General features: G+C 39.4%; 1 protein-coding gene, 1 long non-coding RNA gene and 1 pseudogene across 4 annotated transcripts; 1 reads left to right on the top strand and 2 right to left on the bottom strand.

Moving 5' to 3' along the window:
- Positions 1-20,593: 20,593 nt before the first annotated feature.
- LOC137206092 (RNA/RNP complex-1-interacting phosphatase-like) lies at positions 20,594-40,532 on the bottom strand. Of its 3 annotated transcripts, XM_067704692.1 has the most exons (9): positions 37,469-40,532; positions 35,992-36,067; positions 34,871-34,930; positions 33,144-33,267; positions 29,502-29,562; positions 24,215-24,261; positions 23,546-23,621; positions 23,140-23,318; positions 20,594-21,084 (listed from the first exon to the last, which is right to left on the bottom strand). In XM_067704692.1, the coding sequence occupies exons 1-9, from the start codon at positions 37,567-37,569 to the stop codon at positions 20,984-20,986; spliced, it is 825 nt and encodes a 274-aa protein (XP_067560793.1). In that variant the 5' UTR covers positions 37,570-40,532; the 3' UTR covers positions 20,594-20,983. The 3 variants fall into 3 exon arrangements, with proteins under 3 accessions (XP_067560793.1, XP_067560794.1, XP_067560795.1); XM_067704693.1 differs by lacking the exon at positions 34,871-34,930; XM_067704694.1 differs by lacking the exon at positions 20,594-21,084 and having other exon boundaries at positions 23,146-23,352.
- LOC137206094 (RING finger protein 11-like) lies at positions 27,085-28,345 on the top strand (annotated as a pseudogene).
- Positions 40,533-59,636: 19,104 nt separating the features above from the next.
- On the bottom strand, positions 59,637-62,821 carry LOC137206095 (uncharacterized). The gene is made up of 2 exons (XR_010934427.1): positions 62,772-62,821; positions 59,637-61,124 (listed from the first exon to the last, which is right to left on the bottom strand). It is a non-coding gene; the product is annotated as an uncharacterized lncRNA (long non-coding RNA).
- Between the last annotated feature and the right edge of the window lie 9,268 nt (positions 62,822-72,089).

Below are 72,089 nucleotides of genomic sequence, written 5' to 3'. Positions count from 1 at the left end.
ATATAGCACCAAGCTATAAAGGTTATAAAACAGTATGTTTTCATTCGTTTTTGGAAAAATATAACAAAAATAATTTATACACACAAGCATGCAGAGAGAAAAGTCTGAACGGTTACACCAAACATTGGCAGCATTTGTCTCTGGATAGAGGAATTATGGGTAATTCTCTGTGTAAGAAATGAAGTCTGGAAGTCTCAGCACATTCCAGACTCTTGGCCCTGCATGCAGATGATGAAACTGAGGCTTGGGAATCTACCTGTCTCTGCCTCAGCCAACTTCTTCTTTTAATTTATTTTATTGAACTATACTTGATTTACAATGTGTTAAGTTCTGCTGTGCAGCAAAGTGATTCAGTTATACATATATGTACATTCTTTTCCAGATTTTTTTCCATTATGGTTTATCACAATATTGTATATAGTTCCCTGTGCTATACATTAGGACCTTGTTGTTTATCCATCCTATATATAACAGTTTGCATCTGACCATCCCAAACTCCCAATCCATCCCTCCCCCACGCCCCCTCCCCCTTAGCAACCACAAGTCTGTTCTCTACGTCTGTGAGTCTGTTTCTGTTTTGTAGATGAGTTCATTTGTGTCATATTTTAGATTCCACATATAAGTGATATCATATGGTGTTTGTCATTCTCTTTCTGACTTCACTTAGCATGATAATCTCTAGGTCCATCCATGTTGATGCAAATGTGCCTCAGCCAACTCTTTTTTTTTTTTTAATATTTATTTATTTTTGGCTGCATCGGGTCTTAGTTGCGGCACGTGGAATCTTTTGTTGCAGCGCACTGGCTTCTCTCCAGCTGTGGTGCACAGGCTCAGTAGTTGTGGCGCAGACTTAGTTGCCCCACGGCATGTGGGATCTTAGTTCCCTGACCAGGGATCGAACCCTTGTCCCCTGCATTGGAAGGTGGATTCTTAACCACTGGACCACCAGGGAAGTTCCCTCAGCCAACTCTTAAGAGTCTAAAGAGACCCAGCTAAGATTGTGAACTCCTAAAGGTAAGGCAGGTGTGTTATTTTATTCTATTATTTTATTTTTAATTAACCATTTAAATGTGTATAATTCAGTGGCATTTAGTACATTCACAATGTTGTGTAACTACCACCTCTATCTAGTTCCAAAGCATTTTCTTTACCCAAAAGGAGAACTGTTAGTCAGTAGGTAGTCACTCCCTATTTCCACCGCTCCCGAGCCCCTGGCAACCACTAACCTGCTTTCTGTCTCTATGGATTTACCTATTCTTGATGTTTCATTTAAATGGAAACACGTAATATGTGAACTTTTACGTTCAGCCTCTTTCACTTTTGTTCTCAAAGTTGACCCATGTCCTAGCATGTATCAGTTCTTCATTGCTTTTCATGGCTGAATAATGTTGCATGGTATGGATAGACCACATTTGTTCATCCAGTCATCCATTGATGGACGACCGAATTGTTTCCACCTTTTGGCTGTTGTGAATAGTGCTGCTATGAACATTCTGTACAAGTGGTTGTTTCAACACCTGTTTTCAATTCCTTTGGTATATACCTAGGAGTGGAATTGCTGGGTCATATGGTAACTCTATTTTAACATTTTGAGGAGCTGCCAAACTGTTGTCCAGAGTTTTACTTTGCCACCAGCAGTGAGTCTTATTTGGTTTTACTATCTACCTCGGCACTATGCAGGTACATACAAGGAAGGAGAGACAGCCGTTATTCACTGAGATGTTAGATGCCTGGTACTGTGAGAAAGCACTTTTCCTATGCTGTACTATTTGATATTGGCAGCAACCTAAGAGCTAAGGTTGATATTGTTTCCATTTTACAAATGGGAAACCGAAGCCCACAAGTCTGCAATATCCTTCCCACAACCCCATAGAACATGGCAGGGTGGGACCCAAGCCTTGGCAGCTCTGACTTGAAGGCCTGAACATTTTGCTTTTTCAGTACCACATGCTGACCCCAACAGGCAGCTGTCTGACAAGTGAATTATTAAGTAGTGTAAAGCACTGTATTCCAGGAGAACCAGCTCTGTCTGCTGGGATGCAAGAGTCACCTACAAGCCTCATTACGCCCCTATCACCAGTGGTCAGACCATACTTGACCAAATTCCAATACGTGACTAAGGCTCTGTTCTTTCGTCAAGATCCAGTTTAGTGCTACCTTCTCCATCAAGACTTCTGACCCCTCCCAACCAGATGGATCTTGTATCTGCTCCCTCTTTGAAGCCTTTGCACTTCTCATTAAGCACTTATATCACTGTTAATTTGTTACCTACTTAACAAGTAACTGTTAACTTATTACAGTTAATTAAACAGTTACAAGTAACTGGATAAATTATTTTATTTTTCTATTGCCTATAGGAGCCTGATTATAATATAATATAATATATTATTATTAATATATATAATATTTATATATATAATATAATATATTGTTATATATATTATATATTATTATTATATAATATATAATATAATAGATAATTATATTTTTGGAATCACTGTTATTCCCAGAGTTGTGGGACTTGAGAGCAGCATGTCAGTGAAATCCCATGCTTGCATTTATGAAGAACACTTGCCTAATAGACCAGCTCAGTCCAGAAATGGGCCAATGAAATGGAAGGTACATGACTCTACCTTCCATTTCATTGGCCCATTTCTGGACTGAGCTGGTCTATTAGGCAAGTGTTCTTCAAGAGTCATGTACCAAAATGTTCATTGCAGCTCTATCTACAATAGCCAAGAGATGGAAGCAACCTAAGTGTCCATCATCGGATGAATGGATAAAGAAGATGTGGCACATATATACAATGGAATATTACTCAGCCATAAAAAGAAACGAAATTGAGTTATTTGTAGTGAGGTGGATGGACCTAGAGTCCGTCATACAGAGTGAAGTAAGTCAGAAAGAGAAAAACAAATACCGTATGCTAACACATATATATGGAATCTAAGGGGGGGAAAAAGGTCATGAAGAACCTAGGGGTAAGATGGGAATAAAGACACAGACCTACTAGAGAATGCACTTGAGGGTATGGGGAGGGGGAAGGGTAAGCTGTGACAAAGTGAGAGAGTGGCATGGACATATATACACTACCAAACGTAAAATAGATAGCTAGTGGGAAGCAGCCGCATAGCACAGGGAGATCAGCTCTGTGCTTTGTGACCACCTAGAGGGGTGGGGTAGGGAGGGTGGGAGGGAGGGAGATGCAAGAGGGAAGAGATACGGGAACATATGTATATGTATAACTGATTCACTTTGTTATAAAGCAGAAGCTAACACACCATTGTAAAGCAATTATACTCCAATAAAGATGTTTAAAAAAATAAAGAAATGGAAGGTAGACAATCAAGACTCATAGTGTTTTAGAAGCCTCCGAAAGAGAAGGAAAATGTCCTGGAAAGAACATCATCTCCCCTGATCTCTCATCGGGGCTCCCAATAACCTAGCCTCAGGTCAGTGCCCTGGTCTCCCACTGAGAACTCATAACTTAGACGAATGAGAGGAAATAACAGCAAATTATTTCAAGGGGAAAGAAAGTGGACTAATAGGTCCTTGGCAGGATGTTCAGAAATCCTAGAACAATGATTCAGCTCTATAGAAATGTTTCTAATCTAACCTAACTTAACCTTTTAAGAAATTTAGCAAAAGGGAGATGGTATCAGCACTCAAATTAGGATAACTCGAGCTGATTTTACAGATATAGATCACCAGAGGGCCTAATTATGAAGGTGTGGATGGGTAGAGGGGAAACGAGGTGTGTTATTGCTCAGAGGCCTGAAGCGAGGTGGAGGGAGAGGTGACAAGAGCCTGACCCAGGAGTTGAGTAGCGCAGACCGCCCTGAGAGGTTCAGGGCCAAAGCCAGCCTAGGGGTCCTGCAGGGAAGGGCCAGAAGAATAAATACCCTCGCCTCGTTCTCCTGCTAGCCTCCCCCCTTCACACACACTGGCCAAACCCAAGTAGAAGCCAAGGGGAAGGGAGGACCTCTTGCTGGGTACATGGTAAGTCAGCCTCCAGGGCAGAGAGAAGAGTGGAGAGAGATGAAGGGTGACCTGGAGGGAACGATGGGAGACTACTGGCACAGAGGATATGAAAACAAGAACAGGCAAATTTGATGAATACAAACTTTGCTCATTGCACCCAATCAACCTAGAGAGCTGTGCTTTACTCAATATTGTAACATGGAGTACAGATGGCACGTCAGTCTGCAAAACAAAGCCAGGAGCAGAGAAGCAGCTGCAACCCCAGCACAGGTTCCAGAGCAGAGGAATTGACTACTGCAGTTTGCAGACAAGTGGAAAGGTCATCAAGGGAAAAGCAGAATGAGAATGGCAGCAGGAGGCCTGAAATATCCTGTGAGCCATGAGGCTCCTTCTAAAAAGAAGGTGCAGGGCTTGGGAGCAGTTCTCGTAGTTCTTCTGAGTGTGTGGTGGGGAGGGGAATAGGGGATTAAAGACCATTTCACTGTAGTTACAGCCTTAGTTGTTCCCAAGACTGGGGAGATGGCAACAATGATTGCCTGGGTAACAGAGCCCCCTTCCCTCACCTTATCCCAGAGACAGCTGGCTTTTTACTTTAATATGTAACCCTTGACTAGGGAGCTAGATAAGGGTGTCCTACCAAACTGCATCCCTTCTCTGCCAGCACCAAAGTCCCTATAATTACAGCTTGCTTTTGCTGGGGAGCCTTTAGGCTCTGAAGCAACCTGGTTAATTTAGGAACAAAGAACATTGTTCCTAAATTGGATCAATTTTTTTTGAGAAAAAGCTTGTGGAGCTTACGTTAACTTCTTTCCCAGGAAATGGCATTACTTTTCTTCTTCACCCAAAGGCTCCCAAAGAGTTGAAAACATTATAAATAGTTACAGAAATAAACCCTTTCAAAACACTCTTCATAGCAAACTAATAAACAGTTCAACTTCACCAGTAGTCTGACAACTCAAAATGGTGAAAATGTTGAAAAGTTAAAAGGCATTGTTGGCGAGTTTGCTGAGACTGGCACACTTGTGCCAATTACCAGTGCAAAATGGCACCTTTCTGGTATTAAAAAATTCATATCCTCTTCCCTAATAACTCCACTTCAGGGAAGCTATCCTAAAGAAAGAGACATGGGGCTTCCCTGGTGGTATAGCGGTTGAGAGTCTGCCTGCCGATGCAGGGGACACGGGTTTGTGCCCCGGTCCGGGAAGATCCCACATGCCGCGGAGCGGCTGGGCCTGTGAGCCATGGCCGCTGAGCCTGTGCATCCGGAGCCTGTGCTCCGCAACGGGAGAGGCCACAACAGTGAGAGGCCAGCGTACCGCAAAAAAAAAAAAACCTTCCTTTGGGCTTCCCTGGTGGCGCAGTAGTTAAGAGTCCGCCTGCCAAGGACGAGGGGAAGAGGGGAAGATGGTGGAAGAGTAAGACGCGGAGATCACCTTCCTCCCCACAGATACACCAGAAATACATCTACATGTGGAATAACTCCTATAGAACACCTACTGAACGCTGGCAGAAGACCTCAGACCTCCCACAAGGCAAGAAACTCACCACGTACCTGGGTAGGGCAAAAGAAAATAAAGAAAAAACAGAGACAAAAGGATAGGGACGGGCCCTGCACCAGTGGGAGGGAGCTGTGAAGGCGGAAAGGTTTCCACACACTAGGAAGCCCCTTCGCGGGCGGAGACTGCGGGTGGCGGAGGGGGAGCTTCGACGCCGTGGAGGAGAGCGCAGCAACAGCGGTGCGGAGGGCAAAGGGGGGGATTCCCGCACAGAGGATCGGTGCCGACCGGCACTCAACCAGCCCGAGAGGCTTGTCTGCTCACCCGCCGGGGTGGGCGGGGCTGCGAGCTGAGGCTCGGGCTTTGGTCGGAACGCAGGGAGAGGACTGGGGTTGGCGGCGTGAACACAGCCTTAAGGGGTAAGTGCACCACGGCTAGCCGGGAGGGAGTCCGGGAAAAGGGCTGGAGCTGCCGAAGAGGCAAGAGACTTTTTCTTCCCTCTTTGTTTCCTGGTGCGTGAGGAGAGAGGATTAAGAGCGCTGCTTAAAGGAGCTCCAGAGATGGGCGTGAGCCCATTTTTTCCCCTTTTCCTCTTTTTGTGAGTGTGTATGTGTATGCTTCTGTGTGAGATTTTGCCTGTATAGCTTTGCTTCCACCATTTGTCCTAGGGTTCTATCTGTCCGTTTTTAAAAAATTTTTTTTCTTTCTTAAAAATTTTAATTTTAATAACTCTATTTTATTTTACTTTATCTTCTTTCTTTCTTTTTCTTTCTTTCCTTCCTTCCCTCCTTTAGAAAACGAATCATCCCAAATTGAGGAGGTGGACTTTGAGAGCAAGATTTATGATTTTTTCCCCTTCTCCTCTTTTTGTGAGTGTGTATGTGTATGCTTCTGTATGAAATATTGTCTGTATAGCTCTGCTTCCACCATTTGTCCTAAGGTTCTATCCGTCCATTTTGTTTTTTAATTTTTTTCTTAATAATTATTTTTTAATTTAATAACTTTATTATATTTTACTCTATTTTATTTTATCTTCCTTCTTTCTTTTTTCCTTCCTTCCCTCCTTTCTTCCTTCCTTCCTTCCTCCCACTGTCTCTCCCTCCCTCCTTCCTTTCTTTCTTTCTTTCCTTCTTTTCTTCTTCCTTCCTTCCTTCCTTCCTTCCTTTCTTTCTCTCTTTCTTTCTTCCTACTTATACTAATTCTTTCTCTCTACTTTTACTCCCTTTTATTCTGAGCCGTGTGGAAGAAAGGCTCTTGTTGCTGCAGCCAGGAGTCAGTGCTGTGCCTCTAAGGTGGGAGAGCCAACTTCAGGACACTAGTCAACAAGAGACCTCCCAGCTCCACATATCAAATGGTGAAAATATCCCAGAGATCTCCATCTCAACACCAGCACCCAACTTCACTCAACGACCAGCAAGCTACAGGGCTGGACACCCTATGCCAAACAACTAGCAAAACAGGAACACAACCCCACCCATTAGCAGAGAGGCTGTCTAAAACCATAATAAGTCCACAGACACCCCAAAACACACCACCAGACGTGGACCTGCCCACCAGAGAGACAAGATCCAGCCTCATCCACCAGAACACAGGCACTAGTCCCCTCCACCAGGAAGCCTACACAACCTGAACCAACCTTAGCCACTGGGGACAGATACCAAAAACAACGGGAACTACGAACCTGCAGCCTTTAAAAAGGAGACCCCAAACACAGTAAGATAAGCAAAATGAGAAGACAGAAAAACACACAGCAGATGAAGGAGCAAGATAAAAACCCACCAGACCTAACAAATGAAGAGGAAATAGGCAGTCTACCTGAAAAAGAATTCAGAATAATGATAATAAAGATGATCCAAAAGCTTGGAAATAGAATAGACAAAATGAAAGAAACATTTAACAAGGACCTAGAAGAACTAAAGATGAAACAAACAACGATGAACAACACAATAAATGAAATGAAAAATACTCTAGATGGGATCAATAGCAGAATAACTGAGACAGAAGAATGGATAAGTGACCTGGAAGATAAAATAGGGGAAATAACTAATGCAGAGCAGAATAAAGAAAAAAGAATGAAAAGAACTGAGGACAGTCTCAGAGACCTCTGGGACAACATTAAACACACCAACATTCGAATTATAGGGGTTCCAGAAGAAGAAGAGAAAAAGAAAGGGACTGAGAAAATATTTGAAGAGATTATAGTTGAAAACTTCCCTACTATGGGAAAGGAAATAGTTAATCAAGTCCAGGAAGCACAGAGAGTCTCATACAGGATAAATCCAAGGAGAAATACGCCGAGACACATATTAATCAAACTGTCAAAAATTAAATACAAACAAAGCATATTAAAAGCAGCAAGGGAAATACAACAAATAACACACAAGGGAATCCCCATAAAGTTAACAGCTGATCTTTCAGCAGAAACTCTGCAAGCCAGAAGGGAGTGGCAGGACATATTTAAAGTGATGAAGGAGAGAAACCTGCAACCAAGATTACTCTACCCAGCAAGGATCTCATTCAGATTTGATGGAGAAATTAAAACCTTTACAGACAAGCAAAAGCTGAGAGAGTTCAGCACCACCAAACCAGCTTTACAACAAATGCTAAAGGAACTACTCTAGGCAAGAAACACAAGAGAAGGAAAAGACCTCCAATAACAAACCCAAAACAATTAAGAAAATGGGAATAGGAACATATATATTGATAATTACCTTAAATGTAAATGGACTAAATGCTCCCACCAAAAGACACAGATTGGCTGAATGGATACAAAAACAAGACCCATATATATGCTGTCTACAAGAGACCCGCTTCAAACCTAGAGCCACATACAGACTTAAGTAAGAGGATGGAAAAAGATATTCCATGCAAATGGAAACCAAAAGAAAGCTGGAGTAGCAATTCTCATATCAGACAAAATACACTTTAAAATAAAGACTATTGCAAGAGACAAAGAAGAACACTACATAATGATCAAGGGATCGATCCAAGAAGAAGATATAACAATTGTAAATATTTATGCACCCAACATAGGAGCACCTCAATACATAAGGCAAATACTAACAGCCATAAAAGGGGAAATCGACAGTAACACATTCGTACTAGGGGACTTTAACACCCCACTTTCACCAAAGGACAGATCATCCAAAATGAAAATAAATAAGGAAACACAAGCTTTAAATGATACATTAAACAAGATGGACTTAATTGATATTTATAGGACACTCCATCCAAAATCAACAGAATACACATTTTTCTCAATTGCTCATGGAACATTCTCCAGGATAGATCATATCTTGGGTCACAAATCAAGCCTTGGTAAATTTAAGAAACTTGCAATCATATCAAGTATCTTTTCTGACCACAAGGCTATGAGACTAGATATCAATTACAGGAAAAGATGTGTAAAAAAAACAAACACATGGAGGCTAAACAATACACTACTTAATAACGAAGTGATCACTGAAGAAATCAAAGAGGAAATCAAAAAATACCTAGAAACAAATGACAAGGGAGACACGACGACCAAAACCTATGGGATGCAGCAAAAGCAGTTCTAAGAGGGAAGTTTATCGCAATACAATCCTACCTTAAGAAACAGGAAACATCTCAAATAAACAACCTAACCTTGCACCGAAATTAATTAGAGAAAGAAGAACAAAAAAACCCCAAAGTTAGCAGAAGGAAAGAAATCATAAAGATCAGATCAGAAATGAATGAAAAAGAAATGAAGGAAACAATAGCAAAGATCAATAAAACTAATGGCTGGTTCTTTGAGAAGATAAACAAAATTGATAAAGCATTAGGAAGACTCTTCAAGAAAAAAAGGGAGAAGACTCAAATCAATAGAATTAGAAATGAAAAAGGAGAAGTAACAACTGACACTGCAGAAATACAAAGGATCATGAGTGATTACTACAAGCAACTGTATGCCAATAAAATGAACAACCTGGAAGAAATGGACAAATTCTTAGAAATGCACACCCTGCCGAGACTGAACCAGGAAGAAATAAAAACTATGAACAGACCAGTCACAAACACTGAAACTGAAACTGTGATTAAAATTCTTCCAACAAACAAAAGCTCAGGACCAGATGTCTTCACAGGCGAATTCTATCAAACACTTAGAGAAGAGTTAACACCTATCCTTCTCAAACTCTTCCAAAATATAGCAGAGGGAGGAACACTCCCAAACTCATTCTACGAGGCCACCATCACCCTGATATCAAAACCAGACAAAGATGTCACAAAGAAAGAAAACTACAGGCCAATATCACTGATGAACAAAGATGCAAAAATCCTCAACAAGATACTAGCAAAGACAATCCAACAGCACATTAAAAGGATCATACACCATGATCAGGTGGGGGTGATTCCAGGAATGCAAGGATTCTTCAATATACACAAATCAATCAACGTATACACCATATTAACAAATTGAAGGAGAAAAACCATATGATCATCTCAATAGATGCAGAGAAAGCTTTTGACTAAGTTCAACACACACTTATGATAAAAACCCTGCAGAAAGTAGGCATAGAGGGAACTTTCCTCAACATAACAAAGGCCATATATGACAAATCCACAGCCAACATCATCCACAATGGTGAAAAACTGAAACCATTCCCACTAAGATCAGGAACAAGACAAGGTTGCCCACTCTCACCATTGTTATTCAACATAGCTTTGGAAGTTTTAGCCACAGCAATCAGAGACGAAAAAGAAATAAATGGAATCCAAATCAGAAAAGAAGAAGTAAAGCTGTCACTCTTTGCAGATGACATGATACTATCCATAGAGAATCCTAAAGATGCTACCAGAAAACTACTAGAGCTAATCTATGAATTTGGTGAAGTAGCAGGATACAAAATTAATGCACAGAAATCTCTGGCATTGTTATACACTAATGATGAAAAATCTGAAAGTGAAATTAAGAAAACACTCCCATTTACCACTGCAACAAAAAGAATAAAATATCTAGGAATAAACCTACATAAGGAGCCAAAAGACCTGTATGCAGAAAATTATGATACTGATGAAAGAAATTAAAGATGATACAAATAGATGGAGAGATATACCATGTTCTTGGATTGGAAGAATCAACATTGTGAAAATGACTCTACTACCCAAAGCAATCTACAGATTCAATGCAATCCCTATTAAACTACCACTGGCATTTTTCACAGAACTAGAACAAAAAGTTTCACAATTTGTATGGAAACACAAAAGACCCCGAATAGCCAAAGCAATCTTGAGAACGAAAAATGGAGCTGGAGGAATCAGGCTCCCTGATTTCAGACTATACTACATAGCTACAGTTATTAAGACAGTATGGTACTGGCACAAAAACAGAAATATAGATCAGTGAAACAGGATAGAAAGCCCAGAGATAAACCCACGCACATATGGTCACCTTATCTTTGATAAAGGAGGCAAGAATATACAGTGGAGGGCTTCCCTGGTGGCACAGTGGTTGAAAGTCCGCCTGCCAATGCAGGCGACACGGGTTCGTGCCCCGGTCCAGTAAGATCCCACATGCCATGGAGCAGCTAGGCCCATGAGTCCTGGCTGCTGATCCTGTGCATCTGGAGCCTGTGCTCCACAACACGAGAGGCCACAACAGTGAGAGGCCCTCGTACCAAAAAAAAAAACAAAAAAACAGAATATGCAGTGGAGAGGAGACAGCCTCTTCAATAAGTGGTGCTGGGAAAACTGGACAGCTACATGTAAAAGTATGATATTAGAACACTCCCTAACACCATACAAAAAAATAAGCTCAAAATGGATTAAAGACCTAAATGTTAGGCCAGAAGCTATCAAAGTCTTAGAGGAAAACATAGGCAGAACACTCTATGACATAAATCACAGAAAGATCCTTTATCACCCATCTCCTAGAGAAATGGAAATAAAAATAAACAAATGGGACCTAATGAAACTTCAAAGCTTTTGCACAGCAAAGGAACCATAAACAAGACCAAAAGACAAACCTCAGAATGGCAGAAAATATTTGCAAATGAAGCAACTGACAAAGGATTAATCTCCAAAATTTTCAAGCAGCTCATGCATCTCAATAACAAAAAAAGAAACAACCCAATCCAAAAACGGGCAGAAGACCTAAATAGACACTTTTCCAAAGAAGATATACAGATTGCCAACACACACATGAAAGAATGCTCAACATCATAATCATTAGAGAAATGCAAAGCAAAACTACAATGAGATATCATCTCACACTGGCCATCATCAAAAAATCTAGAAACAATAAATGCTGGAGAGGGTGTGGAGAAAAGGGAACATTCTTGCACTATTGGTGGGAATGTAAATTGACACAAGCCACTATGGAGAACATATGGAGGTTCCTTAAAAAACTACAAATAGAACGACCATACGACCCAGCAATCCCACTACTGGGCATATACCCTGAGAAAACCATAATTCAAAAAGAGTTATGTACCAATATGTTCATTCCAGCTCTATTTACAATAGCCAGGACATGGAAGCAACCTAAGTGTCTATCGACACATGAATGCATAAAGAAGATGTCGCACATATATACAATGGAATATTACTCAGCCATAAAAAGAAATGAAATTGAGTTATTTGTAGTGAGGTGGATGGACCTAGAGTCTGTCATACAGAGTGAAGTAAGTCAGAAAGAGAAAAACAAATAACATATGCTGACACATATGTATGGAATCTAAGGGAAAAAAAGTCATGAAGAACCTAGGGGTAAGACAGGAATAAAGACACAGACCTACTAGAGAATGGACTTGAGGATATGGGGAGCGGGAAGGGTAAGCTGTGACAAAGTGAGAGAGTGGCATGGACATATATACACTACCAGACGTAAAATACATAGCTAGTGGGAAGTAGCCGCATAGCACAGGGAGATCAGCTTGGTGGTTTGTGACCACCTAGAAGGGTGGGATCGGGAGGGTGGGAGGGAGGGAGATGCAAGAGGGAAGAGATATGGGAACATATGTATATGTATATCTGATTCACTTTGTTATAAAGCAGAAACTAACACACCATTGTAAAGCAATTATACTCCAATAAAGATGTTTTTTAAAAAAAGTAAATTACAAATAGGGTGGTTATATGCTATGAAGACAAAACCAGAGGAAATGGGGTAATGTCAGGCCGTGGGTATTACTATTTTAAATAGGATGGTTAAGAAAGATCTCACCAAATAGGGCCATTTGAACAGTGACTGGAGGAGATCTGGAAGCAAGTTCTCTGTGTATTTGAAGAGCAGCATTCCAGGCAACAAAGAGTGTTCAAAGGCTGAGACAGATATGGCCTTAGCCTATTTAAGAAAGAGCAAAGAACCTTGTGTCTTGAGCACAGTGGGAATATATAAGAAAAAAAAATTGTTCTGACAGAAGACTGGTGTCCAGATTATGGAAAGAACTCCAACTCAAAAATTATGAGACAACCTAATTAAGAAAAGGAGATATTTTTGAACACACTTCACAAAAGATATATGAAAAGCCAATAGAAACTTGAAAACATGCTCAACATCATTAGTCATCAGGGAAATACAAATTAAAAACATAATGAGATACTACTACATATCCGTAAGATGACTAAAATTTAAAATACCTTAAAAATTTTAAATACCAAGTGTTGTCAGACATGCAGGACTGGAACACTCACATGTTGCTAGTCTGAGTATAAAATAGTATAACCACTTTGGAGAAGAGTTCGGCAGTTTCTTAAGAAATTAAATGTATTCTTACCATATGCAGCAGTTTCACTCCTTGGTATTTACTCAGAAGTGAAAACGTGTCCACACAAAGGCTTGAACGTGAATGTTCATAGCAACTTGACTCATAATAGTCCCAAACTGGAAACAACCCAGTGCCCAACAACACATCAATGGATAAACAAATTGTGGTAAATTCATGTCATGAAATACTATTCAGTAATAAAAGGAATGAATATACTTGCAACAATACTTGCAACATGGATGTATCTAAAAACATGCTCAGCAAAAAAGCAAGAAACTAAAATTATGTTACTGTATGATTCCATTTCTATAACTATAGGAATTGCAAATTTATTCTAGAGTGACTGAACGCAAATTAGTGGTTGCTAGGAATGGGCAAGTGGGAGACAGTGACTGAAAAGAACACCCAAGGGAACCTTTGCAGTGAAGCCAATGTTCTGTATCTTGATGTGGTGTTAGTTAAAAGGGAGTATGAATTTGTCAAAATTCATCAAATTATGTACTTTTAAAGAGTACATTTTATAAAATTATGCCTCAGTAAAGTCAATTAAAAAATAGACGTAGAGGGCTTCCCTGGTGGCGCAGTGGTTGAGAGTCCGCCTGCCGATGCAGGGGATGCGGGTTCGTGCCCCGGTCCGGGAAGATCCCACATGCCGCGGAGCGGCTGGGCCCGTGAGCCATGGCCGCTGAGCCTGCGCGTCCGGAGCCTGTGCTCCGCAACGGGAGAGGCCACAACAGTGAGAGGCCCACGTACCGCAAAAAAAAAAAAAAAAAAAATAGACGTAGAAAAAAAAGTTGTCCCAGTTCAGTGGCTTGTCTGTGACCACCAAAAGCTGGAAACAACCCAAATGTTCATCAAGTGAATTGACAAACTATATATCCATACAGTGGAATACAAGTTGGCAGTAAAAAGGAAATCAACTATTGCTACATAAAATAACATGGATAAATCTCAAAATAGTCATGCTGAAAAAAGCCAGACCTAAAAATAGTGTACACTGTATGACTCCATTTATATAAAACTAATTTATAGTGACAAAGCAAATCACCGGTGGCTTGGGTAGGGGGCCTGGGGTGGAAAAGGAGAATTACAAAGGGGCACTAGGAAACTTTGGGGTAATATCAATAGATGTATTCTATCTTAATTGTGGTAATGATCTCATGGATGTATACATGTCAAATTTATCAACCTGTTCACTTTAACAGTTGTACAGTGTAACAGATGTCAATTATATCTCTAAAGCTGTTTTAAAAATCATGAGACAACACTACATCTGTATTAGAACAGCTCAAAGAAATGAAAAAACTGACAATATAAGTGCTGGTGAGCAACTGGAACCATGTGAGCAACTGGAACCATTCCTGTGTCATGTGAAAATAACCCCCCAAATGAAATCTGTACTTCTTGATAAACTGTTACTTGACGTCTCTGTATTCCTAAAAGGTATAAATATTTGTAGGATCTCAATGTCAAGTCAGTGGAAGAGCTCTGGTACTTCTTGGTCTCATATGCGTGGTTGAAGAATTAACAGCTATGACTGCCAGATTTATTAACAAATAATAAATATATGAATTTTATTATTTTTAAATTTTAGTTATTTATTTTTGGCTGCATTGGGTCTTCATTGCTGTGCACAGGCTTTCTCTAGTTGTGGCGAGCAGGTGCTACTTTTTGTTGCAGTGTGCATGCTTCTCATTGCAGTGGCTTCTCTTGTTGTGGAGCAAGGGCTTTCGGTGCATGGGCTTCAGTAGTTGTGGCTCGCAGGCTCTAGAGTGCAGGCTCAGTAGTTGTGGTGCATGGGGTTAGTTGTCCATGGCACGTGGGATCTTCCTCAACCAGGAAGAACCCGTGTCCCCTGCATTGGCAGGCGGATTCTTAACCACTGTGCCACCAGGGAAGTCCCTACATTTATGAATTTTAAATGTGTTACATTTGTCTTGCTGATGTCCTCTAGAAAGCAGAGCCTGAGGCAAGGATTAAAATGCTGGTATTTTATTTGGGGTATGTAAGAACAGAGTTGTGAGGGTGAGGAACAGGCTTCACAATGAGACAAAAAGCCACACAGTTGTTTGGTATATGTGTTCACTCAGCAGGCTGGACTTTCTTTGGGAGGCTTGAAAGGAAAAACCATGCCTGAGAGTAATCCACAGAAGGGAGAGAGAAGCGGGAATTTGCCTGCCAGGCTTCCTCCTGTCTTACACGTCTCATTAATCAAGGCTCCTTCCATGGGAGCCAACTCCTCTACACTTCTGTTCATCATCTCACCCTTCTCTGGCAGCTCAGAAAGCCAGAGTTGTGGCCTGATATGTAGCATTTCCTCCAACTCTAACATGGAGGGATGGCTGAGAATGGAGAGGGCTTGGTATGGAGGCCCAGAGTTTAACTTGGGCTCTAGTGAGCTTAGAGAGTGCTAATTAGGTTTGCTGGCAAAGGCAAGACCAGGGAGTGTGGTCCAGGTGGCAGATGGCACCTTCAGGGAGGAGGAGGAGGTTGAGGGAATCTGAGACCATTCTTAGAACCTGTGTTTCACATAACAGGAGATATAAATGAAATAAATGCTAAATAGTGATACAAGGTACCTTGTAGAAAAAGGAGTAATTCAGTAGGGGGGTAGGGCTGGGAGAGAAGGCTTTACTGAGGAGAGGGGGCTTCAAGAATGATTTGTTCACAGAGGCTATATGAGAGCCATTATAGCCAAGGGAACAACCTGAAAGACAAAGATACCGTGGCATAAACATGTACAATGTTGTGGTCAAGAAACAGCTGGCACACTGAAGAATGGAGTGGAACACAGCAGAGGCTTTGAAAAGTCAGCTGGGAGTCAGATTACACAGGGCCCTGACAAGGAGTTGGAAATGGATTCTGAAGGCCATAAGCCATTAAAGATTTCCAAGAGTGGAATAACATTAATGAGCTTGTTTTAGGACATAATTCTGGGGCAGTTGTTAGAATTACATTAGAAATGTGGTTCAGACAGGATCTAGATAGGGCCTACCTCCATAGCAGGAGTGTTTGTAGTTGATTTTGTGGGTCCAAATCATGACTTAGGGCACTGAATGGCCTACAGTCCTGAGATACGAGGCATAAAAATCAAGCTTACCAGACTGAGGTTAAACCCAAAACCAATTTAATGGCAAAGTCTCATTACACTGGCTAGATTGAACTCATGCCTGTATCTCTACTCTTTACTCAAACCCTACGAAGAAGATAAGACTCCTAAAGATTAAGAACTCACAAGAGAATGGGAGGGATGATGAATGGTAGACAGAGAGAGAGAGAACAATAAAAATTTCATAGATATTAACTCTTAGAATGGAGAAAAATAAAACCTAATTGTGTGCAGCAAGGGGAAACTAAACAAAAAAGTCAAGGTGCCTGACCACCTTATTTCAAGTCTACCATACACTTCCATCAGCTCTGAGTGCCTCAATCTTAAGTACTAAATGACAGGCAAAGATCACCAGATATTTCAAGATCACATCTAACAGGAGAGAAAGGCATCAACAAACAGGAGAAAACAAAAATAGCTGACACAGGGAACAGAAGAAACTTAAAAACTGATAACTTTAGAGAGAGAAAAGATAATGCATTCATTTAAAAAAATAAAAGAATGAAGTGCCTGGGGGAAAAAACTATTCAGAAAAGAAGAGCTAGCTCTTGGAGATTAAAAACATATAGCAGGGGACTTCCCTGGTGGCGCAGTGGTTAAGAATCCACCTGCCAATTCAGGAGACATGGGTTCGAGCTGTGGTCCGGGAAGATCCCACATGCTGAGGAGCAACTAAGCCCGTGCACCACAACTACTGAGCCCACACGCCGCAACTACTGAAGCCCACGTGCCCTAAAGCCCATGCTCAGCAACAAGAGAGGCCACCATAATGAGAAGCCCGCGCACCACAACGAAGAAGAGCCCCCGCTCCCCGCAACTAGAGAAAGCCCGCGTGCAGCAACAAAGACCCAAGGCAGCCAAAAATAAATAAATTTATTAAGAAAAACACATATAGCAGAAAAATATGTATATAATATGTAGAAGAAAACCTAAACAATCAACAGAAGGGTGGAAATAAAGCTGAGAAAATTCTTATGATTTAAAAAAAAGAAGAAAGGAAAGGTTAAAAATGGAAAATAAAAGAAAAAATTTAATTAACTTAGAGGTACATTTCAGAAAATCCAATGGTCAACTAATAGAAGTTCCCCAAAAAGAAAATAGAGAAGATAAAGTGAAAAGAAAATTTCCCAGAACTGATGCACATAGCCTGCCAGACTGGAAGACCTCACTTAGTATCTAGCATTACGAATTTAAAAAATACCCACACTAAGTCATATCATGAACTTTCAGGACACCTGAAACAAAGATCCTAAAGCTTGCAGAAAGAAAAATTACAGTTCACAAATACAAGTTCTGGAATCAGAATAGTACAAGGCTTCAAACAGCAACAATGAACTATGGAAAACAATGAATAAATGCATTTTAAAGTGCTTACCTACAATTGTACATTCTATCAAACTATCAGTGCAGTGCAAGAATAAAATAAACCCATTTCAGACATGCAAAAGCCTCAAAAAATTTACATCCCATTAATCCTTGGGAAACCATGGAAGGATATGCTCCACCAAACAGGGAAGTAAACCATGAACGCAGCAGCTGTGGATCCAGGAAACAGAAGAGGGATATAAGAAAGGACCAGGGTGAAGGCAAAGAGAAATCTCAGGGCAAGAGCTATGCCCCAGGTGTAGAGAACAACCAACGTGCCTGTCATGTGTTGAGCTGTGCTCCCGCAAAAGTCATATGTTGAAGTTGTCCTAACCACCTGGACTTCAGAATATGACTGTACTTGGAGACGACATCTTTAAAGAGGTAAGTTTAAATGAGGTCATTAGGGTGGGCACTAATCCAATATGACTGGGTATCCTTATAAGAAAAGGAAATCTGGACGTAGACACAGAGGGAAGACCATGTGAAGACCAAGGGAGAGGATGGCCATTTACAAGTCAAGGAGAGAGGCCTCAGAAGAAACCAGCCCTGCCAACACCTTGATCTTGGACTTCTGGCCTCCTGTACTGTAAGAAAGTAAAACATCTGTTGTTTAAGCCACCCAGTCTGTGGTACATTTTTATGGCAGCTCTGGCAAACTAAAAGCAGTGCCCAACCTAGAACAGGTCAAGAACAAGTCCAATCAATCCAGGAAAGATTTCAAACAAAAAAGAATCTGATGTGTTTACCCTATCCACACTGAGAAATGTTACAGTGGTGTTAGAGATTTGGAGGATGAATTAGTGATAGGTTCATAGGAAAAGACACAAACAAAAATGAAGGGGACAAAATGGTGTAAGAATGGAAACATACCCGTGCACGATGGTTCAGAGGTGAATGATACTTACCTAGCAAATAACATAAACTTAGAATATTGATTAACCAAAAGTTGGGAAATAACTATCCTGAAAAGATGAGGGGAACAGAAGTGTGTATGTGGACAGATGATGTGAAAGAGCTAAATTCTCATTTTCCACAGTAGGAAGTCAATAGACAGTATCAGAAACTGAAAAATCAAGACGTGGTAATATAAGCCTAGTATTTAAATATGGAGGCAAATATTAGAAAATAATGCTAAAATACTTAAAGTGGTTGCCTTTGGGTAGAAAATAATGCAAAAATACTTAAAGTGATTGCCCTTGGGGAGTGACAATCAGGGGATAGGGCAGGGGTGCTGATGGGAAGACTACTCTCTTTCATAGACATCTCAGTAGAACTATTTGAATTTTAAACTATTGGGTTGGCCAAAAAGTTCGTTTGGGTTTTCCGTAACATCCTGCAGAAAAACCCAAATGAACTTTTTGGCCAACCCAATACTTACCTGTGTTTTTTTAATAAAAATAAAAAAATTAAAAGCTTAAACAGACCACTAAAGACCTTTAAAAAAATTTGCTTGTTCCTTTAGCCAGAGGACTTTCAGTGGTGTGATGTGAGCAGAAGCCGGGAAAACAGTGTGTTGAAGAATAAATGAGACACGAGATAGCAAAAGGAGACTGGTTTTCAATAAGCTGTGTTGATAAATGAAATGGGATGGGGACAGAGAGGACAACACGATCAAAGAAGGTTTTCAAAGGTGGCAGTGCTTAAGATGACACTTCTGCTGGCAATGTCCTCCTCAGAAACTGCTTGCCCAGGAACTCCTTAAAACTATTAGATTAGCTGGACTCACATGCCTGTCCCTGGTGGTTCTTTTTTTGCCTCACCAGTTGTCTTGCTGCGCCAGTATCTTTCCAAGGGAGAGTTCACGATGTATGCGAAGGAACAATTCCACAAAGCAGCCTTCTGGCAAGAAGAACTCTTGTATCTCTGTTAAATGTGGCTGGCAGAAAAAAACTTTCTGAGCCACCACCTAGATGAAAGGTAGTAACCTGACTGAGCTCATCAGACACAGACCAGGGAGTAGCTGAGTTAGAGAACTTCATTAGGGTCAGGTTCCACATGATGTTCATTTATAACACAGAACAGAGAAAACAACTATCATATGCAATATCAGACTTCCCATGATACAACACTTCAAAATCAGAGACTTAAACAATGCAGCCAATTTGCCCAAGTATTCATAAAATATTTACCAAGGCTTATGATGTCATGGCAGTTAGACCCTTTCTTGAGCAAACAAAGGTTTCTGGCTTCCTCTGCAACTAAAAATAATTAACACCTCCCACATGATCCAGCTGTGTGTTCCAGAGGTAAACTAGCAGAAGGGGCAACTTAGAAAAAGTCAAGGTCAAGGCACCATTCCACTGTGAGAGGCAAGTGGAGAAAGACTGCAGCAGGTTATGGTCAACAAAGAAGCAACAACACAAGGAGCCATGCAAGTCTCCCCAGATATTCCAGGCTTTAAATGTCACACCCTATTCTGTTCATCAAGCAACCTTTATAGTCTATAAAAGTTTTCAAGTTTTCTGAGTAGCTCCACCCAGTTGATAACAATTACCTCGTCAGGTAAATTACCCAGCATTTAGCATTTACATTTACCAATTGGTCTCTCCTGCTCAACTGACAATCAATCCCTAAAAGTTTATCCAGTGTTAGATGGTGTATCTGACAATTCAGTGAAAGGAAATTGGTCAAATCCAACAGTAGACTGCCAAAAGAAAGAAAGAAATGTCTAATCACAAAAATACTACAACTAATTACAAATAGTGATTAGGTTCTAAAGAGATTATCTCCTAGGTAGATTTTGATAGAAATCTTGAACAGTTTGGTGGGGGGGAGATATCCTGATGATTGGGTAATAACAGAACATGACAGAAACACTAAAAATTTTCTGCACACACACACACACACACACACACACACTCTAACATTACAAGTCTAGTCAGAAGGAAATACACCAGAAAAGGAAGATAGAATTTTTAAAAATAATTTACAAGCGATGTTCTTTATTACTTTTTATCAGTTCTAAAATATCATCCTCCTTTAAAAAAATTTAAGATTAGAATGACAGACTATTTCCTTCACTGTTGTAAATACTGCAAATTTATCAGCGGAGCTAAGTATCAATATAATTTTTCCTTAAGCTCAAACACATAAGGGAGCACTAAAATAGATTATAAACCTCATTTGACCTGATTTTATAAAACGTCACTCTGGCTGTCTTCAGTCCTGTTCTGTCTCCAGGTAGATTTCCAGGGTAGGCTTGTGTCACTTGGTTCATCTATAATAGGTCGGACAGGGTAGTCTGTAGTAATTGCCAGGATACCACCTTCTGTTCTGCGCTGCTTGACTGGCGTTTGGCTCTACATTCCAAGAGTACCTCCTTTGTAAACAGTCCTCTCCGTGGGGACCAGGAGTAGGAATATGGCCTCTCTGGTAAATGTTTTGATTCTGTGAAAATTTTCTTAAACAAAACAAAAGTAATACACCATTATTAGTTTTAATAAATATATATAATAAGCTTTATAAAATTATACATAGATACTCTGGTTCTACTGTTTTCTACCTGTGTGATTTTAGCAGATAAAATTGCTTAATCTGGGCTTCCCTGGTGGCACAGTGGTTGAGAGTCTGCCTGCCGATGCAGGGGACACGTGTTCATGCCCCGGTCCGGGAAGATCCCACATGCCGCGGAGCAGCTGGGCCCGTGAGGGCCGCTGAGCCTGCGCGTCCAGAGCCTGTGCTCCGCAACGGGAGAGGCCACGACAGTGAGAGGCCCGCGTACCGCAAAAAAAAAAAAAAAAAAAAAAAATTGCTTAATCTTTGGATTTCGTAGTTCTTTATAAAATAGAGCTAATAATACCTTCCATCTTCATGGATTGTTTTGAAGGTAAATTAAGATGATATACTTCAATTACCCACCACAATGCCTTGGCACACTGTAGGTTCCCAGAAGCCTTTCCACCTTTCCCTATAGAGATAAATGCCCATACTATTCTAATCAGATACATTCTCTCTAAGTGTGGCAGTGTTGACATGAAACAGAATAAGCTATTTATTTTTGAAACCAGGAACCTATTTTCACTTTATAAGTAAACACATATATAAATTAATTATAAAATGTAGAAATTCTAACCATGGCACATGCAGCAAATTTGGAAAATTAGAATTTAATTGTTTCAAAGGTAACATCAGTAAATCTAATATAATCATACAAAAGAAAATTTGGAGATCTGAGAAAAGTAAACACCTCCCAAAACCCCTCAATCCCACTTAATCTAAGTAAACTGGTTAATATTACTTTTGGTCTTTTTCCCCCTAGCATCTTTTTTTGACTGCTGAATCATAACCTATTATTTTCACTTATCGTAAGTAAGCTATCACTTTCAATGGTTTTATAAAATATCATAGTATGGATATAATAATTTACTTAGCTATTCTTCATCGTTAGAAATGCAAGCTGCTACCAATTTTTCCACTACTGTAAATAATGCTGGGATTAACATCCCAGAACATATACAACTGTATCCTAAGTACCTAGTCCAGAGTCTGATACATAGTAGGGAGTTTGAGGAATGTGCTGAGTGATTAAATGCACGTAGATTTTTCCATATTTTTAAGTATTTCTGTAACCTCATGGTGGAATTACCAGGTATGAACATTTTTATGGCTATTACAGTTATGTTTCAAAAGGGCTATACCATTTTTCAGTGCCCCTGGCAACACAAGCAACACCTTTTTGAAATGTTTACATCTGCTAAAAATGTCAAAACATCTTTTTGAAAACTGGAAGTTTACAATGTGCTAAAGTACTTTATTAACTCATGTAATAATCAATCCCAAGGTATATGTTATTAAAAATTTATTTATAATATTAGTAAAATTTCCATCTAATTGATAAGAAAATAGGAATTTAGAGATCTTACTCAAGATCACATACAGGGTGAACAGCAGAGCCAGGATGCAAACCCAGGTCCAGCCTTACAATCAATACCCTGGACTACCTTGTCAAAAACTTGCTAAATTAATAGCAAAATGGCAAAAACTGTTGTTGTTTTAATTGTACTGAGGTTTTTCCTGTTTCCCAAGTAAAAGTATGTTTGTGATTTATGTGTTCAACCCCTTTGCAAGTTTCTCTACAGGAATTTTACCATTTTCCCTATAATTTGTATTTACTCTTTAAATAGAGCAAACTTCCTTATTCTGAAAACTATACCACTATTAATGCAGCCTAAGAATGTAAGATCCTTTCTGACACTCACATCAAATTATTGGCTTAAACTAAGTTTAAGAATCAATGAAAATTTCTAAGTCCTCTTCCCAACTGCCTCTAAAAACTCACCTATTCCCCCTCCTATACTTGACTTTCCACCCCTAAATGCAAAATATGGAACAAACAATACCCCCTGGTTGACACTGATCAGCAAGAAAACACCAGTTCTTCACATTATAATGTGTTTGCACTAATTTACAATATTAATTTCTATTTCAATTCTAGAAAAAGGGAAAGCAGAGATACCTTTCTGATTGCTGCAAATCTTGGGTCTGGGTACGGAAATGCCGAGATGTTGGGTAACCTGGGGTCTAATGTAGGTTATACTTCCTTGGTTAACAGACTTATTAGCTGTGTGAACTGGTTCCATCATATGCGCTGAGTCATCAAAACCACTTGTTCTGGATACACTGGAATCCCGATTCCTCAAACAGAATGTTTCCACAAAATGTTACTGGTCTGCAAATTCAGTAGCCAATTTAGTGACTATATTTTGGCCTGTGAAAATAACAATTCCATCCTCCCCCCATTCCTATTTGTTTAGGTTTCCTCGAGCAAGTAAACAAGCTACAAGAAGAAGGGACATGTGCAACTTAAATGATATAAAATAGATCTTCCTAACCACAAATTTCATATATAAAATGCAACTTACTTTCTGATGAGACCATTCTGAAGGTTTTCAATGTAGTTTTGTCTTTCTAAGCAATGTCCACAGCTCCTATTAAATACTGAGGAGCGGATGAACTGTTAGAAATAACTGTACAAAAAGCAAATCTTTCCCAGAGAAAGCAGATCAAAGCTGAAATCCAGGGACTTCCCTGGTGGCGCAGTGGTTAAGAATCCGCCTGCCAATGCAGGGGACAGGGGTTCGAGCCCTGGTCCGGGAAGATCTCACATGCCGCGGAGCAACTAAGCCCATGCGCCACAACTACTGAAGCCTGAGTGCCTAGAGCCCGAGCTACACAACGAGAAGCCACCGCAATGAGAGGCCCACGTACCACAACAAAGAGTAGCCCCTGCTCGTGGCAACTAGAGAAAGCCCGCACAGCAACGAAGACCCAACGCAGCCAAAAATAAATAAATAAATAAAATAAATTTTAATAAGAAAAGAAAATGCTGAAATCCACTGACTAATTATTTAGGCTGTTATATCTCACTATTTCCAGATACATCCCTTTATAAACTTTTGGTAAAAGGTTATCTTATGTCAGAACAAATGAATTACAAACTCTTCTCTTTTTCCAAAATTTGAGAAATTCCCCTACACTTCTACCTTCAAATTTTATAAAAAGGGAAAAGTAGTGACAACCCTTATACTTACATCCAATTGCATCATCTGGCCACATGCCTTCTACATCAACCAAATATCTAAAAAACAACAAAATTCGAGTCATTTGTAAATAAAAAGAAAAGAAAATCAAGGTTTTGCAGAAAAGGTCCAATTTTGCTTTACAAATATAGATATAAAAATCCTAAGAAAATATCAGCACATCTAATCAATAATTATTAAAGAATGATATATACCATGAATACCAAAAGGCTTTATTCCAAGGATGCAAGGATAACGCAACTTTAGAAAATCTATTAATATTTTCTATTAATATTAATGTAGTTGTATTAATATTACACTAATACAACAATTTAATTAATAAATGAAAGAGAATAAAATACAGGACCAAACTGGCAGATGTTAAAAAGTTACCTGAGGGCTTCCCTGGTGGCACAGTGGTTGAGAGTCTGCCTGCCAATGCAGGGAACGCGGGTTCGTGCCCCGGTCCGGGAAGATCCCACATGCCACAGAGCGGCTGGGCCCGTGAGCCATGGCCGCTAGGCCTGCGCGTCCGGAGCCTGTGCTCCGCAACGGGAGAGGCCACAACAGTGAGAGGCCCGCGTACCAAAAAAAAAAAAAAAAAGTTATCTGATAACATACAACAGTCAGTTTTGGTCAAAATGCTTTGTACACTCAAAACAGGAGACTTAATATGACACAGTATTCATCAAGAACCAACAAATAACAAAAGACAAATTAGGATAAATATTAACATCATATCTAAAAACCCTATCTAACCAACCATAGGAGCCAGAAACTTAGGAATCACCATCACTGACAGCTATTTCTCCCTCACCCTCATCCTCAACCCACCACCAGTGCTAACAATGATACTGCCTACATACCTCTAGAATCTGTCCACATCTTTCCACCAAAATGACCACCATACCCTGGTCCAAGCCACCATTATGCCCAGTTTCTACAAAAGTCTCCTATCTTGTTTCCTCGCTTCCACTCTTTCTCCCTGCGGTGTATTCTCCACTCGGTAGCAAAATGATAGGTTGAAAATGCAATTGGGTATGTTCCACACACTCACCTCAAAAAAAAAGTTCAATGGTTTTCTATTACTCTTAAATTCTGAAACCTTAAACATAAGCCTGCACGATTGAGCTGCTGCCCACACTTGTAGCTCCGTTATAATCACATGCTCCCCCAACAGCCCCACCTTCCTGGCCAGTTCCTCCAGCACAGCATATGCTTTCCTCTTATAGGGTCTTCTGCTATTCCTTATGCTCAGAAATCTGTCCCCAATGTCCGTATCTGCTTAATACCTACTCAACCTTCAGATATCAGCTGAAACATCCCTAAATAAACCTTCTCTAATCTCCATGATGAGATCAAATCCTCCCTAAAATATGCTCTCATGGTACCGTGTTCCTCTCCTTGGCACTTGTCAGAGATGTAATCCTACATGCAGTGTATGATTCTTGAATATCTATTCCCTCTCTGGACTGTTAGAATTCACAAAGGGGAGGTCAAGTCTCTTCACTCACGAAATTTCACAAGTCTTTTTACTAGCACCCAGCACAGTGCTTAAATATAACAGATGCTCAATAAGTATTTCCTGCATGAACAACCATAAATTGGTACAGAGTAGCAACATCCACAAAAAGCAAAAGGACATAAACTCTTTGATGCAGAAGTCCCATTCTGAGTGAAGTTAACTGAGACAAAGCATATATATTCAAAGATGTTCACACAGGAATGTCCATTACTTTGATGTTTTATAATATCAAAAACTTCTGACTTTTATATGTTCATCAGTGAGCAAAGGTACAATGCAGCCTTAAAAAAAATAAACAAATGGGACCTAATGAAACTTAAAAGCTTTTGCACAGCAAAGGAAACTATAAACAAGATGAAAACACAACCCTCAGAATGGGAGAAAATGTTTGCAAACGAATCAACAAAGGATTAATCTCCAAAATATATAAATAGGTCATGCAGCTCACTATTAAAAAAACAAACAACCCAATCAAAAAATGGACAGAAGACCTAAATAGACATTTCTCCAAAAGGACATACAGATGGCCAAGAGGCACATGAAAAGCTGCTCAACATCACTAATTATTAAAGAAATGCAAATCAAAACTACAATGAGGCATCACCTCAGACAGGTTAGAGTAGGCATCATCAGAAAATCTACAAACAACAAATGCTGGATAGGGTGTGAGGAAAGGGAACCCTCTTGCACTGCTGGTGGGAATGTCAACTGATACAGCCACTATGGAGAACAGTATGGAGGTTCCTTAAAAAATAAAAATAGAATTACCATATGACCCAGCAATCCCACTACTGGGCATATACCCAGAGAAAAGCATAATTCAAAAAGACATATGCACCCCAATGTTCACTGCAGCAGTATTCACAATAGCTGGGTCATGGAAGCAACCCAAATGCCCATTGACAGATGAATGGACAAAGAAGATGTGGTAAATATATACAATGGAATATTACTCAGAGATAAAAAAGAACAAAATTGGGTCATTTGTAGAGACGTGGATAGACCTAGAGACTGTCATACAGAGTGAAGTAAGTCAGAAAGAGAAAAACAAATATTGTATATTAATGTATATATATGGAATCTAGAAAAATGGTACAGATGAACTGGTTTGCAAGGCAGAAATAGAGACACAGATGTAGAGAACAAACGTATGGACACCAAGAGGGGAGAGTGGGGCAGGGTGGGGGTCGGTAGTGGTGAGATCAATTGGAAGATTGGGATTGACATATATACACTAATATGTGTAAAATAGATAACTAATAACCTGCTGTATAAAAATAAATTTTTTAAATTCAAAAATAAATAAATTTTTAAAATTAATTAATTAATAATCATTTAAAAAAAAGAATGAGGTTGGAAGACTGTCAAAACAGCACACAGATCACACACTCAAGCCCCAGAAGATGGGGAAGTGCCTTAAGTACCCCACTTCGGATGACATCTCCCTGCCTCACAAGTCTCAGTCCGACTGGGCTAGCTTCGGCAAGGGGACGGAGCTGGATCAGGAGCCACTGCTGCCATATCTGGATCAAGTTCCAGTTTTGGTCTATCATACAACACCTAGCCAGACTCGCCTAGCAACTCAGCTGAGAGGAACAGAATAGGATAGCTCAAAAGAATAGGCCTCATACAGCATCAGCCTAAAGGAGTTTATGATCCTGGAAGAAATGGATCAGAAAAAAGGATCCGGGGGACTTCCCTGGTGGTGCACTGGCTAAAGACTCCGCACTCCCAATGCAGGGGGCCCGGGTTCGTTCCCTGGTCATGGAACTAGATCCCACACGCATGCTGCAACTAAGAGTTTGCATGCCTCAACTAAGGAGCCCACCGGCTGCAACTAAGACCCGGCGCAACCAAAAAAAAAAAAAAATCAATAAATAAAATAAAACAAATATTAAAAAAAAAGATCCAGGAGTGTGTGATCTGTGTGATGGACTTTGTTTATGACAACCCAATTTGATTTCTGCTGTGTATGCAGGTCACCTGGGCTGTACAGATGACTGGCTGATGAGATCCTTCACGTGCCCCTCCTGCAAGGAGACAGTTGATGCAGCACTGCTTTTGTCCTACGAGACTAACTGAGCCAGTGTCTCTCACCTGACTTCAAGAGAACCATTATTTTTGGTGGTTTTGATCTTTTGTCGTTGAGCCCAAAGAGCCGGGGATTAGGAATTAAGATAATGCATGAAAGTTTCCTAATAATTCCTGAACGGCTGCAGATGTTGGGGAAAAGTACGTGATATTTTAGAAATTTAGGGGGAAAAGTAAGATGCTATTTTTATGTAAAGCCTTCACCCAGTGTTTAAAAATATAATTGTATTTAGATCTTGTTATTGCTCCAGTACATAGGATTTGTGTAAAGTGTTACAGCAGCTATATATGTTTCAATTGTGTGTCGAAGATTAGGATAAAGATAGTGGTTGTTTTTCCTAAGTGAGATAACTTTCTTCTTCCCCCTACCCAAATTCTTTTCTGAAGTTGCTGGCATTTGGGTCAAGGTTTTATTTAAAGCTACATTTTATAACACTGGCACAAAAAAAAGTAGTTTTAAGCTTGTTTGCATAGTTATTTTTTTTTTTAGAATAAACATAGAGCATTTATTTTTTACTTTATAGGAACTCCACAAGTTAAGGTCCCATTGTTCTTTTGCTGTGATTGTTGTTACTATTGATGTTGCTGTTTTCTGTCTTTGCTGGTTCTTTCTAATCTACCATTTGTCGTTATTGGCATATAATCATCTCATGGTCACAAAATGGCTGCTGTAAAACCAAGTATCATATTCTCACAAAACAAGGAGGAAGCAGAAAAAGAGTCCAAATGGTCATTTTCCTAATGCATATTTATCTTTTTTCAGAGAAAAATATCATTCTCATAAGCACAGTAACAGCCTTCCCCTGTTTACTTATTTGCCAAAACAGACTGATATGACCATTCATAAGACAATTCATGGCAAAGAGGGATATGATAATGATTGCCTCAGCCTAACAAGGATATATCCACCAAAGCTGAATGCTTCACTCCTCAAATAAATCAACACTTTTCTACATACAACATACAAGTCTCTTGAAGGGTTCTTCATAAGTGCATTAGGGAAGAATTTAGTATGTCATAAGCACTTAAGAATTTGACATTCAACTGTAGTAGTATCCATGTTGGTTAATTTTCTTATAAGCCCCATGACGAGTTTGAAAAAAACTGAAAGAATTAGAATATCAGGTTCTATTAAACTCTTACATGTATCTTGCTTAAGTTTTTGTTCATTAATTTATATCCAACTACATAAAGCAAATTTGGAGGAAAAAATAATAATAAATAAATAAGACTGAGGTCTCCAAATATTTTCATAGGAAGATGTGTACCATATAGTAAATTATAAACCAGAATGTCTAAATACTATACCATTAAATCACATGTACAGTCAGTTCTGTATATCCAACGGTTCCATATCCTGCAGATATGGAAGGGCGACTATACTACACCATTTTACATACAGGACTTGAGCATCCGAGGATTTTGGTATCCATGGGGAGTCCTAAAACCAATCCCCTGCAGATACCAAGGGACAATTGTATATGCTTATATCTGCATTTTTAACGTCTGAAAAAGTATGTGCTAAATAATTACTGGTCTTAACCTCTGAGTAGGGGGCAAAATTGCCTTCCACTTCATACATTTCTCTGACTGCATGTTTTGCATTCAGCTTACATTAGCTTACGTTACTACTGTATACAGTACAATTTAAACAAGGTCTGCCTCCTGGGGTTGACAACTCACCTGCAGATGTGGTAGCCAGTCCTGTTTAAACCATGGGTACAGTGGACACCAATAAGCCTGTCTATAAAACAGTGAATATGGAATTAAGTAAGCAAAGTAGATACACTAAAAACAAGTTATACAATTTTCTGAAGAGTAGCCTTTATTAGTTACCACAACACTACCACTATCCTGAAAAGGAAAAACTCTGAAGAAAAGAGTGTTTTTGCAGGACCGTACTATAAAGTCAAAATTCATTGTCTCTGGGAAATTTTGCATAGCCTCCAATCAGATGCAATAGTGTGGACTGGAGAATGCCCCAAAGGAACTGATTTGACTATAGAAAAAGGGAGTGGAAAAAAACCAGGCTATCAGAAGAATACAATTTGATTTTGAGTGAAACAAATGGAATGCCTTCACTTTTAATGCTCCATATTAAAAAGAACAAACAGTTTCTGAAGGGCTCTTGGGGTCCCAAAGCACTTCCATTCCTTCTCTCATTCACTGCTGCTCACACGTCATGGGTCTATGTGCCTGTGCAGTTCTTGGGTAAGTAACACCGTGCTTATTTCACAATGAAAAAGTAAGGCTTGAGACGTAAGCCCAAGCTGCACAGCACGCAAACAGAAAAAAGACTAGAATCGAGTCTCAGATTTTTCCAAGTATGCCACAGTATTTCGTGGTCCAGCACTGGAAAAATTATATGAGAAAGTAAATAAAAAACAACAACATGTAGCTGATCTCTGCAAAAGGTATGTCTGTGACTAGGTGGTGTCTGGCATTCGTCATCTCCTGCCTGGATTACTGCCGCCCTACAATTCTAACGATCTCTTCTATTTCAACTGATCCAGGCTTCCCTGGTGGCGCAGTGGTTGAGAGTCTCCCTGTCGATGCAGGTGACACGGGTTCATGCCCCGGTCCAGGAGGATCCCACATGCCACTGAGCGGCTGGGGCCATGAGCCATGGCCGCTGAGCCTGTGCATCCAGGAGAGAACACGGCAATGAGAGGCCTGTGTGCCACAAAAAAAAAAAAAAAAAAAAAAGTCTATTTCAACTGCTCCTCCACATGGAAGATGGTATCTTTCTAAAATATAAACTTGGCTGGATTGCTCTGTTGCTTAAACATCTTCACTTAGAACAGAACAAAGCCCAAGTTTTTAGCATAGCATTGAGCACTCTATATAAACAAATATCACTCTGTCTCTCCAACTGAATTATAAGTTCAAACTATGACTTACAAGGACCTACATCATCCACCTCCCTCCTTTCCCCTGCCACCCTCCCTGATCTTATTCTCTACTGCTCTGCCCTCACTCACTTACCCCTGTCCAGCCACACTGGCCTCCTTACTATTCCTCAAACATGCCAAGCACAGTCATGCCTCAGGGACTTTGCACCTACTATTCCTTCTGCTTCAGAACACACCCTCCCACCCCATCTCCATTCTCCCAGAACACACCCTCCCACCCCATCTCCACTCTCCCAGAACACACTCTCCCACCCCATCTCCACTCTCCCAGATAGCCAATGGCTTGTTTCTCACTCCAAGGCTCTGCTCAATCGACATCTTAATAGAGGGGACTTCCCTGATCACCTACCACATTCCCTCACCTCTTCATCTTCTTTTGTTATTCTCCAAAGCATTTACCACCAATTGACACTCCATATATTTACTTATTTATTCATCTCTCTCTCCCACTAGAATGTAAATTACGTAAGAGCAAGAACTTTGTTCTGTTCCTACTTCCTAGAAGAGTGCCTTCAATGTAGAAGGTATTATACAAATATTTGCTGAAAATGAATGTATGAATTCTCTGCCCTTTCACACTACCCTCTAGTCACACCAGAGGCTGCCCCTCCAGAGCACAAGTTCAAGCCCTGTGCCTTCTGTACCTGTCCCCAATACCTGGGCTGTCCTTTCCTCATTCCGGAAAAATCCTCTTCCCCAAAGCCCAGCTCAAATGCTGTCTCCTCAGTCAGGCCTTCCTCAATTTCTCCTCTATATTCCTGCTGCATTTGATTCTTCTATTATAATTAACCCACTTATAGTCACTACATGTTTCTCTTCCTAGATAACTGTAAGTTGCTACTGAACAAAGACTTCTACTCACTTCTGTATCCCCGTGCCCTAACAACAAATCTATAAGGCTCTCAGTGTTTACTGAAACAATTTATTTTCTGAGTCTCTACCAATTCTAGGGAGTGGATAGTATAGTCTCCTCATTATCAGTGAGCCTGGCACCTGTGGGAGGGGCTTATACCACAGGAAGTCACCCATGGATCATAACTAAGGTTGTGAGACTGCAATGGCAGAGAGCATGGTGAAGTTAGCCCACTGCATGCAGAAGACCCACAGAGGAGTCAGCATATGCAATGGACTACACTTGGTATAACATGTGAACAATCAAGGTTTACAAACGTGTTCTCATGCACTTGTAAGGATCTACTAGCCCACGCGGAACAGACAGAACACACACAAAGGAGCCTGGAGGAAGTGAGTAGGCCGGCAGCTGCACCCTAACCTCTTAAGAGGTAATATTTCTGTGACTACAGTTTACACGAATCAGATAATTTGCCTCCTTTCTAGACACCCTGGTTATCACACGCAAGGTCAAGTCTCTCAAATTTTAAAGCTAAAGTACAGGGAAGATCTGTGAATAGGGCTGAAGATATTTAAGAGCTAGTACCTGCATTAAGCAACCAGGTTATAGAATGAAAAGTCATCTTGAAATTCCAGTCTCGCCCTCCTCTCTCACCTCCTATCCCCTATCTTCCCACCTCCATCTCTATTCCTTCTCCCCTACTCCCTGTTTTATGTATATATGTGCATCCTTTTATATATACACGGAATATTTACTGTCTGTTAGATTTATTTAATAAAGTGCACACTCCTCAGGCTAAATTTAGAAAGAGGACAAAATGAACACTTTCTCATGAGGGTCAGTGGCGTTCCAAAGACAAAAGATTCCTCAGTCTTAAAACATGACAAATACGATGTTCTTTCTGATAGCTAGATGCTAGAAATAGGCAAGTGGAACCTTAAATTCACACGCTATTAAGACCTACTATTAACAGAGTAGATCTTAAAGTGGAAACAAGAAAACATCAGCCTTTTAAGTTCTTCCTGTCTGAAGATAAGAATAAGAGGTGGGAGTGTTCTTCCTCACTTGCACCCGAAGTGTAAAAGCGGCAAAAATATCTTAAACACATATACGATAAGGAAGCCGCTCTTCTTGTCCACTCTGTTTTGTTTTGCTTCTACGGATGTGTCTCACTCCGAACCTTTGCTTTTTGTTTTCTCTTTTATATACGCTAAGACCCTGAGAGTCTTAACCTTTTCTTCCACCTCTCAACCAATAAATAGGACAGAAGAACATTTTTATGTTTTTATGTATTTTCCATTCAAATTTTTAAAAAAGAGGTAAGTAAGCTAGTTCAGTTGAGATTTCTCACAAAAATCACTTTCCAAACTAAACTAAATTGTTGTGACCATAAACAGGAAAAACACCGTACTCTATTAGCACCATCTGACATTTCCACCTTAATGTTACCAAACACAACAGGCCTAATATCAGAACTATTAAAAATGTTAAAAATCCCCAATCCCACTCAAAATGCATACCAAAGTTCAGGTAAAGGAAAAAAAAACAAAAACAACTCACCATTATCTTTATTTTCTTTCAGAAACCCTTTAACAGCACATTGGAATTTAAAAATGGTGTGATCATCTGGCACCAGATGCCCAATTGTACAAATTTTTAAATAAGGAATAATTTCTTGTAAGTCCTACAAGGCAAAACCATGAAAATATATATTATTTCCAAGCTGCTTCAAGATAATATGGAATGGGGTGAAACAGGTGGGGGTACAAATAAAACATGACAGCCATCAGTTGGTAAATAATAAAGCTGGATGATTTCATGGGTATACAAGGAACACTTACAGTATTTTAATACTTTTGTATATGCTTAAAATTTGTGATAATTGTTTAAAAACAAGACGACACTGTAGGAAACAGTTTGGCACTTTCTCAAAGTTTAAGTGTAGAGCTACCATATGATCCAACAACTCTGCTACTACCTACGCTGCACATCTAACAGAACTGAAAGCAGGGATTTGAACAAATATCTGTACACGAATGATCATAGCAGCATGATTCACAATACCTACAAGGTGGAAAAAACCCAAGTGTCAATCAACCGTTGAATAACAAACCATGGTATATACACACAATGGGATTTATCAAGCCAAAAAAGGAATGGCCTTTTGTTACATGCTATAACATGGATGAACCTTGAAAACATGATGTTTTGTGAAATAAGCCAGACATAGAAAGAAAAATGTTGTAGATTCCACTTACACGAGGTACCTAGAATAGGCAAATTCATAGAGACAGAAAATAGAATAGAGGTTTCTAAGGGCTGGTGGGAGGGAAAATGGGGTTGTTACTGTTTGATGGTTACAGAGTTTTTGTTGAGCATGATGAAAAAGTTTTGGTTATAGACAGTGGTGATGGTTACACAACACTGTGACTGTATTTAATGCCATTGAACTGCATATTTATAAATGGTTGAAATAAATATAATTTATCTATATTTTACCACAATAAAAAAAAGAGAAATAACTGAGCTGAAATTTCAATTCTTCCTTTTCCGAGAGTCAGTTTCATCGCCTGTAAAATTAGTAATTGTAGTTGTCTATCCTCTGAGCTTAGTGCAGGGTAAGCACTCAGTAGGAGATATCAGTACTACTTCCACTTCAACAGCAAAGGATTGCTGTGAAGATTAACTAAGTCAATGCATGTGAAAGAACTTTCTAAATGGCAAACTGCTATACAAATCTTAACGAACATGAGGTGTTACTGTCTCCCAAGGCCATGGAACAGGTCAGAAGAAGGATAATTCTTTTGCACTGGTATGTCCTACATGGGCCAAGAGGATACATGGGTTTTTGTATTATATCAGAAGATATTAGGGAAAGAAAGCATAAAACTTAGAGAACAATTGTCTTTTACTGTGATGCTTAAACATGCTCAGGCAACTGCTTAAAATAAGGGCTAAAGACATAATGGACATACCTTTCTTTCCTTTTAGGCTACTACTATTCTTAGTAAAAGTTTACTTCATTTTCAAAATATAGAACATGGAAGCTTATAGAATTTCTTAAGCATATCTAGAGACTACTGCCAAATATATAGTTCAATTCATATCTTTAATCTCATTTTGAAACAGCAATTACAAATGTGTATTTAAGGAAACCACTAGCTTCCCTTTTTGAACCCATGAAAGAAGGCCAGGATTCACCTTAGCATAAGATGATAACTACTGAATTACTATGAATTATTCCAGTATCAGAAAGAAGGTCATTTTCAATTATGGGTTCCATTTACCTCTGGCTTATAATAGCGGCGAGTATATGTTAAGTCAATAATCAGCCCAAGTTCTTCATTCTGCTCTTGCAGTTGTTAAAAAAGATCGAAGGGGGAAAATTATTCTTCTGGAGCAAGATTCTTTTCAAAACTCAGAAAAGAATCAGAAAGAATAAAATAAGAAAGCACATGTGTTTAAAATCCTTTACTGTATTATCCATTTATTCAAACCCTGTGATGCTAACATATGAGATTCAAAGTAAAGTTTCCTCCTCTGGAATTTACAAGCGATATTACAATCCTTTCTTCCAGAGAGATTAGATGGAAGAAAATAAGTTCACTTCTCTATATTTATTTCTATGTTTCTTTGTTTCATTTTGGTCTCCTAACCAGACTGTAAACTCCCAGAAGGCAGGGACCACATCAATTGTGCCTACCACTGTATTGCTGGCTCCAATCAGAGTGCCTGAAAATAGACACAAAAATAAATACTTCTTGAATATCTACATATAGGAAGGATGGCTTTCACTGCTAAATATTCTTTCATGTATTTGGCTTATACATGTACCCTGTTCCATTGATCTCTTTGGTTATTCAAGTGTCAGCAACACACACTTTTTTTTAAATTAGTAGACTAGTTTTAGAGCAGTTTGAGATTCACAGCAAAAGTGAGCAAAAAGTACACAGTTCCCACTTATACCCGCTCTCCTTCATCCCACACAGCCTTCCCCATGATCAACATGGCACACCAGTGTGCTTCATTTGTTAGAATTCATGAACCAACACTGACATATCATTATCATTCAAAGTCCATAGTTTATTGCATTCATGGTACAAGTAACTGACTATTCTATATTTCTAGTATGGTCATCTCTAAACATTTACATACTGAGATACATATTACTTTCTTATAAATTACTTTATTCTTTATTTATAGTTAAGGCATTATATTGTTGTTGTTTTTTTCAATTAAGTACAGAATTAGGTTGTATTTATCTATGAATTCCATTTCTGGAGAGTAAAGGAGGTATTAAAAAGTATTTGCTATAAAAAGGGAAAATGGAGTACGACAGGGTTGAGAGCCAGGGCTCTATATGGTGAATTCAGATTTCTGGAAGAATACGGTATTAACTTTTGCTTACCTTTCTGAAAGGAACTTTGAAAGCAATGAAACGAGTCCCAGGCATCCGCTGTCCAACTGGGAGATAGTCCTTCCACCTGTTAATATATTTTTTGTTAGGAAAATTTTATGTTAGGCTGTCTCCCTGCATAGGATGAATGCGCCTTGAAAATGGAAATCATATCCCTGTAGGGTAGGTCCCTCTTCTTTCTGCTTTGCATTTTGCTGCTCCACTTATCAACCCCACCTAGTAATAACCTATACTTCCCTTGTTCCTGTTGTCCCATCTTGATAACAGATAAAAGGCAACGAAACAATGCAAAGGTCTCAACAAATAAGGGATATCTAAAACCAGAGATGGCCAGAACTTCTGTATCCCTGATAAAACCTAGCCTGCTGTTGACTACTAAGGTATCATTAATACATGCGTGCTGACTGAAATAGCTCAAACTCAATTCTTCCACTTCACAGTTTATTTTCAGTCCTCATACAAAACCTGATGATAAAATTCCTTAATGCTAGGAATCACAGTGAAAAATAATATCTGAACTGACTTCTGTAAGATGAGTTAGAACTAAGGTTAATTCAGTGTAGCTGAAGCATAGAAAGTGAGGGCAAAAGTGGCGCAAGATTGGGCCAGAGCAGAAGAGAGGATTCTAGACCACGCAAAGTCTTAAAGGCCAACGGTTTGTTTTCTATTCTCAAAACAATGGTTTTGAGCTATGTTTATGGGCAATGTTCCAACTTGCTTTTAAGGTTTCTTGTGTGAAGAATGGATTGGAAGGAAACAAGATATATGGACACTAGTTAGGACCTAATTGCAACAGACAGGAAAGTTCAGTATTAGGATGTTGAGGAAGAGCTGACAGATTCAGAAGAAATTCAGGAGATAAACTGAAGCGGGCTTAATGGGGTATGAGATGGAGGAAAGGAAGGTCTTAGGGAACTAAAGCGTTTACTGCACATATGAGCAAAGTCTCAAAATTAATCATTTCATCGTACAGAGGTAGATCTCTCAAATGACATCAGTTAGGAAGCAACAGTATGCCCTTTATCATTCCAAGAGACAACACAAATCAATTGTTTCGATGGAAAATTCGGAGGTACCCGTGTGTTTTTTCACTCAAACTTAGTTCCAGTTCCTCTTACATTTTCTGTGCCAAATCAACACAGCTTGAGGAACTGAAGGGGATTCCATCCTGGTAATTAAGGAGGGTCCCCAACACTGACAGTCCCATCTTAAAAAGCAGTCACTCTGCATTTTACCCGAGGAGCAATGGCCAGAGCCTCCCTTTTAAAACGGTGGGGAGAAATCAGAACATCACACACTGTCCCTTTCAGCTACTGTGAACTGAGCTGCGAGACGACCAATACCCCCTAGCACAGCACGGATGGGCCAGCTCGCGGGAGCAACTGTGACAGGCGACAGCACAAGAGACGAAGCCAAGGCCCAGGGCTCTGAGCTCCACCGGCAACGCCCAGGGGCCAAGGCGTATTACCTTTCCAGGATGTGCTTTCCGCCCTTCCTCTTGGCCGACGAACGTCCGGAAAAGCCGCGACGCTGGCCCCAGCGCCCGCGGGCATGATGCCACTGGCTCATGTGACCCCCAAGATATCGTCCACCCAACGTCAAGAGTGCCAAAGTCGCCAACCCGGCGCCCGCGGTGCCAGCACAAGGCCACGAAACATAGGCGCCTAGGCACAAGCCCACGCAGCTCGCAGACCTCCTTCTACTGCGCAATCACCATCGCCCGTCGAGATGATGTCATCACGTCGGCCTACTGAGATTCTTCATTAGTAAAGAGGATTCTGATGCCTGCAATTTCCCTCCTTAGCAGGAGGCTGGTAGCAGAGGTCCATTAGTTCGTGTGTGTACCCTTCAGAATTCCAATCATACGGGACATGGAAAGTTGTCCCACTCTCCCACTTTCTTGTGTGGTTCTTTCACATATTTCCCAAGTGCTTACATACACACCTGTATCTTGTATGTAAGTATTTGTGCGTAAGGGATATCCTGTATTTTATAGAAGAGCAACATACTGTACATAGTCTACAATCTATCTTGGATAGTGATTTTCCCAGTCAATTTTTGCGTACATCCATTCTATTCTCTTCAATAGCTGCGTAACATTACATAATTTACATGACCAGCCCAATATTGATGGACTTTTAGTTGTTTTCAGTTTGCGGTTTTTTGTTTGTTTTCTGGTTTTGTCCTCTGTTTCAGATAGGCTGCAATGTGAACCTCTTTACACATGTATATAACTATATATAAATTTCTAGACATACAAATTCTGGAATGAAAGAGATGCAAACTTAAAATATTGAAAGATTTTCGATCAATCTAATCTGCCTAATCAACCTTCAAAATTATTCTATCAACTTATACTCCACTCACAGTGAAACATTTATTGGGTTTCTATTATGTGCCTGGTATCATGCTGGAGGTTGACAGTATGGATTTACATTTTAGACAATTCCAAAAAATGCCTGAGAGAGGTAAAAGTGGCGCTCAAGTATAACATTTCCGCACAGTATCAAGCATATGGATCTGTACCTGTTAGAAAAACTATGAATCATGCCACAAGTGGAACAGCAAAGAACAGCATGTTCTACAGTAGTTCTAAGGGTATAATAACATACTAATTTCCATTGTTATTTATAATAACAAATGTTTTTGTCAGTTTTACTTTTTAGTTTCTAATTTCATTTTTATTAACATCTGTATTGAAGTATAATTGCTTTACAATGGTATGTTGGTTTCTGCTTTGTAACAAAGTGAATCAGTTATACATACACATATGTTCCCATATCTCTTCCCTCTTGCGTCTCCCTACCTCCCACCCTCCCTATCCCACCCCTCCAGGTGGTCACAAAGCACTGAGCTGGTCTCCCTGTGCTATGTGGCTACTTCCCACTAGCTATTTTACGTTTGGTAGTGTATATATGTCCATGCCACTCTCTCACTTTGTCACAGTTTACCCTTCCCCCTCCCCATATCCTCAAGTCTATGCTCTAGTACGTCTGTGTCTTTATTCCCGTCTTACCCCTAGGTTCTTCATGACCTTTTTTTTCCCCCTTAGATTCCATGTATATTTTTTTTCCTTAGATTTGTGTTAGCAAATGGTGTTTGTTTTTCTCTTTCTGACTTACTTCACTCTGTATGACAGATTCTTGGTCCATCCACCTGACTACAAATAACTCAGTTTCGTTTCTTTTTATGGCTGAGGAATATTCCATTTTATACATGTGCCACATCTTCTTTATCCATTCATCTGTTAATGGACACTTAGGTTGCTTCCATGTCCTGGCTATTGTAAATAGAGCTGCAATGAACATTTTGGTACATGACCCGTTTTGAATTATTGGGTTTCTAAGGGTATACGCCCAGTAGTGGGATTGCTGGATCGTATGGGTGTTCTATTTGTAGTTTTTTAAGGAACCTCCATACTGTTCTCCATAGTGGCTGTAGCAATTTACATTCCCACCAAAAGTGCAAGAGTGTTCCCTTTTCTCCACACCCTCTACAGCATTTATTGTTTCTAGATTTTTTGATGATGGCCATTCTGACCGGTGTGAGTTGATTTCTCATTGTAGTGTTGATTTGCATTTCTCTAATGATTAATGATGTTGAGCATTCTTTCATGTGTTTGTTGGCAATCCGTGTATCTTCTTTGGAGAAATGACTATTTAGGTCTTCTGCCCATTTATGGATTGGTTTGTTTATTTGGTTTTTTTTTTACATCTTTATTAGAGTATAATTGCTTTACAATGGTGTGTTAGTTTCTGCTTTATAACAAAGGAATCAGTTATACTTATATATATGTTCCCATATCTCTTCCCTCTTGCGTCTCCATCCCTCCCACCCTCCATATCCCACCCCTCTAGGTGGCCACAAACCACTTAGCTGATCTCTCTGTGCGATGCGGCTACTTTCCACTAGCTATCTATTTTACGTTTGGTGGTGTATATATGTCCATGCCACTCTCTCACTTTGTCACAGCTTATACTTCCCCCTCCCCATATCCTCAAGTCTATGGTCCAGTACGTCTGTGTCTTTATTCCCGTCTTACCCCTAGGTTCTTCATGATCTTTTTTTTTTTTTTTAGATTCTATATATATGTGTTAGCATACAGTATTTGTTTTTCTGTTTCTGACTTACTTCACTCTGTATGACAGACTCTTGGTCCATCCACCTCACTACAAATAACTCAGTTTCGTTTCTTTTTATGGCTGAGGAATATTCCATTGTATACCTGTGCCACATCTTCTTTATCCATTCACCTGTTTATGGACACTTAGGTTCCTTCCATGTCCTGGCTATTGTAAATAAAACTGCATTGAACATTTTGGTACATGAGTCTTTTTGAATGATTGGTTTATCAGGGTATATGCCCAGTAGTGGGATTGCTGGGTCGTATGGTCGTTCTATTTGTAGTTGTTTTTTTTTTTAACATCTTTATTGGGGTATAATTGCTTTACAATGGTGTGTTAGTTTCTGCTTTATAACAAAGTGAATCAGTTATACATACACATATGTTCCCATATCTCTTCCCTCTTGCGTCTCCCTCCCTCCCACCCTCCTTATCCCACCCCTCCAGGCGGTCACAGAGCACTGAGCCGATACCCCTGTGCCATGCAGCTACTTCCCACTAGCTATCTACCTTACGTTTGTTAGTACGTATATGTCTATGACTCTCTCTCGCCCTGTCACAGCTCACCCTTCCCCCTCCCCATATTCTCAAGTCCGTTCTCCAGTAGGTCTGTGTCTTTATTCCTGATTTACCCCTGGGTTCTTCATGACATTTTTTTTTCTTCTTAAATTCCATATATATGTGTTAGCATACGGTATTTGTCTTTTTCTTTCTGACTTACTTCACTCTGTATGACAGACTCTAGGTCTATCCACCTCATTACAAATAGCTCAATTTCGTTTCTTTTTATGGCTGAGTAATATTCCATTGTATATATGTGCCACATCTTCTTTATCCATTCATCCAATGATGGGCACTTAGGTTGTTTCCATCTCCAGGCTATTGTAAATAGAGCTGCAATGAATATTTTGGTACATGACTCTTTTGGATTTTGGTTTTCTCAGGGTATATGCCCAGCAGTGGGATTGCTGGGTCATATGGGTGTTCTATTTGTAGTTTTTTAAGGAACCTCCATACTGTTCTCCATAGTGGCTGTAGCAATTTACATTCCCACCAACAGTGCAAGAGTGTTCCCTTTTCTCCACACCCTCTCCAGCATTTATTGTTTCTAGATTTTTTGATGATGTCACATCTGACCAGTGTGAGATGATATCTCATTGTAGTTTTGATTTGTATTTCTCTAATGATTAATGATATTGAGCCATGTTGCATGTGTTTGTTGGCAATCTGTATAGCTTCTAGGGAGAAATGTCTATATAGGTCTTCTGCCCATTTTTGGATTGGGTTGTTTGTTTTTTTGTTATTGAGCTGCATGAGCCGCTTGTAAATTTTGGAGATTAATCCTTTGTCAGTTGATTCATTTGCAAATATTTTCTCCCATTCTGAGGGTTGTCTTTTGGTCTTCTTTATGGTTTCCTTTTCTGTGCAAAAGCTTTGAAGTTTCATTAGGTCCCATTTGTTTATTTTTGTTTTTATTTCCATTTCTCTAGGAGGTGGGTCAAAAAGGATCTTGCTGTGATCTATGTCATAGAGTGTTCTTCCTATGTTTTCCTCTATGAGTTTGATAGTGTCTGGCCTTACATTTAGGTCTTTAATCCATTTTGAGTTTATTTTTGTGTATGGTGTTAGGGAGTGTTCTAATTTCATACTTTTACATGTACTTCTCCAGTTTTCCCAGCACCAATTATTGAAGAGGCTGTATTTTCTCCACTGTATATTCTTGCCTCCTTTATCAAAGGTAAGGTGACCATATGTGCGTGGGTTTATCTCTGGGCTTTCTATCCTGTTCCATTGATCTATATTTCTGTTTTTGTGCTAGTACCATACTGTCTTGATTACTGTAGCTTTGTAGTATAGTCTGAAGTCAGGAAGCCTGATTCCTAAAGCCTCATTTTTCGTTCTCAAGATTGCTTTGGCTATTCGGGGTCTTTTGTGTTTCCACACAAATTGTGAAACTTTTTGTTCTAGTTCTGTGAAAAATGCCAGGGGTAGTTTGATAGGGGTTGCATTGAATCTGTAGATTGCTGTGGGTAGTAGAGTCATTTTCACCATGTTGATTCTTCCAATCCAAGAGCATGGTATATCTCTCCATCTATTTGTATCATCTTTAACTTTTTCATCAGTGTCTTATAATTTTCCGCATACAGGTTTTTTGTCTCCTTAGGTAGGTTTATTCCTAGATATTTTATTCTTTTAGTTGCAGTTGTAAATGGGAGTGTTTTCTTAATTTCACTTTCAGATTTTTCATCACTAGTGTATAAGAATGCCAGAAATTTCTGTGCATTAATTTTGTAACCTGCTACCTTACCAAATTCATTGATTGGTTCTAGTAGTTTTCTGGTAGCATCTTTAGGATTCTCTATGTATAGTATCATGTCATCTGCAAACAGTGACAGCTTTACTTCTTTTCCGATTTGGAAATCGAACCTGCATCGCCTGCATTGGAAGGCATATTCTTAACCACTGGACAACCAGGGAAGTCCCCACTCTTGTATTATTTTAAATTTAGTCCTCATTTCTGAATGTTTTTTCTTTTATTTTGAATTCCGTCCTGAGTTCTATCATCTTAACTAATTCTGGTTTATGCTGTTTGTTCATCTTTTTTTTATTATGGTAAAATATATATAAAACAAAATTTAGTATTTCTACCATTTTCAAGTATACAATTCAGTGACATTAAATACATTCACAATGCTGTGCGACCATCACCACTATCCAAATTCAAAATAATTATGTCTAAAGATTGAGCAGGACCTCAGAAAGATGGAGGCAGCAGCATAGTTTCTGAATCTCTCCAAACCGTTTCATGGAAGAAGATCAACTAAAACCAAACACCCATAGGTGGCATTTATCAGCATTTACCATTGCCAGAACTTTTTCACCATCCTAAACAGAGACTCTAGAGCCATTAAACAATAACTTCCCATTCCCTCCTCGATTCATGTTGTTTCATCTTTTCCATTGTTTTTCCTAACATCTTTTAGCCCACTTTGAAATAATAGATTACAGTTTTGATCTGTTTTGTGGACCTGTCTTTTCCAACTTGATTTTATTGTCTGAAGAGATCCTATTCTGCTCCTTATTCTCTTTTTTCTTACACTACCTCTGTGCGGGATTTGATCCCAATCCTTTTCTTTTAATGATTTTTGGTTGAAAAAAGTTTTAAAGCACTTTGAAAAGGAGGTGCGAGGCCATGTGGAAACGTGTTCCTCATGGCTGTTTCATCAGTGCTTCACACACTGTTTTGAAATAACTCTTTTCCAGGAGACATAAACCAGTGGGCTTTATCATTGGACAGAGTGCAGAGAAAGGACCCCACAAAGGCTGATCTCCTTAGCAAAAATGATTTAGTTATGGTTTCACCCAAGATTGGTCACAATCCAGCCTGGGAAACTCAATGAACCAGAGACAAGGTATAATGCCATATTTCCTTCTCTCTGCCTCAGCTCTCAAGGATTGTTCACCTACATGTTATGAGTAATTATTAGTTGATTTCTGTTCATAATTAGTTTCAGAAGACACAGCACTTATGGGCCTAATTACACTGCCCAGCTACGCAACATTCTTCTTCATTTTGCCTTCCTGTCCACCAGCAGGAACCTGATTTATTTTGGTTCTCCCCTCACCACAGCCCAGTAATTTTTGTGAATGACTCTCAGTCTCGCCGGAATCTGTATCTCTCACTCTGCCCCAACATCCCACCCCATCATTCGCTCCCTGAAGTGTACTCTAGAAATTTAGGTAAACTGGATGTTTTACCACTGTTCACCATCTCTTATGAAACCAGAAGAAGAGCAGCTCTCTTATGGAATGACAGAGAACTTGTAAGGATAAAACACCAGTCTGCAGGAGAAAGGGAAGAAGAGAATGATGGAAATAGTTTCCAGGAAAACGATTTTTACATTTTGTTTTGTTTGTTCCTGGTAAATAAATTGAAATCTTCTAAACATTAAAAGAAAATCTAAACCACTAAATTCAATAATACAGGAATATAACTTGTTAAAAAAATTTCTTTGGGTGCGCAGCATGTGGGATCTTAGCTCTCCAACTAGGGATTGAACCCACGCCTGCTGCATTGGAAGCACAGAGTCTTAACTGCTGGACCACCAGGGAAGTCCCAGAAATATAACTTTTAGAGGAGAAGTTATAAACCCATTGGTTATATGAACTGGAGATTTTTAGTAAGAAGTCATATATTTTAAATGACTTGGAGCTTTAAAGGAAGGAAGGAAGGAAGGAAGGAAGGAAGGAAGGAAGAAAAAGGGACTTCCTTGGTGGTGCAGTGGATATAATATCAAAAATAAAGTAATTAATTAAATAAATTTTAAAAAGAAAAAAATGCTGAAATCCACTGACTAATTATTCAGGCTGTTATATCTCGCTATTTCCAGATACATCCCTTTCAAAACTTTTGGTTAAAGGTTATCTTATGTCAGAACAAATGAATTACAAACTCTTCTCTTTTTCCAAAATTTGAGAAATTCCCCTACACTTCTACCTTCAAATTTTATAAAAAGGGAAAAGTAGTGACAACCCTTATACTTACATCCAATTGCATCATCTGGCCACATGCCTTCTACATCAACCAAATATCTAAAAAACAACAAAATTCGAGTCATTTGTAAATAAAAAGAAAAGAAAATCAAGGTTTTGCAGAAAAGGTCCAATTTTGCTTTACAAATATAGATATAAAAATCCTAAGAAAATATCAGCACATCTAATCAATAATTATTAAAGAATGATATACACCAGGACTACAAAAAGGCGTTATTCCAAGGATGCAAGGATAACGCGACTTTAGAAAATCTATTAATATAATTATTTACATTGATACAACAACTTAATTAATAAGTGAAAGAGAATAAAATACAGGACCAAACTGGCAGATGTTAAAAGGTTATCTGACAACATGCAGCAGTCAGTTTCGGTGAACATTCTCTGCACGCTAAAAACAGGAGGCTTAATATGACAGAGTATTCATCAAGAACCAACAAATAAAAAAACACACAGTGTAGTGACTCTAAGTGGGTTAATTATGATAAAAGAATCAAGTGCAGCAGGATGTTGAGTGATGATTAGTGATGTTGAGCAGCTTTTCATGTGCCTCTTGGCCATCTGTATGTCTTCTTTGGAGAAATGTCTATTTAGGTCTTCTGCCCATTTTTTGATAGGGTTGTTTGTTTTTTTAATAATGAGCTGCATGACCTATTTATATATTTTGGAGATTAATCCTTTGTCGATTCGTTTGCAAATATTTTCTCCCATTCTGAGGGTTGTCTTTTCGTCTTGTTTATACTTTCCTTTGCTATGCAAAAGCTTTTAAGTTTCATTAGGTCCCATTTGCTTATTTTTTTTAAGGCTGCATTGTTCCTTTGCTCACTGATGAACACATAAAAGTCTGAAGTTTATGATATTATAAAACGTCAAAGTAATGAACATTGCTGTGTGAACACCTTTGAATATATATGCTTTGTCTCAGTTAACTTCACTCAGAATGGGACTTCTGCATCAAAGAGTTGATGCCCTTATGATTTTGTGTACGTTGCTACACTGTACCAATTTATGGTTGTTCATGCAGGAAATACTTACTGAGCATGTGTTATGTTTAAGAACTGTGCTGAGTGCTAGCAACAAGACTTGTGAAATTTTGTGAGTGAAGAGACTTGACCTCCCCTTTGTGAATTCTAACTGTCCAGAGAAGGAATAGATATTCAAGAATCATACACTGCATGTAGGATTACATCTCTGACAAGTGCCAAGGAGAGGAACACGGTACCATGAGAACATATTTTAGGGAGGATTTGATCTCATCATGGAGATTAGAGAAGGTTTATTTAGGGATGTTTCAGCTGATATCTGAAGGTTGAGTAGGTATTAACCAGATAGGGACGTTGGGGACAGATTTCTGAGCATAAGGAATAGCAGAAGACCCTATAAGAGGAAAGCATATGCTGTGCTGGAGGAACTGGCCAGGAAGGTGGGGCTGTTGGGGGAGCATGTGATTATAATGGAGCTACAAGTGTGGGCAGGAGCTCGATCGTGCAGGCTTATGTTTAAGGTTTCAGACTTTAATAGAAAACCATTGAACTTTGTTGTTGAAGGTGAGTGCATGGAACATACCCAATTGCATTTTCAACCTATCATTTTGCTACCGAGTGGAGAATACACTGCAGGGAGAAAGAGTGGAAGCGAGGAAACAAGATAGGAGACTTTTGTAGAAACTGGGCATAATGGTGGCTTGGACCAGGGTATGGTGGTCATTTTGGTGGAAAGATGTGGACAGATTCTAGAGGTATGTAGGCAGTATCATTGTTAGCACTGGTGGTGGGTTGAGGATGAGGGTGAGGGAGAAATAGCTGTCAATGATGGTGATTCCTAAGTTTCTGACCCCTATGTCTTTTAAGATAGGGGTTCCCTCCTTGTGCCTGGGAAAACGCACGTATGTTTTAGCAGTAGGACACCAGCCTCTCAAACAAACTTAAAGGCGGTCGACTCTAGTCACACTAGGATACTAAGCTGAGCGCTTCTCATCATTGGGCTGAAGAGGAAGAGGATTAAGGCAGAGCTCTGCAACCGTTCTAACACACTGCGCCCTCTGGTGTGCACTCTTGGGCAGAGAGTACAACATAGGCGGAATTCCTTTTGCCTCAATTTGACAAGACGAAAGTATTTCTGGTCGGAATACGGATCGTTTCAGGCAGTGGCAACGATTTCTAGGCAACTCACCGTTGGCTCCCTTACCTGAAGGCAGCTGTAAACTAACGTGAGGAAACCGTTGCGGCATAGGCCTTCCAGAGGGACTGTAGCCTTATTCCAAAGAGACCAAGGAGTTTCAAAGGCCGAATCGATACAATGGGTGACATTTCTGAGGTCTGGCACTCAGGAGACTCACCCATGGTCTACAGAGAGAAGCTAGGACGACACACATTTCACACAGCCTTCACTCTAGATGAATCCACCGTGTACGCTGGCACGAGGGCATGTTTCAAGGGCATGCCTCTTCTTAATTCGCACGGCTGTCCCTTTAACAGGGCTCACCTCGCACTTGACTTCCATTTGACCCTCCACCTAAGGAAAGGGCTCTGCCACTAGACTCTGCCTGCACTACCCAGGAAGCAAGCGCTACTCCTCGTGGAAGAGGAACCCGTCTAAGCAGGTAACACTAAAGACTCCGCCTTCTGAACGCTTCCAGTAAACGGTCAACGTTCGCCCTGAAAGCTGCCCTGGAAAAAACTCCCCTGTCAGGCTTCCACGCAAAGTGCAAGTTTTTCCTTCTGCAACATTACCATTTTCTCACACCCCTGGAGCACAAGGCTGTGTGGGGTTTTCGTGAGAAAATCCTGAAGCATACACGTCTGCATGTTCCCTTTGAGGCATGTGGAGGGGTCTGCTTCTAAAGAGTTTGTATTAGCAACTAATCAAGATGTTTTTGCAGAAGGCTCCTGATTAGCTGTTGGTATACTAAGAGTGAATCAGAGTTAGCATAGTTTCTGATTTACATTGTCAATGTGGATGATCATTTTTTACTCCTGGGTGTGGTGGTGGTGAGGAGTGAGGGAATGTTCCTTTCCTGCTGCTGCTGTTTCAGTCCTGTCAAGAGAGCTCTTAGGGTCATTTCAGCCCTGCTTCTTTACTGACTCTGCCCCAGGGTGATCAAGTGACTTATATAGAAATCTTGAAAAGAATTAAGTGAGCATGCTTGCCTTGACTAATTCTGTTCTCTCCCTTGAGAGTGTGAGTGAGTGTCTTCTGTTTGTCTCATTCTGTGTATTACTAGTTAGTAAATCTGCCCAATTCCGGAGTTCTGTTATACGATCATTTCATTGAAACTGGATTCTCAAGCCAGGGCTATCAACAGTAACAGGAATATTCGGCCCTCCATCTTTTCGCTTTTATCTTGTTTCCTAATTTATTCCAAACCAAATGGAATTAAGGCATTGTACTAGCTGGAAGGTAATTAAAAGACCCTAACACTTGGTGCATTACCTGGGAACACTGAGAAATAAAAAGAAAGGAGCAGACATTTTAGAGAGCAAACTGTCCTTGTGGAAGATATTTTGTTACTGCCAAGGAAGGTAGCCTAGTGCCTTGGATTTTAATGTATGGTGGGATTTTGAGACCTTTGACTGTTTGAAAATATTTAGGTTTGTGCAGTAAACTGCTGAAGCCTAGAAAAGGTTTAATGCATGCTGTATAAGTGTCCCGTGCTTGCTAGGAGACTAATAAACTTGGAGGCTTAACACAAGAGAAATTTACTATCTCACAGTTGTAGAGGCCAGAAGTGCGATATCAAGGTGTCAGCAAGGCAGCTCTCCCTACAGATGCTCTAGGGGAGATTCTATCCCTTCCCTCTTTCAGGTTCTGGTGGTTGCCATCTTCCTTGGCTTGAAGCCACATCACTCAGTTTTTGTCTCTGTCTTCACATCACCCCCTTTCTGTGTCTGTATCTTCTCTTTTGTCTGTCTCAAATGTCCCTCTGCCCTTCTTGTATAATAAGGACAACTGTCATTCTATTTAGACCCATCCAGATAATATAGGATGGAAATCCCATCTCAAGATCCTTAACGACATTTGCAAAACTGTTTTTTTTCAAATGAGGTAACAGTCAAGGATTAGGACATGGATATATCCTTTTGGGGGCCACCTATCCAACCAGCCATAAGATACTTTGATTTTGGCTGATGGCTGCAGCTTATGGTGTGGGAGAGTGGCTTTCGAGTCACTTAAGTAAAGGTCTGACATAAAGAAAAGGGGCGTTAGGGAGTTGCAGGTGACTGAGCAATACCTGGAGTGGAATGAATAAGGCACCTGGAGGGTCTTTAGTATACAGAGATCTTTACCTGGCACTTGACTTGAGAGTGTGCAGGAGTTTACAGGGCAGGAAAGTCTCAGGCAGCTGTCCACCTTGCCTTACTCTTCAGGTACAGTTTTTCCCAAGCAGGCTTGACTGAGACAAAGACCCAGTTGTAAGGAAAACATGTCTTGTAGAACTTGTCAGCATTGACACATATGGTCTACCGTAGGCTGAAGTGACTCCCTTTACATGTGGACCCAAGCTGACACTGGATTTGTCAATTATGCTGGAGAAAGAAATGTTCTCTTAAAGGCAGCCGCCTTTGGTCTATGCAGTTCCATAGCAGGAGGCAGTGAAAATGGCCATGGCAGCATAGGACTGTCAAATCTACGCATCAGAACTGGAGGTGTAATGTCACTTGACAGATCCCGTAATCAGTTCAGTACTGCAGTGTGAACCACAAGGTCATCAAAGAGGAAGGATAACTCAAGAGTCCATGTGTGACAGATGCTCAGGGCTGTGCACTGCACGTGGCAAATTCATAGTGACAACTCAACGTCAGGCTTCAAAGATTCCTCCTGGTTCGAAGTTCGCGAGTCAGAAATTTCAGTTAAATGGCATAGACTAATGGACATCCTAGTGACGTTAAAATGAAAGAGACTTTATCTTTCTCTCAAATGCCATTGAGTTTCTGCTTTGTTCTTTGGTCAAATTCTGTACTGGATTCTGGGAACAAACACGTGCCTAGTTTCTGTCTTCTTGGAGTGGGGCATTGGCTTGCTTTTGAGATTGTTTTTAAATTTTGGGGATAGTGCTGTAAAATCAAATTGTATCTTAGTAACTCCTTAGACTCTTTAAAAGCATGGTTCATGAGAAACTTGATAAACTGATAAAACAGCCAAGGCCCTGAGAGACCCACACCCGTGTCAGTGACAGAAGTCCAAGCTACAGATACTGAAGGAGCCCTCAGTCCTATTCAGGCAATGAAAGCCCTGTCACTGAGAATGAACCAAATGTACATCTGGGAGGATGGTTTATGGACATTTAGGACTTTGGATTTTTAACCTACAGTAACAAGGAAACTTGATTTCAAAATTGGGCTTTAATACTTTGGGACCTTAACTCATAAGAGCGTTTAATGTGTGCCCTTTTAATTTCTCTGTGAAGAATTTGATACTGGCAGAGGTGTACTTTCAAATTTGCAACATTTCTATGATTTCTGAATTGTATTACTGGATGCTTTTATGTATTTAATCTTAGTTTGTCACTTAACCTCATCAACTTTTTATGGTTAGCTGTGCTGTGGATGGCTGGTAGAACAAAAAGTTGTTTCTGATCATTGGATATGAGTAGCCATGGAGTTAATTTAAATTAAAGCAATTTCTCACCCATATCAGAGACTTCTGGGATGAAACTCTAAGTCGTCCACCAGCAGTTCCCAGAAGCCACTCAAACGAGTAGCCCCATAAAAGTGCGAGCAGGACTGTCCCAATAAAGGTCTTTTCTTTGTCCTGAAGGGAGAGCCATATTCTGTTAATTACAGGCTTAAAGGCATAGTTGAGTGGGTTGAGATTGAAAAAAACAGGGAAACATTAGTGAAACAGGGAAGCATTAGTGACAATTTCCCTTCTCGTTCCTAATGGTACCAGCATGTGAAGGGAATTTGAGTAGTATAACTTTTAACCTCCCTGCTCTTATACTCACTGACACTGGCTAGGTGAGGTGACCTACTTGACTGGCAAAGTTGGGAAGAATAACTGGCCATGCTTTGCTAAGCTCTTCTTTCCTTCATTTTGGGAGTGAGTCTGGTGATAGAGAGACAAAAGTTCTCTGCTCCATTGTGGACATGCCCCTTTCACATGGGTTTGCCTGGAACCAACTTGCTGCAACAAAGTGTTGGTAAGTCTGGATAATTCTAGAATTCACTTGACAGACTCACTTGGCTGTCTCATGAAACCCCATTTTCCAACATGGGCTCTAAAAGTAAAAAGTGACATAATGTGTGGGCTCCAGTGCAAAATGAAAATATAGTGCCTCTTGTTCAAACTGCAAAGAAATAGTGTTGTTGAAAGTATTTGCACTGGGGTGCATAGTGTCCTCCCCAAATTCATGTTCACCTGGAACCTGTGAATGTGGCCAAGTAAATTCTTTTTTCAGATAGAATCGAGATAAGATGACATCATACTAGATTAGGGTGAGCCCTAAATGGGTTCTATGGGTTATTCTCTCTTCTGTTTTTCATATATGTCATCTTTTTCAGCAGAAGTGTTTGGCTAATATTGGGAAGTAACACGAGTAAGAAAGGATATGATAAGATTCCTTGGATAGTCTTGTTTTTTAAAAAACAACTGCTTTCTTTCTGTGTTAGAAGTAAGTTCAGATTCAAATGGAAAGCATGGCCTCCCGGAGCTGTTAACACCTTCACTTAGTCTTGGATATGAGCAGTAGCACAGAATTCTGGTGGAACTCAGTAAGACTCCAAATGGGTACCAAATAAGCATGTCATGGAAAGCACACCATAAGCAGGGTGAAAACTAGATGTGAATGGGGCAGCAGGAATGGTGGCAGACACACATATTGCACATGTCTCCTCTGCTCATGTGTTTATTTTATTGTCCTATAAATTTTACTTACAGAACGTAAGTTCAAAGATAAAATCATTAAGAATTTCAAGACAGCAATAGCACAGCATGAAACCAAGCAAGCGTGGGGCCCTTCTGAGCATGGTTCATGCGGGACTTGATCGACTGGTAAAAGAGCCAAGGCTCTGAGATACCCACACCATGTCAGTGACAGAAGTCCAAGCTACAGATATTGAAGCAGCCCTCACTGCCACTCAGGCACAGAAAGGCCTGTCACTGAAAATGAACCAAAATGTAAATTTAGGAGGATAATTTATGGACTTTTAGGACTTTGGATTTATAACCCACAATAACAAGAAAACTTCATTTCAAAAGAGAGTGTCAGGTCTTCATGTTTGCTTAGGTTGTTGAGGGTCCTTTGTGGTTACATATCAATTTTGGAGTCGTTTCTTCTATTTCTGCAAAAATAGGGTATTTTGATAGACATTGCATTAAATCTGTAGGTAGCTTTGTGTAATATGGACATTTTAACAATAGTTCATGAGCGTGAGATGTCTTCCCATTTATTTATGTTTTCCTTAGTTTCTTTCAATAATGCTGTAGTTTTCAGTGTACAAGTCTTTCATGTCTTTGGTTAAGCTTATTCCTAAGTATTTTATTCTTTTTGATGCTATTGTAAATGGAATTGTTCTCCTAATTTCTTTTTCGGATTGTTCATTGTTAATGTGCAGAAATGCAAGTGGTGCGTATATGTTGATTTCATATTCTGCAAACCAATTTTGCTAAGTTTTATTAGTTCTAATAAATTTTTTGTGAAATACTTAGCATTTTCTACATCTTTTTCAATAGTTTCCCTTTCAGCCTAAGTGTATCCTTAAATCTAGGGGACATTTTGACCTCCATCTTAGGCTTTCATCTTAATTCTCAACTTCTTCAGAGTCTTAGCTGGTTAGTGTTCTCCTTATTGTTTGCCACTTTGGAGAATCCAACAAAATGTTCTACTCAAGGGGAGACCTCTTTTCTCTTCCACCTCTGAACCTGATATCACTTATTACTTACTTCATTCTCTTAGAACTTAGCATTCGAAATTTAAATGGTGATCTTTCTTAAAGGAGGTCAATATGCTCACCGAATTCAAGACCTCTGGTGAGTTGTGTTAAGTGTGTAGGAATCATATTAACTTCTTGGCTGTTACCCCCCGGAAACATTTCTAAAGTGGCTTTTGAGCTTGATATTCAGGTTTATTGGACACCGCATTGAAGAGTTTAACAGAATAAGAGTAAGCTGGTCTTTCCTAAAGCAGACTTTATCCAAGGGTGACCTTGTAGCCACCTGCATCAGGCTCATCCTCGTTGAGTCATTGAGTGTCCTCAACTCCCCTAAACTGTAAACTCCTTATAGACAAGAATTATGTTTTATAGCTCTTGTTCCCCTTCCCTATACCTAAACATGCCTGGAATAGAAGGTGCCTCTACGAACAGGTGTCGCTTTATTTTAAACTACAGTTAGTACATGTATATGTTCATTTCCCTCTGGGAAAGGAGGCTACATTCCACAGGATTCAAATATCAAGCCTTTAAACTTTCTTGAACCCACAGATATATAAATAGTTGCATAACTATCCTCCCTCTATACAACTCTAAGATGATCATATCAAAGTATGGTCATTAATTGTTTTTTTTTTTTTTTTTTTTCAGTACGCGGGCCTCTCACTGTTGTGGCTTCTCCCGTTGTGGAGCACAGGCTCCGGACGCTCAGGCTCAGCGGCCATGGCTCGCGGGCCCAGCCGCTCCGCGGCATGTGGGATCTTCCCGGACCGGGGCACGAACCCGCGTCCCTGCATCGGCAGGTGGACTCTCAACCACTGCACCACGAGGGAAGCCCCCATTCATTGTTTTTAATTGCAAACAGATAATAAGCAAAGTGAAAGGAACTTCTTCCACCAAAGTAAAGGCTAAAGTTCAAAAAGTCAAATTAATATGGGGTTTGTTACTATCCTAAATAGAAAAGAACTATGACAAGAAATATCACAGTGTTGGTTGCTATTATCATCTTTTCATTTTCCATTACAGTTGTTTATATTATCTTCATGGGATATCACTGAAGTTATCAAGGTTTCTTAAAAGTCAAATTAAAAAACAAAATCCCTTGAAATGCCAATACAAAGGAAAATTAGTCAGAACATGAAAAAATGTTTTAGACAATTTGACAACATATATTCTTTGCTCATATCTCTTTTTGAGAGAAGTTCCATCTTATTCACACCCACATGTACTAGACTGAATAAAATACAACCCCATCACTCAATGGTGATAAAAAAAGGAAAGACAAGCTGGTTCCAGAAAATTCCTCTATTTATTCCTAGTATCTGGTTGCATCTGGCAAAAAAGAGCATTTTGAAATATTCTATAAATTTTTGTATTTTATTTTATAATTTGCTTATCTCAATGTAAATATTAAAAACGCATGAGAAATATTTTAACGTTTGGCATTTGACTATTCCTGTCTATTTCCTTAATGTTTCCTTTGTGTCCTATGATGATCTTTTGGGATAGACAGCACACACCACTCTCATACTCCCCAGACTCTACAGCCCCATACACGTGCAAAATAGCTTGTGGGGATGCATTAACATACTCTTGGTTGAGGCAGGAAGGCTGTAGAGTACATAGTTTTTACACCTGAACATTTTAAGTGTTTTTGGAAAGTAACCCTAGTTTGAGTGCAAGTTCCATCGATTTATCAAATGCATCTCTGGTATACATAGGTATGTCCAGTAAAATGGTAAGGCTATATTACTGGGAGACTATTTACATGAGCAAGTGGAAAGACATCCGTGCAAGAATATATTATAACCAAGAGTCACATATAATACGTCAATCTAATAGAACGTAGATCCCAGAAACGTATCCACACATATAAGAACAATTGATTATTCAACAGAGCTGCAAAGCGAATTTCGAGGAGAAAGGATAGTCTTCTTGACCAATGGTGCCAGAAGCATATAGCACACGGATACTGTGCATAGCTAGCCATATGCAAAAGTAAGACCTTTGATCCCTACTTCACACCATATAAAGAATTAACTAAATGTAGATCAAAACATAAATCTCTAAAACGTGGACAAAATCTTTTTGACCTTGGGTTAAGCAAAGATTTCCTAGAGATGACACCAAAAACAAGATCCATAAAAGAAAAAAAGTGATAAATTGGGTTTCATCTTTGGAAGCCATTATTAATAAAAGAAAAGCCACAGGTTGGAAGAAAATATTTTAAAAAAAATTATATACCTGAAAAGACTTGTGTCTCCAACACGTATAGAACTCTCAAAACTCAGTAATTAGAAAAAAAATTTTTAATTAACAATATGGGTAAAAATATTTAAAAAGAGATCCTGCCAAGGAGGTGTACAGATGCAAATAACCACATGAAGTTGCTCAATGTAATCAATTATTAGCTGAATGAAAATGAAAGCCCCAGGAGATACCACTACACACGTATTGAATGGCTAAAATTAGAGAAGTCCAGCCACACCAAGTATTGGTGAGGCAGTGTAGGAACTGCAAGTCTTTTACACTGCTAGTGGGAAGGAAAATGGTGCAGTCACTTCAGTCAACAGTTTGGCTGTTTCCTTATAAGTTGAACATACACCTACCGTATGATCCAGCCTTTCTGCACCTAGATATTTATGCAAGAAAAATGAAAGCGTATGTTCATACAAAGACTTGTACATGGATCATCACAGCATCTTTATTTTTAATAGACAGAATTGTAACAAACCTCGAGCACCCATCAATAGGCAAATGAATAAACATACTGTGGTATACTCATACAGTGAAACACTACTCAGCAAAGCAAAGTGATTAACTATTGCTACCCACAAAAATATGAATTACTCTCAAAATAATTACATTGTGTGAAAGAAGCCAGATAAAAGAGTCCTCACTGTGTGAATCCATTTATGTAAATTTCTAGAAAAATGCAAACACATGTCTAACGATAGAAAGCATATCAGTGGTCACTTGGGGATGTGGAGGGGTGGAATGTGAGGGGGAAAAAAGGGGCTTTATGAATGAGGCATAAAAACACTTGCAAGTGATGGATATGTTCTTTCTTTTCATTGTGTTGGCAGGTCCATGGGTATATGCATATTTCAGAACTTAAATTGTGTGTTTTTTTTTTTAACACCTTTATTGGGGTATAATTGCTTTACAATGGTGTGTTAGTTTCTGCTTTATAACAAAGTGAATCAGTTATACATATACATATGTTCCCATATCTCTTCCCTCTTGCATCTCCCTCCCTCCCACCCTCCCTATACCACCCCTCCAGGCGGTCACAAAGCACCGAGCCGCTATCCCTGTGCCATACGGCTGCTTCCCACTAGTTATCTACCTTACGTTTGTTAGTGTATATATGTCCATGCCTCTCTCTCGCCCTGTCACAGCTCACCCTTCCCCCTCCCCATATTCTCAAGTCCGTTCTCCAGTACGTCTGTGTCTTTATTCCTGTCTTACCCCTAGGTTCTTCAAGACATTTTTTTTTCTTAAATTCCATATATATGTGTTAGCATACGGTATTTGTCTTTCTCTTTCTGACTTACTTCACTCTGTATGACAGACTCTAGGTCTATCCACCTCATTACAAATAGTTCAATTTCGTTTCTTTTTATGGCTGAGTAATATTCCATTGTATATATGTGCCACATCTTCTTTATCCACTCATCCGACGATGGGCACTTAGGTTGTTTCCATCTCCAGGCTATTGTAAATAGAGCTGCACTGAACATTTTGGTACATGAATCTTTTTGAATTTTGGTTTTCTCAGATAATTTTGGTTTCACAGATTCAGAAACAGGTTGATCAAGGTCACACAGCTGATAAGTAACCCAGTTACAACTTGAAATCTGAGTTTAGAACTAACACTCTTTATTAATATATTTTGCTGCCTCTTAAAGGATAGTGCAATCCTAAAAGTGAATTCAGTTACAGGTATTAGGACCTTATTCAGGCAATATCTATGTGATAAAGTGAGGGAGAAAATCCATTCTCTTGGGGAATCAGACAGCAAGCACACATTGAAATCTCATTAGAAACTAGTTACAGCAAATAATACGTTTAAATGTTTCAGTATATCATCCTCCTCCACAAAAAGGACACTTCCACTTTCGCTTAATATCCTATCCTTAATTAGCAACGACAAGAGCCTCAATTATGGATTGCTTTCTATATGTGCCTAAAGCCATGCTTAGCAATTTATATAAAATATCTCATTTAATCCTCACAACCAGACTATTAAGTCTATGATTTCTTCCTGTGAATCAAGGGAACAGTATACAAAGCTCAAAGAACTCGAACAGCTACTAACCTACCTAGTTAAGAGAAGCAGAGCAATTCTGGCCCACAAACACCTTGGAAGCTAATCACCTCTGCCTTTCACATGGAAGCCACAGTTGTGAGATTATTCAGCAGTCACCCGGTGAGATGTAATGCATTTTATCTGATACGACTGTGGGAAATGTGCTATAAAAATAAACCCAGTGTGCCTTGCCTGTTGTGCCAAAGAAACCTCCCTGGACAGTGTGAGTGGATAAAATATTGAAGAAATATTGCTGCCCATGATTAGAGTTAGAAGAATGGAAAAAAATGAAGCATATATTTGAGAAGGGGATAAACAGCCACAGACTTCCTTACTTTTGTCCAGAGAATGTGAGCAATTCAGCAAAGAGCTCCTAGCCTTCGTCTGTGTAAAACTATTGCTAGATGTTAACTTGCCAGGGCTGCAGGACCCAGCACCTCCTGCATGTATACCCTGTCAATGGAATGTGAGCAAAGGTAATGAATGTCACTTCTGGGATGGAGTGATTAAGAGCAGAGCCTCTACACCCTTTTCTCCTCTGTCTTCCAACTACATTCCAAAGGCTTTGAGGCCCTAGGAAATAGAGTCAGGACATAGAAGAAGCCTGGGCTCCTAATTCACTTCATGGAGAAAAGATCTCAGCAAATAAAAAATATCATGTTGGATTATGTCCTTAAAAGCACAAACTCTATTAGATAGATTTCCATCTTGGGCAGGTGAATACTCAAATACATAATAAGACTAAATAAAATATTTTTCTCCGGATATTCTGTTCATAAGACTATAATGATACTTGTCCAACTGTACAATAATTATGTGTTAACCTCTATGACTCCCCTCAAGACTGGGAGACCCTCCAAGGTAATGATAATGACTTTTTCACCTTTCCAGCTCAGCACCTAGATCAATACCAGGTATAGTATCCACAGTAACAAATATTTTGTGAATATATGAATGATGTGTAAATAGATGAATACAAGTATGAATAAATGAGTGGAGAGACTGGAGTGTACAGAGAATAAAACAATTATTTTCATAACAAGACCACACAAATTACTTTCCATTTGACTTTAGAATGCATTTCTGAACTTATATTTAAATGTGGGTGTGTCCAAATCAATTCAAAATCATTCAAATAATAGAATTAAGTCAAACCATGAGAGGTTAAAAAAAAGAAAAGGAAAAAGCTTGTCTCTTGTGTTCTTCATCCTCAATTTCTCTCCCTAAACCTTTCTGGCTTAGGCAAAGCACCAACCTAACTTGAATTGTCCTTTTTCATTCAAAGTGTGTTCCTTCCTGCTGAGTGTCTGAAGTAAAAGATAAAGAATAAATATGTTCTCAGCTCCTGTGAGGCTGCAGGTTTAGTCTAGGTAAAGAAAGGGTAAAATAGAGAAGTTTGCCATTTTTTATATTACTTTCAAAGTTCTTCAAGGCTGTTTTAAGTCACATACCTGAATCAGAGGGTACCAAGCAGTCTGCTTAGGTATACAGTTCTGAATCTAATGTTTGTAAGTGGGACATGAGATAATGATCCCCTCAACCCTTGGGGCTGCCTGGTACAGCCTGGGTTACCCAGAACCCTGCAACTATTCACATTCAGCCACAAATAGCCTCTGTAGGGTCTCCCAGGAAGGTTACCCGAGAGAGAGAGAGTCAGACAAAAGGTCAAAAGTGGTCTCGGATGGCAGACACAGTGAGAAACGCCACACCCATGGGTCCATCAAAGTTCTCTCGCCATTCAACCAACGGGCATCAACTTGTTGGGACATTATTATTGGGACATACCTTACAAAAGCAACCACCAACTTGGAACGAAATCAGTCTCATACACATCATCAGATGATACTGCAATGAGTTTTTGTGTGCCAAAGAAAGAAGAAACTAGATTCTTTGAAAAACATTGGCTTAAAATTTTTGATCGTAAAAATGATTAAAATTTTGTCTAATGTGACGATCAAAAATAGAGAGATGTTATTAAAACATTGATTAGAATTACAGTCACAACTTCAAGAATAAGACCTGGTAAACAAAACAAAACAAACAGAAAAACCAAAAAACACTTATGTTTGTGGAAGCAACTACAAGTTTCTCAGTAAAAATCCTGAAAAGCATTACTTGAAAATTATGTAAATTAAGTATTTGATATCTTTCCCAATACTTTATACTTTATTATGGCTTGTTATTTTAAATTTTTATTTATATTAGTTGTTTTACTTTATCATTGTTTAACATAAAGGCTATACAATTTTTACCAAGCTCCATTTAGATCCCCTCTAGTTTATTCTAGTATAGCATACAAGTATCATTTAATAAGTGTGCCATGAAGTGAAAACAGTAAGCAGTAGTACCTACCTATATAAGCAGCATATTAATATTCACAACTAGACAACGCGTTCTAGAGTCGAAGGGGGCAGAACCCAGAAGATACCCTTAGCCTACTGATTAGGTAAATATTCAATTTAAGATGATATATTCCCTAGACCACACAAAAAATAGATACCAGTGTAATCATAAGATTTGAGGTCTGTAATTTTATCTAGCAATATAGCCCTTAAGGCAGCAATCGCTAGTGTTTCATGAATTAATTGCCTACCGTGGAGCTTTTCAACATAGAATACAAATTAATCCCACACACCTTACTATTATAAAATTTACTTACATTTTTCATGACACATGCAGAATCTAAAGATTTATAAATATGGAGTAGATAATGCTTTCCATTTAAATTTGGCATCAAGCCATCGCTCTGAGCCCAAAATAACAATGCAGACAACGCTGGTTTAAAAAAAATCCCAGATTTACTTAATTTTGGCTGTTTGTTCCTTTGCCTAAGTGTTTGTTTTTTCTTTTTTTTTAATCTTACTCTCTAAAGCCAAGCCAAAGTTCTTTCTTCGAAGAATCAGATTTTTTGACTGATGGTGAAGCAGATGGATCACAAAATTAGGAGGTAGGACAACTGGATATTTCTGATTACAACTCTTTTACAGATTTGTTTGCTTGAGTATGGTTTTTTGCTTCTTATTTGAGCTAGAGTTTCCTCATCACTAGAATGAAGGTTTTCATTAAATATTTCTGAGTGTTCTTTTGAGCATCATGTGAATTTGTGATCCTGTCTAACTTGTTGCAGAAAAAATTTAAATGTATATAATCTTAGAAGTATTTATACTAGTTATAAATTCAAACAAAGTAGGGATTTTAAACGCTGAATTATCCTGATTTTATGCCATGCTGCCACTAATAAACAAACAGCAAGTTCCCTGATAGTGATTCTCTATTATGGGATATTGCTATATTTTGGGATTTGAAGGTTGGATTTACCTTCCCGTTTACAAGACACAACTTTCTGATTTGCCACCTGCTATGTCTCCTATTCATCTTTTTGTAAGACTTTTTAAACATTAAGCAAAACCCTCATGGTACAGAATTTCCCACAAATGGCCCACATTTGAACAGTAGAATTCAACTGAGACTTGAAGATGGGCCACACGCAGCACACCCTGCTGACATGTTCCTCTACCCACGTCCCTCCTTTTCTCACTGCCTGGTAATTGAAGTGTATTTTTGTCAGTGGTGTCAAAGCCTGTCTCCTAGGCTGTCTTATTATTTTTAAATCCCCGACAAGTCCACCACAGTGATCCAGCTCCTTGCACATTATAGGTGCTCAAGATCTATTGGCCAAGCCAACACGTCTCTCTCAGTTTCTCTAGACTTGTAGGTCCTTAACTGCAGACCCTAGGGTGACTGGGAGACACAGCAGCTGGCCTGGAAGAAACTGTGCATAAACCACAGATTTTTACTTATGCAGCTTAGTGCATTAATTCTGGATAAGCACATGATAGAATGTCATATGTGTGAATTTTATTTTTCAGGTGTAGTGATGGTGGGAAAGAGGCTGGTAATAGCTATTGTAGACCACACTGCATTATAAAAAATCTGATAAATCCAAGCAATTCAATTCAAAATGGTCAATTAAGGGGAAAAATGCAGTCATTTAACTTGATAATTCTACATGATACATTAAGTCTCTCACAGACTCCACCACAATGAAAGCGAAAAGAGTTGAACGAAGGTAGAGGAAGATTTTCTTTAAGGTCCACTACTTGATTTCTTTTAGCTCCTAAATATGTGGGAAGCAGTAAAGCATGGTGCTCAGGCCACTGTACTCACCTGATCTTGGAGTTGGGCAGTGTAATTTGTGCACTGGCTGAACAGATGGATAACTGATCATAGGCAAATTCTTAACTTTTCTCTTCCTCAGTGTCTTCATCTGTAAAATGGGGATATTATTGGTACTTACTTCTTAAGAGCTTTGTGAGGATTAACTACACTAATCCATGGACAAGAGACATGCTGTCTACATAACAGGTGCCCAATAAGTTACAGTGATTGTGTTGTGTTGTTGATACTGCCCATGACAACAATGATGGCATGTGTCTATTTTTATCATTATAGTGTGATTACACGTCATATATGTTGTATCTCCTTGTTCTGAGATTAACATAGCCTCTTTTAGAAACCACCAAAAGGCTCAACAGTATTGGTGAGAAACATCTGTGAGCAACAAACATTCAGACACAAACATTCAATTAAGACGACCGCTTCCAGAAGCAGTCTCTGAAGCATGTCTGATCTAGAAGGGATGCCCCCATGCACTTCCTGCTGGGAGAGAATCTTCTATTGTTGCCATTCAGGATCATTCCCTGTTGGTTTAAATTAACCTGAAAGATCCTCAGCAGTTTAGGTATGTTTAGCTCAACATCGCAGATTGTTTATACCTGTGATGCAGGCACGTCAAAAAAAAACAACCACTGAGCCACTGGCTTAGGGTTTCCAGCTGAAGCTACAGCGGTTCTTTTCTGTAAGCACAGGAAATCAGCCAAGCTCAGTTTGCTTAAGACATTCAGGTAAACCGCTTGCTTTGTCAGAGCGCTCTCCCAGGAACGACCAAGATATTCCGAATCATTTACTTCTTTCCCATTTGCCATTCTTTTCATGAGGTGGATTCCCCAATCGTAAACACAAAGAAAGTGTTTAATCAGAAGCAGCCAGAAGTGATTGGTGATAACTGGGATTTAATGGCTCAATCTCAAATCTAGTTTCAGTTGTGTTTCACCAGAGATTTTTCAGATTCTTGCTATGAGAGTTTGGCAGAAGACAATAAAAATCATGATTTCCTCACTTTTTTCTGATGTTTTGCTATGGCGCTAAATAATATGTTCAGTATTCCCCTGGAAATATATAAAGCACTTGACGTGGTGTGTTCATCACTTGCCTCTGACTAAAATGTCCAAATGACTGAGAATTAATGAAAATCATTATGGATAGGAGCAAAGGATGTGTACCAAGATGTTCACTAAAGCACTGTCTACAATTGTGAAAATGAAAACATATATTATAAACTGTATAACAACAGGCATGAAGTATTTACTACTACATGGACTACTATGAAACCATTAAAATAATGATGTAGAAACAAAAACATGTGAAGAATGGGTTTTAAAATTAAACAATAACACACTAATATTAGATTATTTAGTTATTATTCTGGGTCCAACCAGAAGAAAAACAAACAGTAATTTGAGCATGGAAAGTGTAATGAAAAAACTATTAATTATGAAAGACGATTAGAGTAAGGAAGGAATGGCCAGCGACAAGTAAAGAGAACGCCAAAACACACAGTTAGCAGAAATAAGGAGAGCCGCTAACCCTCCAGTTGAAAAGAAGACCTCCTCCTCCCTGCCCACAGGACTGAGGTCCAGACCCGGTTGAAAAGAGCATGACTGTGGCTCACTGGATGGTAAAGAAGCTGCTGTGGTGTCTCCTGGTGGAACTTTCTGGAAATATGCCCTCTGTAAGTTGCTGGAAATCCACATTCTAGGGTTCCAGTAAAACTATGCACGGGGAGATTTCTCACCTGAGGCGCTACTCCAAAACTGCTTGATAGAAGATGCTGACGGAAGCTGTCATCCACTGCGCTCTCTACGCACTGCTGAAGCCAACTACCGGAGAAGTTGTGAGCCCCGGGAGCAGGGCTGAGGACGCCCTCAGAGCTGCAGGAGTGAGTGGGTGCTGAAGACGCCACCAAGAGCCTTCCCAGCAAGCACCGGGGCATCACGAAGCAACACCTTCCTCAGGTGCCATCAATTAGGAAAGCCTAACATCACACGAGCTGGCCAAGGAAAAACTATTTAAAGGACCCACAGCACTTTTCACAGAGCAAGTAACAAAAGAGTGAATTTCGAGCTGAGAGGCGGTAACCAATGTTACCTCAAGAAAAATTAAATTAAAACGGAGTTTTTTTTTTTTTTTTTTTTTTTTTTGCGGTACACGGGCCTCTCACTGTTGTGGCCTCTCCCGTTGCGGAGCACAGGCTCCGGACGCGCAGGCTCAGCGGCCATGGCTCACGGGCCCAGCCGCTCCGCGGCATGTGGGATCTTCCCGGATCGGGGCACGAATCCGCGTCCCCTGCATCGGCAGGCAGACTCTCAACCACTGCGCCACCAGGGAAGCCCTAAAAAGGAGTTTTTATCACATAATCAGTGAAATGCAAATTCAGGCAATAAGATGCCATTTTTGACTAAAAAACAAACTGACACAAAGAGTATATAATATTAAAACGTTAACAATGGCTCTCTTTGGGTGGGAAATTACCAGTGAATTTCTCATTTTTCTTGGAGCATTGCCATATTCCTACAATATAAATGTACATAGATTTCCAATGCACAAAAATAAAATACAATTATCAACTCAGCTACCCAATAAACTTAATATTCACTCAATAACTTTTACTCTGTATTTAATTACAGCATAAAATGTAAGAACAAATGCAATATGGATGCTGCATATTAAAGGGACTCGATCAGTCTTACTCATTTTGTGGAATCAAGGAAAGGACCATTCAAGCGTTTCCATGAGTTTCTCTTCCATTCCACCTAAAACTCCCTCTTGCTGGAGGAATCCTGTCCATCAAATTCTAGTTATCCAAATCAACATATTTAATATATCTTACAGGGGTATTAGTGCTTTGTGTGTGGGGGGGGAGGGGTGGTGGGTACAGGTGAAATAAGTTTAGGAAATGATCAATGTACCAAAGGGGAACAGGTTTACATATTATTGTTTCTATCTGACATACCACACAGGTTTGTACAGAACTGCAATAGTGTTTGGATCTAGCTAGAGCCTGGATATGATTCTGCTTTACCAACCCAACAAGGAACTTCTCTGCACATGACTGAATCAAGGTGAATGAACATGTTTGGGGGAAGTTTTAAAGGCTTACACAAAGCACTACAGCTCTGTCCAGTGATGTAATATAATTATTAAAGTTCTTTAAAAAAAATTTACTGTTGCCTTTCAGTCTACCTTCCTGTATTTTACTACACTCTACCTTATTTTAAATGTGATTTAAGGAAATGTTTTGCTCCATACTTTCTTAGTCTATCCCACCCTTTCTTCCTCTCTGCCTTATAAAAGAATAAATATATAATCGAGCCAAAAAAAACCCCCTCCAGCTTATTTGTACAAAAAAGCTTCAACTAGCAACCTAAGTGTCCATCGACGGATGAATGGATAAAGATGTGGCACATATATACAATGGAATATTACTCAGCCATAAAAAGAAATGAAATTGCGTTATTTGTAGTGAGGTGGATGGACCTAGAGTCTGTCATACAGAGTGAAGTAAGTCAGAAAGAGAAAAACAAATACTGTATGCTAACACATATATATGGAATCTAAAAAAAAAAAAGGCTCTGAAGAACCTAGGGGCAGGACAGGAATAAAGACGCAGATGTAGAGAATGGACTTGAGGACACGGGGAGGGGGAAGGGTAAGCTGGGACATAGTGAGAGAGTGGCATGGACATATATACACTACCAAATGTAAAATAGATAGCTAGTGGGAAGCAGCCGCATAGCACAGGGAGATCAGCTCGGTGCTTTGTGACCACTTAGAGGGGTGGGATAGGGAGGGTGGGAGGGAGGAAGATGCAAGAGGGAGGAGATATGGGGATATATGTATGTGTATAGCTGATTCACTTTGTTATAAAGCAGAAACTAACACACCATTGTAAAGCAATTATACTCCAATAAAGATGTTAAAAAAAATAAAAATAAGCTTTAAAAAAAGCTTCAACTACAAAGGGACAATGTTACCGCCTGCTACCATCAATATAATACCTAACAATTTATCACTGACGCTGTAATAAAGTTAGTGGTGTACCTAAAACCATCTTTTATTTTAAATATCCCTTGTTGTGCTAGTAATGATTTTCCTTTATTATCCCCAAGTCATATATTTAAACCTAAAGGACATACCCAATTTCATTTCTCTAAATTATTCTACTGTAACCACATGTACCCTAACTGTAGGAGATGCTTGAGCCATTTTCTACTTAAAATTCTGAAAGACTCGTGCTCACATAATCCCCACTGACACTTTTGCAAATGACCAAAAATTTCATCAAGGCCACCGGATCAGAACAATTAGTGGGTACATCAAGTAAAAAGCAATATAAAGGGTTAACACTAAGAATACCTTGAGGGAAAAGCCTAATTGTGTGCCGCTGTAGGTAAGACATCCATATTTCTTTTAAAATGCTTTTAGGGCAATACTACAGATGCACGTTAATATACCCCGCTTGATTTAAAAAAAAAACTTTAATGGTGGAACATATCAAATTCAAATCGCACAAGTTGCAGCGCTTGATTTTTCTTAAAAGGTCCATTTTTACTCCTTACTCTTCAATCTTGACATCACTTTTAGAATGCGTCCCCAACACCTGCCCCCTGATCCAGGCAGGCAGTGATATTTCCTTACGTCTATGTTTCTTTTATCACATTGCATCATAATCATTACTTAATCAACTTTCTGCTTCACTACAATATGAGTTCTGTGAAGCCAGGATCCATGTGTTATTAAGTTTGAATCTCCAAAGTTTAGTGGATTTGCTGTTTCAACAAATATTTATTAAATGTCTACTCTTTCCCAGATGTGTGTGCCGGGTGTAAATAAGGTGGCTTGTCAAAAAGAGAGATGCGGTTCTCGGGCTCATGGAATTTAGAGTTCAGTGAGGGAAACAGTAAATTAACAAGAAAACATTCTAACAGATAATTACAAATTCATACAAGTTCTATAGTATAAAATAGAAAGACGTTGCGACACATATTAACCTGGGGGAATTTCTCGGGATAAACAGGACAAGGCCACCCTTGGAGGCCACTTGGAAGCCACTTGGAAGTATGTGAGGCTCAACATAAGGGAATAGAGTGTGTGAAGTTTCTGAGTCCAGGAGAACTCAGCAGGAATAAATGGAGGAGTGAAGAGATAAATGATTTGGAAATGAACACTGTGGCAACATGATGGAAAGTTGAAACATTACCTGTGTCTCTAAGAAGCTTATAAACAGCAAGGAAATTGAGCCCGAGAATCCCCATCCTTTCCGTCCTGCAAGTCACTCAACCTATTTCTATTCTTTTTTCTTTTAACCAAGGCAGACATTGCTAATCAATCACGGCATTCTTCCCCCCTAAGGCTGGACAGAGCTTAAATTTTTTTCTTAATTCAGTGCTTCTGCCAACAATTACCACTCATTCAAAATGGGCACTCAAGATGATACCCTTTTGCCCTTCCTGATGTAAGTGGTTAATACCAGTTTTACCTAATTAATAAACATTTGATATTGGCTTGAGGGGGACAAGAGGTAGCAAACTGAGCTAATATATATAAAGCAGTGAAGGTTGTAAATGGATAAGCAGCCTGGCTCATTACAGGTGCTGAACTGATAGGAGTGATTATAATGATGCTGGGAAAATATGGGGCATCCAGTAATTGATGGGAGCTAGCATTTGAGGCTACTCCTGAGGGTGAGAGAAATTACCAAGTGGGAAGCACTGAGTCACTGAAGTCACTCTTTCATAACGCCATAGTTTTTAGCTAACATAACGTCATATGTTAGCTTGGGACAGCCAAGCTAATATTTTCTCAAAAGTACAGAGAAAAGAATATCTTTACACTCAAGTAAAAAAAAAAAAAAGATCATCATCAGAAAGGATATATGCAGTTGGAAACTAGCATCTTGACCTAGTCCTAGTACATTTAGAAATGAAACCTCATCAGCTTTACTGACTTCACCACTTAGTCCGTGTACCAGAACTTCAGCAAGCCAGAGTTAGCCAGTCTAAAACATTCAGTTTTCCCCCACCTGCACTGAGTGAACCATGCATCTTAGGTATAAAATGATAGCATTTATAATTCAGTAAGAGGTAAACCCAGAAGTACTCTAACATATTATTAAGGTTGAATATTTCTTAGAAACCAAAGAAATACAGAGGTTTAGTTCTTATGATGATATTAATTGGAAATACGTTGCATCTACTGCATGTTGAGAATCTCCTTGGATATGAATTGATGCACTGAGACCTAGCCATAGGATATAGCTACCCAATCCACTGCCTACTTATAAGTTCTTCTGAATAAGATTTTATTATATACTGTTTCACTTTAGAACTGCCTATGTTGGGCAGAGTAGTCTTCCTGAGTTATAGTAATAGTTACCACTTTGAGTGTCTGTTTTATGTCAGTGCCGTGCTAGGCCTTTTATATATATTATTTATAATGCATACAATAACCCAGTAAAGACTGACCTGATTTCTACCTCACAGACAAGGCAACTGCAGTTCAGAGAATTTAAGGAACTTGTTCAATTTACGTAACTAAATCAATGTTAGGGATGGGATCTGGATGCAGTTCTGTCTCACTCCAGAGCTCATGTCATTTTCACTACCCTTTGTTTGCACGTTAGCTCTATCTCATTCCACAGCCACACACAGATTAGGGAAAATTAGAGGACCACCCCAGACACCACATTTGTAAGGGCCTGCCTTTAGGAAGGGGGAAAGCGGGCTAGCTTGTGGGGGAGAGAGTTGTTCCCATCTGACGCTAGGGCTTGTATAGCCTCCATCAGCCCCGGAATCTCTCTGACAGCACCTGAGCAATGTATGTGATCAGCACTTTCCACCTTCCTTATGGTTACAAATGCTGATTAATTTTTCCTGGTATAGATGCTCATTTTAACAAGTCACTCGTTGTAAACAAGGCCAGGTGTAGGGCCCATTTCCTGCTCCACCCACTTTATTGAAGCCAAATACTCCATCTATATCCTTCCCGAGTTGTATCTCACAGTTATAGACAATAGGCACTGTGAGTCTTAAGCATGAATAGATTGACATAAAAGCATTCACTCTTCACTAAAAGGAAAAAAAAAAAGTACACTTACTGGGTGATAATATGGCAGGAAGTCTGCTATATATCTTTATAAACAGGGTACCGAGGTATAATTATTCCACTTTAGCTCACAGATGCTTTCACTCGTTTCCTGATTTTCGTTTTGTTTTGTGCGGCTCATGACAGACCAATCCATTTCTGCAGAGATCAGGCCCTGCAGCTCAGGGCCGACTCTCATAGATACTCTGAATCAAGTACAGGGATGAGCAGCTGGGAAGATGGGGGAGGCGGTCAGGGAGGCAGGGAGACCTGAACAGATGAGTAACGGGGACCAGGAAGGAGGACAGAGGCTCCATACATGATTAAACATGAATATGGGCCCTCTTGCCAACCAGATGCATCATCTTTATGCAACTGGAATGACCCCTTTTCCCACACCTCCCTACGCTACACAGAATGCTTTGACTGATTTTTATTGACAGCTCAGCATGTGCTATAATAGCAGTAGCACACCGAGTAGAACAGGTTGACAGTGTGGCAGATACCGCCATCCCTTTCCAATGTTTGTAGGCTTTCTGAGCAGGCCGTGGGCGCCCCGTGCACCTCACTCCTCTTCTAGCAGAGGCCAAGCGATGCAGACATTAACTATGCACCTAAATGAGCCTCCTAATGAGACAGAGCAGGACCCTATGATCCTTTCCCCTAACCATGTCCTCTGCCTGCTTTTTGTCTGTGGAAAAACTTTAGCCCAAAATTAAGTTCAATCAGAGAAGTGAGAAAATGCAGAAGCAAAAAATAATAATAATTCATCAGTAAGCAAAGTTAAGGACCTTTAGTTCCTCCTCAATGGCTATAGATAATATTCTGAGCCATATCCTGTGAGCTGTGTGAAACCCCACTAGGTGAAGAAGTTAAGTACATGATGACCAGACTGTAGGCATGACATAAGCTGCCACAATTCACAATTCTGAGAACTGGCCTCAAAGAAATGAGAACGAACCGACCCTGGAACTGAAGACTAACTGTACTTAAAACAATCAAGATGACACTGGTCAGACCACCGACGACCAATTTCAAGATGACGGTCAGAGCTGACTGTGCTGTTTCTGCGTGTAGCCCCCCTCCCTCCATCTATAAAAGCTCTTGCCCCCTCATTGGGTGGGTGCGGGGAGTTGGCCTTCGGACAGGCGTCCTCCCTCCCACACCCCCTGGTCGCCGGCACCCAAAACAAAGTAAACTTTCCTTTCCACCAACCTTGCCTCTTTACTTGCTTTTGAGCGGCGAGCAGCTAGACCCCACCTCCGGTTACACTAACAGGAAAGGCAAAGAGAAAAAATCATTTAAAAACATGATGTAGAGAACACAGATGTAGAGAACAAATGTATGGACACCAAGGGGGGAAAGTGGCGAGGGGAGGGTGGTGGTGGGATGAATTGGGAGATTGGGATTGACATATATACACTAATTTGTATAAAATGGATAACTAATGAGAACCTGCTGTATAAAATAATAAATTAAATTAAATTAAAAAAAAAACGTAAGTGGCATTTTATGCACCAGTTCAAATAACGGGGAACCTAATCATTGTGAATGATAAACCAGTTTGTGAAAAACCCACTGCTTATTAGAACAGCACGCTCCATGTAAAAAGAAATTTTCTAATGGTAAATATAGCAGAAGGCTACAATTACAACCTTTCAATGATTGCAATCCACAGAAAAGCCATTTAGTGATAAATTGGAGAGCAATAGGAGATTATCACCTGTTTAAGCTTCCACTGATTCTATCAAGTTGTTTGCCTGGCAGTAGCTAGGCTATGATGGAAAAGCTGAGAAAAACTCATTTTTCCCCTATCTAAATATTATTAATTGCAAGCATTCATTTTGAAAGATTTGTGGCTCTTTGGGAGAAAAGGATCTGCTTGACAACTACTAATTATACTTAATAATAAATAATACTTATCATTTACATAATTATTTTCATATTTAAATCCTTTCACAGATTTTGTTTCCTCATATGGAATATCAGTGCAACTTGACTGCATATAATGTTATGATATTTCTGTGAAACCAGCCCCAAGTAGTAAGCTTTCATGAGAAAATTGGGGCCTTAATCTTATCTATATTAACAAGTGTTAACAAATCATTAGAATTTCCTTTTTCAGCACCTGAAGAGGCGGGCAGTATTGAACAACTATCTGAGGAACACTGAACTGACTTTTTGGCAAAACACCCAGTTAACGCCAAAACTGTGCAAAAATATTTAGAAGAGGCAGAGACATGAGGCAACAAGACCAATGAGAGACGTATTAAATTAAAAGAAATGCCTCTCTCTCTATCTGCCTACCTATCTATCAACAGGGTGAAAACAAAAGAGCAAAACAAATGAAATCAATATACTTAATATAGTTGTGAATGTAAAGGTCTGAATATAGATTTTTTAAAAATTGTCTGCACGAGTTGGATATTTGACCTAGTGAGTACATGTGTAGAAATTTATTCTAAGGATTTCACAGAAATCTAGGTACCATGGCATTAACTGGAATACTATTTGTAAAAAAGAAAAACTTGGAAATAATTTGTTTCCAACAATAGGGCATTGTTTAAATAAGTGATATCATATGTTGAAATATTAAATAATTTTTAAATTTTCTAAATGAGGAATAGTAGATCATGTGGGAAATTGTCATGATAACATTAGGTGAAAAGGTACTAGAAATAAAAATTATATAAACAGTATATCTTATCCTTATTAAATAATGTATGTATAAAATATATGTAAATATATATGTTTATATAAATATATATGCATATATAAGTGGGAAAATGAAAAAATGGAAAAGATAATATTTATCTCAGAGTTCTGCAAGTGTATTTATATTTTTCCTTTACATTTTTCTGTATTTTATAATTTTTCTACCATAAAATATTAATTTAATTACTATTTATTTTTGAAAAACTCTATTTTTTAAAATTGTTTTTACATATAGAGTGGTCACGTGTTTGCTTAACAGAGTGCAAGTGAAAAATAAAGGCTGTTTTTGTGGTTCTCATGATGTCTAAAAGACTAAAACAAGTTCTGAGACCTCGAAGTCTACTTTGGCCACACAATTCCACATCTAGTCTGGGAGCTCATCATAAGACTATCAAGCAACTGGGTGAAAAAGATATATGCTGCAACACTATTTATAATAGGAGAAACAAGGAACCAACATTAAGGTCTACCGAAAGGGGATTTATGAAATGAATGGTGGTACAACCACTGCCTAGAGCTACAGCTATTAAAATGATCATGTTCCGGGAACACAAATTCACCCAGGAGGGGCTGTTCTTGCAGGCTGTTTGCATCAAACAGGAAACGCTGACGATAAAGCTCTCGTTGGAGAACACCTCCCAGGGCATCAGATGTACCTGCGCTTCAACTTCCCCCACATCCAGGTAAGGCTGCACACCAAGTATCACCAGACTGTCCACTTTTCAGGAGAAGCTGCAACATGCCTAGGCTTTTCAGATGTTGTGCAGGCCCGGGGGTGGGACTGAGGGGTGGGAAATAAAATGTCTACGGGCTGAATTTAACTAGTCAGCCAAGAGTTTGCAAACTTTGATGCAGAATTAAATTTATAACTATGTAATAATGGCCAATGCTTACATTAAATTTTAAAATGGGTTTAAAACATTGTTTTTATTTAGGTTAAACTATGTGTATATATTAGTATGTTTGTGTGATGTTCACACAAATGAACATACACACAATATAGGGAGATAAAAAGCAGAGATGAATGGATCTGAAAGTACTTTTCTTTGGGTAATGGGTTATTTTGAATGACTTCAGGGTTTTTTTCCCATACTACTCTATATCTATATTCTATTATATAAAATATTGTATATTTATACTATTCTGTATTTTTATTTTTGAAACAAACACATGCAGATTTTATGATATAAGAATTAGACAATTATACTTAATAGAAATATAGATTTCCTTTTTGGCATATGTTGTCTCATTCTGT

This window comes from Pseudorca crassidens, chromosome 14 (assembly GCF_039906515.1).
Source record: "Pseudorca crassidens isolate mPseCra1 chromosome 14, mPseCra1.hap1, whole genome shotgun sequence".
Lineage (NCBI taxonomy): Eukaryota > Metazoa > Chordata > Mammalia > Artiodactyla > Delphinidae > Pseudorca > Pseudorca crassidens.
This window is presented reverse-complemented; position numbering and strand designations above follow the sequence as displayed.

What these genes read in the sequence shown, in the direction of transcription:
- LOC137206092 (XM_067704692.1), bottom strand. Translation starts at nt 37,569, where the DNA reads ATGAGCCAGTGGCATCATGCCCGCGGGCGCTGGGGCCAGCGTCGCGGC. An exon ending in TCAAAGTTCCTTTCAGAAAG is followed by an intron (nt 34,931 to 35,991) that starts GTAAGCAAAAGT and finishes CTGCAAGAGCAG; the next exon opens with AATGAAGAACTTGGGCTGAT. An exon ending in GCCAGATGATGCAATTGGAT is followed by an intron (nt 23,622 to 24,214) that starts GTAAGTATAAGG and finishes TCCGCTCCTCAG; the next exon opens with TATTTAATAGGAGCTGTGGA.